Genomic DNA, 72089 nt, shown 5'->3' with positions numbered 1-72089 from the left:
AGTATTCTTGCCTGAAGAATTCCCTGGACAGAGGAGCTTGGCAGGCTACTGTCCGTGGGGTCTCAAAGAGTTGGACACAATTGAGTGACTGAGCATGCATGCATGGTATTTAAAGGTAGACAAAATAAGAAGATTGCTTTTCCTCCATTGTGATTTTTTACTTTAATCCTTATGTTATCATTGCTGTATGAGTTTACTCTGAAGATGCTAACTTTTCTAAATGTAGTGCAGTAATCTTATTCTCCAATAAATCTCTTCTCCCATATATAGTCTTATCCACATCTTTAATGGGGAGACAGCTTGCCTAATTTGTGTGTGTGTGCTAAGTCGCTTCAGTTGTGTTCAACTCTTTGTGATCATATGGACCATAGCCTGCCAGGCTCCTCTATCCAGGCAAGAATACTGGAGTGGTTGCCATGCCCTTCTCCAGGGAATCTCCCATCCCAGGGATCAAACCCATATCTCTTACATCTCCTGCCTTAGAAGGCATGTTCTTTACCAATAGTGTCACCTGAGAATGCCTAATTTGAGGTCGACCAAAAAGCATGTTTGTCTCTAAATTTCGCATCTACCGACTTGCCCTATCAGAGACAAAACATTTCAAAATAGAATGTGAAATATTAGGTCTTTATCTACCTGAAAAGATAAATGTGTGCAAAATTTCCATGACAAGGTGTGATTTTATTTCTATTTTCATATTTATTTAATTTAATAATTTAGATGATTTTTATAAACAGAAGCACACAATAATTATAATTTTTAAATTTAAATATGTTAATCAGTTACCAGTTACAACTCATTAGAATTTGTTTTATTGAGTAAGATGATTGTCTCTTGACTGAGAACACGTTCGAGGGATAAGGAATCAAGGAATAAAAGCAGCTACTTCTGGGAGGGAATCAAGAATATACCAGATTTGGGGTTTACCTGGTGGCTCAGTGGTGAAGAACCTGCCAGCCAATGCAGTGGACATGGGTTCGATCCCTAGTCTAGGAAGATCCCACATGCCACAGAGCAACTGAGCCTGTGCCACAACTGTTGAGACTGTGCTCTAGAGCCCCGAACCCCAACTGCTGAGCTCACAGGCCCTGATACTGAAGCCCTGTGCTTCAGAGCCTATGCTCCACACCAAGAGCAGCCACTGAAATGAGCAGCCCAGGCACTGTAATGAAGAGTAGCCCCTGCTCTCTGCAACTAGAGAAAAGCCCTCGCAGCAGCAAAGACTCGGCACAACTAAACATAAATAAGTTAAAAAAATTTTTAAAAATATACCAGATTTGTAACTTCCCCAGTGTCCAGTGATTAAGATGCAAGGGGCCACAGGTTCAATCCCTGGTCAGGGAATTAGTTCCATATGCCAAGAGATGCGGCCCAAATTTTAAATATATATTTATATATATACATATGTATACAAATGTATGTATGTATATATATGTATATGGGCATGCATGCTAAGTTGCTTCAGTCATGTCTGACTCTGCTGCACTATAGACTGTGGCCTGCCAGGCTCCTCTGTCCAAGGGAGTCTCCAGGCCAGAATACTGGAGTGGATTGCCATGCCCTCCTCCTCTGACCCAGGGATCGAACCTCGTCTCTTACATCTCCTGCAATGGCAGGAGGGTTCTTTACCACTTGTGCCACCTGGGAAACCCATATACATATATATATATATATATATATATATATATATATGCCATATTTACAATGATAGTCTGTGTCACCCTTGTTCTTTGTTTTTTTCAAAAATGGTAACCAATAATTGCAATTTATTTGTGCTACTGAATAAGCTAGGATTGATGTAATATTCCATAAATATCAATATTTAAAACTTTAAAAATAAATCTATATTTTTTTCAATCATATCAGCATTTAAAATGACAACCTATTCATGCTTTCTTCAAAGACTGTGATTAAAACTAATAATTTTAAATTACTCCAAAGCCTTGCATTCCAAGCTAGTGTATAGTCTTAACATATACTGATGAGTTGAAATCACAGGGTCAACACAGTAAATGTTTCTAGATGTAAATTTTACTGTGTTATATTTACAAAAATATATGGTGTGTTGCAATATATTAAGGTCTAATACAAAAATATTATGGAGTAGAATGAGATAGTTCACGAATTGTCAAACAAAAGAAAAGAATTCAAAGAAATTCAGCATGTGGATGATATTTCTTGGGTGTGCCTACAGAGTTCTTACTTTGCTTGTCATTAAAATTATTTCAGTAAGAAAGTTTGAGATGTATCACTTTAAGTATCTAACATTGCTCCAGAACATGAATAGTCCATATGGTATGAATACTTAGGTGAGCCATTTGAGACACTCACACAGTTAGACAATAGCCAGATGCTCATTACATGAACAGAGTCATGATTTAGGAGGAGACGCTATAATCTCATGATTATATCTAGAGATGAGCCCACCTAAGCCAAAATCTTACCAAAAGTTTTTTTTTTTTTTTGCAGTACAAAACAAAAAGTACATCTGGATACATTATCTAGGTTTTACATCCTTAAAATCTTAGGTTATCTGCAATATGTTCCTGTGTCCTCAGGAGGAGGGCAGGTGTCAAAATGCCTGAGTACTATGTTACTTTTTAAAGACTCTTTGATAATTGGATATTTTAAACAAAATTGAGTCCCTGCTCTCAAAAATTAACAAATTCACTCTTTCTTTTTTTTTTTTTTTTTCTGGCAACCAAGTAGTACTTAGCAATTTTAATGGCTCTAACCAATCTCTTCCAACTAGGCAAGGATAGCTGTTTTCTTTGGCCTGACTATTTGGAATCATCTGCATGAATTTGGTGGGTTGAAAATATGTTTGACAGTTGAGTCCCTCTTCTCTCTGCTTGGCTGTGTAGACAAGGCTTGTTAAATTATTCCGTGTGTTGGTACCTGAGGCATGTGTATTTGCACATGTCACAGGGTTCTTATTCAGTAATTTATTACTTTGATTCCTTAAGTAGACAGTTATGACCTGAGTAAGAATTCCTCTAAAAGGACTTAACCAGTTATACCCAGGAAGTAAACTTTCTCTTATGTGGAAGTTTAGGTTTAGAAAATGTTTGCATTAGCCCTTAAGTATTTGACATGGGATATGCTAAAGAACATAGTATAGAAAAGCAAGATTAAACAAACTACAGAATTCTGGGATGAATTCTCATTGAAACCTTTCATTGCCTTCTTTGGTCTAATGTTTATGTCCTTGAATGACATGGACTCCACTTAATCATGAATATGATTTCATATTTTGTATTAATAATCTAATATTACCTTACTAGACTACTTGATTAATATTCAAATTTAATTTTACTTCTTAGTATCTAACTTGTTGAAATTCAGTCTCTTTAAGCTGAGAAATTATCTTATCATTAAATAGTATGAACACCCATTCTTCCTAATCATTTCTTAGATTGTAAAAATAGGTATAGCAAGGATGACTCTGATTATAAAATTGTGTGTAACAATGATGTAATTCAGCTGACTCTCTATGTTGCACTCTCTCTTATAGTGGGTTGTTTAGTTGCTAAGTCGTGTCTGACTCTTGCAACTCCATGGACTGTAGCTCGCTAGGCTGCTCTCTCTATGAGATTTCCCAGGCAGGAATACTGGAGTGAGTTGCCATTTCCTTCTCCAGGGGATCTTCCAGACCCAGGGGTCAAACCCTGGTCTCCTGCATTGGAGGTGGATTATTTACCCACTGAGTTTCCAGGGAAGCCCAGTATTTCTGTAAATTTGGGATTTCCCCTCCTTCACGACTCTCTAGGGCATATTTTTAGGGATATATCTAAGAATTTGGAAAGGATACAAGACATTGGGGAAAAGAACCCATGTGGTCTCTGTGACCTATTGCATGGAGACAGCAAATGAGAGATCTATTCTAATTGGTCCTGGGTTATCACTCCACATGGTTTGCTGCAGAGATGTCCTCGGCTTCCTGCGCATACCTTGTTTGGCTATGGCTCTTTTTCCTATGATGAAATCTTTCTGCTTCCCTCAGCCATACTGAGACATTGGCATCTCTTCAATTGTTCTCTTCAACTGAAGGTGTCACAGAGCCTTTTCAGTCCTAGGTACTTGTCTACCTAGAGAGAGAGAGACTGATTACTGAGTGTGTATCTATAAACAACTCTTAGAACAAGTACAGACTGCTGTTTCTTGAAGTTTTTCCTGGGAGCCAGGTAGCTTTTGTTTCCATGTTCCATAAAAATATCTCAGATCTTTTTGCCTCCCGTGGGCTTTTCTCTGAGAAGTAGGCCACAAAGACCTTGCTCTTAGCTCCAGGGAGGTTTTTGCTCTCATTTGACCTCCCTTCCATCTTCCTCCATCTCCCCTGCTGGTAAAAAGATTTTCTAATCTGGATAAAATTAGCTTTAATTTTTAAAAATCTCTTTAATAAAAACTAGAAAAACTTTCCTTAAATCAAGGAACATGGAGCAGACAATGTGCTCAAATTAGGGAAAAGGAAAGTAAGAAATTCCAGAAGGAAAAAAGGAACATGGGTGAATATCACAGAAGTATGATCCTACCACATTTAGATCTTAAGTATCTGTATGTTACCACATCTGAGCCTTCTGAAAAGAAAATTAAAAATCGTCTCTGTTTAAAAAAAAAAATTTCCTTGTAATTGAACACAGTTGACTCAATCATCCAAGTGAGAGTTTTCTAAGCAAATTGTGTCTTCTTTTTCTTCCTTATACTACTACTTTCATTTAAAACAAAACAAGGACTTACCCAGAGGTCCAGTGGTGAAGAATCCACCTTGCATTGCAGGGATGTGAGTTCAATCCCTGGTCAGGGAACTAAGATCACACACACTACAAAGCAACCAAAAGCCCCCTGCCACAACTACTGAGCCCTCAAGCCACCACGAGAGAATCCATGGGCCCCAGTGAAAAATCCCATGTGATGTAGCAGCATGACACAATGAAGATCCTGCATGCCGCATCTAAGACCCAACGCAGCCAAACAAATAAGTTACAGAAAAACAAACTCCATCCGTGTGTGCAAGAAAGAAAATAAAGTGGAACAAAAATTCAAATCACTGGTAGTTTTTCTGTTATAAACAAACATAGAGAAAGACAAGTTGCTGGCAGGGTTTGGTACATTCTGTGAATGTCCCTAAAACCTAAATGATGCTTTTTATGAGAGTTGTTTATAAACACGTAGGTGTTTATAATCGGTCAGTCTTTCTCTCTCTCATCCCTCGGGAGAGCAAGTACCTAGAATATGGCCCAGAAATCTAACGTGCTCATCATTGACATCATTGATCATTTTGGAACTCGGTCACATAGCCAGGTTTTTTCAACAGCAATCCCATGTAGTCCCTATCGATCACAGTTGACATACAAGATGAAATCTGTTTGATATCCTTGCCTAGAGGTTAAAAAAGTGTGCTCTGTTATCAGACTGCCTGTGCTCAATTATTTAGGAACTGGGGAAATGGTTTCGGTAAGACATTTAACTTTTCTAAGCCTCAATTCTTTATGGACTAATGATAAGAACTACCTTAAAGGTTACTGCAAAAATTAAATGGAATATTCTATGTAATGAGTTTAGAGTAGTGACTAGCACTCAACATACTTTAGCTTATTATTACTACTATTATTCATATGAAGTGTTTTCTATCTTGACTGTCCAGAGAAATGCTGACCTATGATTCCAGATCTGTGAAAATTCCATCTGCCTGTCGTTTCTCAAATTTAAGAAAGGTTTTTGATGTCATTGGGACAATATGTGAGTAATCATTCCTGGAACCATTGAATGCTGAGGGCAGATCGACTGGATCCATTAATGATTAAAGTTAGAATAAGAGCTGTCACTGTCTACAGTCCACCACTTTATTAGGGATCCATGTGAACAAAGAACCTTGTTTTTGTTCATTTATCTGTTTGTTGTTCAGCATCTAAAGAATCCATTGTTGTGGAGAATTTTAGCTAATTTGAATTTTTTCCTCATCCTGACAGAACTGGATAGAATCTGTGCCCAGTATCAAAAGTTATTAAAGTTGAAATGCTCAGACTAGAAGAGTAACTGTTACTGGCTTTTCTTCCATGAGAAATCAGGCTTATGAACGATAATTTAAAGCCAAAACAAAAGGAAGACTGGCAAAGAAACACATACCCACTTAGGGACACATGGATTGAATCTGTTCCTGCATTGGTAGCCAATTAGGTAAGTGAAAACTTCTGCTTTGAGTATTTAGCTCCAAAAGCTTGATATAACAGAAGTTCAATTATAATAACTGAAATTAGAAATAGAATTACAGTGCTACGTTATAATTGGAAACTGAAAACAGGTGTGGTTCTCTGCTCCTCTCAAGCTTTGCAGCCTCCAGTTTTTGAGAAGGAGACATATGTGAAGTTTGAGTATATTGTATAACTGGAAAATAGGTTATATGATTTTTTTTTTGGTAAAGATAAGCCCCAGAGTTGATCTCATACCAAGATGAACAAATAACTCATCAGTTATTGATGAACTGCTGAACAATAATTGGTTAATAGTTTGGTGTAGTAGGAAGATTACCTTAAAACCAGTTCTAAATCCTTTAGCACTCACTAGTTAATTAATTAACTGATTGATTAAGGTATGATTGACTGTATACTATTTCCTGATGGGATGGAAAAACTAACATGGTATTGATGACAATAGTGAGTAGAGAACACAACACTGCAGTCCAGAAGAGAGATAAGAGCTGGTGTATAGAATGGATCCACTGGCTTACTGAAAGTGATCACTGAATCCATGCGAGTGATGAAAATTGTTCACAGAAAATAAATAAGAGAAAAGGAGGGGACAGGGATGGAGCATCAACCTTAAAGGAGAAGCAAAAGGAAAGAAAGCAGCACTGAGTGGGACAAATAAATATCAGAGCAGTGGTGGAGAGCAGGCTTGGGGCAGAGGATATTGAGACTGAGGAAGGGAGACTTCCTCTTCAAGGTGGCAGGTTGGGCATTGTCCTTCCGCAAATCCCATTGAAATAAAATTTAAAATTACCAAGGATAAGAAATTTATAACAGTTCTCCAACCAGGCAGAAATGTACACAAACCATTAGTCTTGATGGATTTCAGGAAGACGGAAAATACATTATGAATTAAAATACAGGAGCAGAGCAGAGTCGGATGTGCACACACAGAAACTGCAATAGAGACAGAAACCAAGCTCCCTGCTGGTGGTGCTTCCAGAATGCTCCCAACCTTGAGATCAAAGTTCAGTTTCATGAAGGGGTAGCGCTCAGAGATCAAAGTCAGTATTTGTCTCTAAAAGGTTGTACAACTTAATACCTCTTCTGTAAGTGCTGCTGCTGCTGCTGCTAAGTCGCTTCAGTCATGTCCGACTCTGTGCGACCCCACAGACGGCAGCCCACCAGGCTCCCCCGTCCCTGGGATTCTCCAGGCAAGAACACTGGAGTGGGTTGCCATTTCCTTCTCCAATGCATGAAAGTGAAAAGTGAAAGTGAAGTCGCTCAGTCGTGTTGACTCCTAGAGACCCCATGGACTGCAGCCTACCAGGCTCCTCCGTCCATGGGATTTTCCCGGCAAGAGTACTGGAGTGGGGTGCCATTGCCTTCTCCGTCTGTAAGTACTGCTTGTCAAAGAAATTGATTTGGGATTTCCCAAATATAATAAAACCCAGGTAGTGTGGACCTAGTTTGCTCCCCGCTGTCTGTTCATGCATTTTGAAGGAAAACTGTCTGTTGATATCAGAGCTCAGAGTCCACCACAGTCACTGAAGAGAGGGCAGGTGGGGAAGAGGACTGCATGCCAGCAGAAGGAAGCCAGGTCAGCAAAGTGTGCCAAGTAAGCAGTCCACTTTATGAGTTTAAATGGACAAATATCGTATTAGAAGAAAAATAATCATACACACATACGCACAGTGCCAATATGAACCAAGGAATCAACTTTAAAAAAAAACCCTGATTATTCAGGGCACAGAATATAATTTATATATATATATCTTCATAGATACTAAAGAGGGGCTTCCCAGGTGGCAGTAGTGGTAATATGCTTAGTTGCTTAATCGTGTCCAAATGTTTGTGACCCCATGAACTGTGTGTAGCCTGCCAAGCTCCTCTGTCCATGGGATTTTTCAGGAAAGAATATGGAATGGGTTGCCATTATCTTCTCCAGGAGATCTTCCTGACCCAGGGATCGAACCCATGTCTCCTGTGGTAAAAAGAACCCACCTGCCAATGCAAGAGACATGAGAGAGGTAGGGTTCGATCCCTGGGTTGGGAAGATTCCCCTAGAGGAGGACATAGCAACCCACTGCAGTATTCTTGCCTGGAAAATCCCATGGACAGAGGAGCCTGGCAGGCTACAGTCCATAGGGTCACAAAGAGTCATACATGATTGAACTGACTTAGCAAACACACAGATACTAAGGAACAATAAAGAAATATTGGAAATTTAAAAATACAATGTCCGAAATTAAGAAAAATTAAAAAGAAGTGCTGAAATAAAAATCTGAGGAAATCTAGAATTAGGCTTAAAAATTAAGATTGGAAGATTGTATAGAAAAAGACTTTAAAATCTTAGAGGATCTATCTAGGAAAACTACAATCCTTCAAAGAAAAAGGATTTTCCCTCTTTTCAGAAAGAAAGTATTTTAAGGAAATTATCAAAGGGATAATTGGAAAAAATATATTTGAGATATAAACACATCATCCTCAGCTTGAAAGGGCACACAGAATGAAGAGAACATGAATGAAGAACAAAAAACACGTCTAGACAGAGATTCAGGTAAAGAGAAGATCCTCAAACCCTCCACTTATTGCCTCTAATAAATGGGAACCAGCTTTTCATCAGAGACATCACATACTCGAAGGCTGAGATCTGAGAGAAATGTGATTTGTAATTTAGAAGTAAACGCTCAGCCAAACTATTAATTAAGAGTTCCAGTAAAATAAGGGCATTTTTAGATATGCAAGACTCAGAAAAATCCAGCCATTCTCTTTGGAGGACTTACTTTCTGTGTATCCAACAAAACGACAAAGAAATGTAAGAAAGAGGGAAAAAATGAGATCCCTTAAACAGAATACCTGATCTATTGTATTGATGCATTTACTATGGTTGTATAGTAGAATATCAATGTTTTGTAGGAAATGTACACTGTAGCATTCAGAAGGGATAGAACAATGAGTCAGCGATTTATTTTCAAATGGATCAGGAAAAAATATGCTTTGTATTGTGCCTCCAACTGTTCTGAAACCTTGTGATTATTTTGAAATTAAAAAATTAAAATGAAGAAAGGAAACTCTATAAGGTTAAAAAACAAATTTACCCTCTCTAGCATTCATTGTTTGTAGATTTTTTCGATTGTTCTGACTGCTGTGAGGTGATACCTCATTATAGTTTTGATCTGCATTTCTCTAGCAGTTAGAGGTGTTGAGCATCTTTTCATCTGCCTCTTGGCCATCTGTATGTCTTCTTTGGTGAAGTGTCTATTTAGGTCTTCTGCTCATTTTTTGATTGAATTGTTTTTTCATATTGAACTGCATGAGCTATTTGTATATTTTGGAGATAAGAGATGGGAGGGAGATTCAAGAAGGAGGGGATATGTATATACATATGGCTGATTCACTTCATTGTACAGTGGAAGATAACACAATATTGTAAAGCAACTATACTCCAACAAATGACAACAACAACAAAAAACACAAGTCTCCCTTCTATCAGGAGGCCCCACCCAGAGCATGGCCAACCAAAAACTCCACTGCCATCCTCTGATCCCCAGCACTCTCTATCCCACCTTTCCAGCATCAATCAAGAGTTGATTTCCATAACAAACTATTTATTTATATGCTTCCTATTTTTTGCCTCTGCCTCACTGCTGGAATAAACTTCATGAGGAGCTCTCTTCATTGCTGCTGCTGCTGCTAAGTCGCTTCAGTCGTGTCCAACTCTGTGCGACCCCACAGACGGCAGCCCACCAGGCTCCCGCCTCCCTGGGATTCTCCAGGCAAGAATACTGGAATAGGTTGCCATTTCCTTCTCCACTCTTCATTGCTATATACCCCAAACATGGAAAACTGCCAGGAACACACTGAGTTCTTGATAAATATGTGTTGAATGAACTAATAATCTTGTTATTACAAACATTAGTAATAAGTAAAATTTCATTCTTTATAAAATATTAATGCTTTCCAAATACTAAAATTGCAACTACTCAATATTACCTATTATTTGAGATTCCAATTTTTCACTTCAACTTCTACATGAAAAGAAATCTATTCCAACACCACTTGTAAGATGATTAAACCTCTAGAAGATTTTCTTAAAAATGAGATATCTTCTGCAAGTCAGTCCAAGGGAAGAAAACTTCAAATGCTAGATCACAGTCTTAAGAGTACTCAGAAGATGTTTTGCTATGTTATTTTTTTTTAGAACAGATATCAGTAAAAATAGGTAGGAGAAGATTTTATAAAAAGGAAAATAATTCCAGGATGACAGTGATGTAGGAGGTCTAGGGTGCAAATTAGAACAGAGAATAAGATGGCTCCAAAAATAGTTTCCTGTAATAAAACATGGTTAAGAAGCTAAGCGACTTTGGTGATAAAAAGGAAGTATAGAATCATAAAAATAAACAAACATAAGCAATGTGCCTTGCCCCCTTCCCTGTTTGTTAGTCTGTACTCCTTCCAGCTGAACAAAATTAATGGCCCCTGCCATCTCCATCTCCACTCACTATCCAGTCACCATTTGATTTTTCAGGGAACTACATTTAAATAATTATAATACTGTAAATGCTGGGTTTTTTTTTTTTTTTTTGGATTAACCTGTAGACAAAAGGGAGAAGGCAATGGCACCCCACTCCAGTGTTCTTGCCTGGAGAATCTCAGGGACAGGGGAGCTTGGTGGGCTGCCGTCTATGGGGTCAAATAGTTGGACACAACTGAAGCGACTTAGCAGCAGCAGCAGACAAAAGAGTTAGTTACTTTTAGTTCTAAGAGGAGAAGATAAATGATATAAAATTGGATGTTAGAAAGCATGAGATAATGCCTAAAATGGATGTCAAGAAATAAAAGGTTCTGTTTTATTTGAAAACAGACATTCATTTCAGTTCAGTTCAGTCGCTCAGTCGTGTCCGACTCTTTGCAACCCCATGAATCGCAGCACGCCAGGCCTCCCTGTCCCTCACCATCTCCAGGACTTCACTCAAACTCACATCCATCGTGTCGGTGATGCCATCCAGCCATCTCATCCTCTGTTGTCCCCTTTTCTTCCTGCCCCCAATCCCTCCAAGCATCAGAGTCTTTTCCAATGAGTCAACTCTTCCCATGAGGTGGCCAAAGTACTGGAGTTTCAGCTTTAGCATCATTCCTTCCAAAGAACATCCAGGACTGATCTCCTTGAGAATGGACTGGTTGGATCTCCTTGCAGTCCAAGGGACTCTCAAGAATCTTCTCCAACACCACAGTTCAAAAGCATCAATTCTTCGGCAGTCAGCCTTCTTCACAGTCCAATTCTCACATCCATATGTGACCACTGGAAAAACCATAGCCCTGACTAGACGGGCCTTTGTTGGCAAAGTAATGTCTCTGCTTTTGAATATGCTATCTAGGTTGGTCATAACTTTCCTACCAAGGATTAAGCGTCTTTTAATTTCATGGCTGCAATCACCATCTGCAGTGATTTTGGAGCCCAAAAAGCTAAAGTCTGACACTGTTTCCACTGTTTCCCCATCTATTTCCCATGAAGTGACGGGACCAGATGCCATGATCTTCGTTTTCTGAATGAGCTTTAAGTCAACTTTTTAACTCTCCTCTTTCACTTTCATCAAGAGGCTTTTGAGTTCCTCTTCACTTTCTGCCATAAGGGTGGTGTCAGTTGCATATCTGAGGTTATTGATATTTCTCCTGGCAATCTTGATTCCAGCTTGTGCTTCTTCCAGCCCAGCATTTCCCATGATGTACTCTGCATAGAAGTTAAATAAGCAGGGTGACAATATGCAGCCTTGACATACTCCTTTTCCTATTTGGAACCAGTCTGTTGTTCCATGTCCAGTTCTAACTGTTGCTTCCTGACCTGCATACAGGTAGGTTTCTTAAGAGGCAGGTCAGGTGATCTGGTATTCCCATCTCTTTTAGAATTTTCCACAGTTTATTGTGATCCACACAGTCAAAGGCTTTGGCATAGTCAATAAAGCAGAAATAGATGTTTTTCTGGAACTCTCTTGCTTTTTTGATGATCCAGCTCATGTTGGCAATTTGATCTCTAGTTCCTCTGCCTTTTCTAAAACCAGCTTGAACATCTGGAAGTTCACGGTTCATGTATTGCTGAAGCCTGGCTTGGAGAATTTTGAGCATTACTTTACTGGCGTGTGAGATGAGTGCAATTGTGCGGTAGTTTGAGCATTCTTTGGCATTGCCTTTCTTTGGGATTGGAATGAAAACGGACCTTTTCCAGTCCTGTGGCCACTGCTGAGTTTTCCAAATTTGCTGGCAGATTGAGTGCAGCACTTTCACAGCATCATCTTTCAGGATTTGAAATAGCTCAACTGGAATTCCAGCACCTCCACTAGCTTTGTTCGTAGTGATGCTTTCTAAGGCCCACTTGACTTCACATTCCAGAATTTCTGGCTCTAGGTGAGTGATCACACCATTGTGATTATCTTGGTTGTGAAGATCTTTTTTGTACAGTTCTTCTGTGTATCCCTGCCATCTCTTATTAATATCTTCTGCTTCTGTTTGGTCCATACCATTTCTGTCCTTTATCAAGCCCATCTTTGCATGAAGTGTTCCCTTGGTATCTCTAATTTTCTTGAAGAGATCTCTAGTCTTTCCCATTCTGTTGTTTTCCTCTATTTCTTTGCATTGATCGCTGAGGAAGGCTTTCTTATCTCTTCTTGCTATTCTTTGGGACTCTGCATTCAGATGCTTATAACTTTCCTTTTCTCCTTCTCTTCTTTTCACAGCTATTTGTAAGGCCTCCCCAGACAGCCATTTTGCTTTTTTGCATTTCTTTTCCATGGGGATGATCTTGATCCCTGTCTCCTGTACAATGTCACGAACCTCAGTCCATAGTTCATCAGGCACTGTATCTATCTAGTCCCTTAAATCTATTTCTCACTTCCACTGTATAAACATAAGGGATTTGATTTAGGTCATACCTGAATGGTCTAGTAGTTTTCCCTACTTTCTTCAATTTAAGTCTGAACTTGCTAAACACACATTAGCAAGTTTTAAAAACTTAATAAATAAAAATATGCCTTTAGAGTTTGAGGTATGAAACCTCAGTGGGAAAAGGAAAGTGAGAAAGCAGGGTACGTCAGCATAACTCCTCCTTCTTCATGGTAGGAGTAGCAGTTAGATATAATTTAAATTGATAAATGAATAAATATAAACATTATAGATATGACCACCAAAAGCAACATAAATTTGTATAAATGGCTGTCAGAAATGAAGAGTAAGATTGAGAGTGAAAGAAAGTGAAAGTATTAGTTGCTCAGTTATGCCTGACTCTTAGGGACCCCATGGACTGCAGCCCGCCAGGCTCCTCTGCCCATGGGATTTTCCAGGCAAGGATACTGGAGTGGGTAGAATTTCCTTCTCCAGGGGATCTTCCTGACCCAGGGATCGAACCCAGGTCTTCTACACTGCAGGCAGATTCTTTACCGACTGAGCTACCAGGAAGCCCAGGAAGAATGAGGGTAAAGGGTACTTAATTCTTTAGTCTCAAATCCTCTCAGTTTGGACTTGAAATTTTAGATTATATACCAGATATGCACAGAAAAATGTCTGGTCTGATGAGCCTCAACTATGAGCTTTGGTTCCCCCAAGTGGGATGGAGGGATAATGAGGAGAGGACTTTTAAAACTCTTCAGTATAGTTTTCGGTTATTTTTTTCCTGCAATGAGCATACTATGTTATTCAGCAAAAATCATATATATATATATATATATATATATATATATATATAATGATACGTACATATAGGGGCTTCCCTGTGGCTCAGGCGGTAAAGAATCTGCCTGCAATGCAGGAGACCTGGGTTTGATCCCTGGGTTAGGAAGATCCCCTGGAGAAGGAAATGGCAACCCACTCTAGTATTCTTGCCTGGAGAATCTCTCGAACAGAGGAACCTGGCAGGCTACAGACCATGGGGCTGCGAAGAGGTGGACACGACTAAGTGACTAACACTTTCACTTTTACTTTCATGTACATATTATTATATAAGAAGGTGTAAAGGCAACAAAAGTAAATGCTGAATCTTAGAAGCACCAAGAGTTCATTGAATTTGGCAACTGGGAAGAGACCCAATGGGTGCAGTTTCCACCAGCAGTAGGGACACAGTAAGGTTGCAAGGGAAACACCCTTGATGAGGAGTGAAGGGGAGTAGGGGCAGCAGATACAAATGCAAACTATTTTCAAGAAGTTGCAATGAGCAAGGGGAGGGCGAGTGTGTGGAAGTTAAATAGCTAACATTTAAAGGGCATAATTGTTTAATAATCACTTAGATTTTAAAATAGACTGTGTTGTATAGTTAAAGCTATTTATAGCTTTAACTTAAAATGAAAGGATCATGAAATGTACAGAGAATGAAATGGTGACATAAAGACTTTCCAAGAAAATATTATATCTACATCTTTCCATTTTAGGATGAGGAAAGCATCCAGCACATTTTCACGGAGGCTTAGTATTTTAAGGTCTCTCTTACCTTCCTCCATTTAGTTCACCTTTTCAGGTATGCCTTTTGTAGACATTCTCTACAGAGGCTTCTAAAGCTATTGAGAAGTAATTATGTCTCTGTATTGTGCAAGATAGAGGGGTCTTTGACTATGTCTGACTATTTACTTATATTTATGAAAAGTGAAATATCAGTGACTTTTTTTCATTTCACAAAGTTAGGCTACTTTACACTCCAATCCTTAGTGATTACAATAAATGTGCTAAATTGATAAACCATCTCTCTCTGTCATCCAGAAATAATTACTGAGTGAAGCTTGCATTCAGTAACTAGGTTACTCCCTGGGTGAAACCAAGGTTCCTCTGCCATTTCAAGGTGACTTTCTGGGCCAGACACCAATCTTTGTAGTCAGATTAGGTTGAAGAAAAAAATCTGAAGTTCCCTTTTTTGCCTCTATTTTCTCTTGTTCTCATTCTTGCTCTATCTTCCTTGCTGCCCCTCAGCTTATTCATGCCCAGAATTCTGATATACTTAGCATCTTGCCCAGTGCCTCCGCAATACAACTTCTAGAAAAACTTGATTTCCAGAAGGAATCAGAGACATTAATCCAAGCTGAAATAAAGCTTTCCTCATTAGGCCATTGATAAACATTAAATGCAGGGCTTCCCAGGTGGCTCAGTGGTAAAGAATCCTTCTGCCACATAAGAGACCCGGGTTCGATCCCTGGGTTGGGAAGGTCCCCTGGAGAAGGAAATGCCAACCCACTCCTGTATCCTTGCCTGGGGAATCCCATGGACAGAGGAGCCTGGCTGGCTATAGTCCATGGGGTCCCAGAGAATCGGACAGGACTGAGCAACTAAACAACAGCAAACATTAAGGGAGGGGCTTCCCAGGTGGTGTTAGTGGTAAAGGATCCACCTGTCAGTGTAGGAGACTTAAGAGGGTCGATCCCTGGATTGAAAAGATCCCCCGAGGAAGGCAAGGCAACCCACGCCAGTATTCTTGCCTGGAGAATCCCACGGACAGAGGAACCTGGCAGGCAACAGTCCATAGCGTCTCAAAGAGTCTGAAGCAACTTAGCACACATGCTTGCAAATGTTAAATGCATGAATAAGATGTCAGTGACTAAAAATGCTTCTTCTAGTTGGTGATTGTTAGTAACAAACTACCACAAAACTGAGTGGAGTAAAAGCCATTTTACTTTTATTTATTTTTTTAACATAAATTTATTTATTTTAATTGGAGGTTAATTACTTTACAATATTGTATTTTATTATCCTCGTGGATTCTGAAGATCTAGAATTCAGAAAGCCACAGAAAGGACTGCTCTTCTCTGCTCCCTAAGTTTGGGATCTCAGCTAGAAGGACTCAAACATCTGGGGGTAACTCGGATGTCAGGGCTGGAACTACTGAGAGCGGGAGGATCACTCTCAAGACGGCTTCTTCATTTATCTGGTGTCTGACTGGGACAGTTGAGGGTTATGCTCACCTGGGTTGCCAACAGTAGTGCCTACATGTGGCTTCTCTAGCATGGCAGTGTCACTGTAACTGGATTTCTTACAAGGCAGCTCAATGCTCTTTAAGAGTGAGTGTTCCCTGAGTCCAAGGGCAAGTTGCATGCATGGTCCCATATGAACTAGCCTTGGGACTCACGTAGCATCATGTCCAACATACTATATTGATAAAAGCGATTAAAAAACCCACCATAACTTAAAGGGAGGGGACCAAGGCAATCTCTCAATGGGAGCAGTGTCAGCAAATTAGTGGCTGTGGTTAACATAGTCACAATGCTTATTTAGTTGCTTAAGATGACTTTTCTCTTTATAGAGGATAAGAAGTGAAAAAACCAAGCAGTGAAGAGAAGAAATACAAGTATCTAAGAGCAGGTGGTGAAAAGATTTTTAAGAAAGGAGTCATTTTAGTAATACATGACTGAAGACCATTAAAAAAAATCTGTTTGGAATTTTAGAATGATTTTATTGAACACTTTCAGACTACCGAACACATTGTAATATCAACTTCTAAGTCTCTTTATGCATTTTCTAACATTTCTTCATTAAGTAAATAAGTTAAAGTGAAAGTTGCTCAGTCGTGTCCAACTCTTTGTGACCGCATGGAATTCTCCAGGCCAGAATACTGGAGTGGGTAGCCTTTCCCTTCTCCAGGGGATCTTCCCAACTCAGGGATAGAACCCAGGTCTCCTGCATTGCAGGTAGATTCTTTACCAACTGAGCTATCAGGGAAGCCCTCATCAGGTAAATGGGGTGTGTGTGTGTGTGTGGAACTAGCATTAATTGAATTCTTTCTGTGTTAACAACATCCCAAGGATTGAGCCATTGCAACATACGTATGTGCTGGTCAAATCTAGCATCAACTCCAACAGAACCTGAATGAGAATGCATGGGTGTAAGTTTGTTCGAGCATTCTTAAGTCACTTCAGTCGTGTCTGACTCTGCAAACCTATGGACTGTAGCCTGACAGACTCCTCTGTCCAAGGGATCCTCCAGGCAAGAACACTGGAGTGCGTTGCCATGCCCTCCTCCAGGACATCTTCCCAACCCAGGGATCAAACCCTTGCCTCTTATGTCCTCTTCAATGGCAGGCAGGTTCTTTACCACCTGGGAAGCCTGGGTATAAGTTTACAAGTCATCAAATGCCTTTATGTTTCCATGTCTTTGGATTAAATTTCAGAAGTTGTAATCTAATATATGCCTAACAATGTATTTATAGGTAAATAATCTTCCTGGTTGTATAGCATCTACCTGCTGATTCATTTGGTATAATATATGGTAACTGTTTTTACTATAATGTTTATATTGTGATAGTTGGGTTCCTCAGAATATTTGTACTATCAGATATTATCCTGTAAAAATGAATATTTTTCAATGAGGTGAAACTAGGGGCTACAAAGTTTCAGATTGCCAATATAAAAGTTATATTTCCTATATTAATTTTAATAATACAAATTTTCTACCTGTAATTGTAATTGTTGCTGCTGCTGCTGCTAAGTTGCTTCAGTCGTGTCTGACTCTGTGAGACTCCATAGAGGGCAGCCCACCAGGCTCCCCCATCCCTGGGATTCTCCAGGCAAGAATTAAAAAAAAAATTACAGTATGATGACAAAAATATAAACACCACTAAGCATATCTTGAAGACTACATAAGACCAGACCAAATATGAGCTTCTAGTCTATAATTACAATAGCCTAATTTTATAATAAGTAGAACATTATTTTGCAACGGAATGGTTTTAAAAATCAGAAAATAACAATCAGCTGAAGAATTAGTCACAAGAATTTAATTACTACTGAAAAACAAGAAATCATGATAAAAATCACCTGTGTGATCTCACTGACTTGTCCAAAGAATATTCTTTTATCAATTTTGATAATTTAATATATCTGATCCTGGGGCCACCAAACTGGATTCAGAGGGATAATCTAAACACCACTTCTTCCAGCTGATAATTTCTGCTGCTCTGAGAAAACTGGTCATGTGTCTGTTGTTCAAAATGCAAGTTAGATGATGAAGAGTAGTTTCTTCAGTTTTTACTGTGTGTGCTTAGTCCCTCAGTCATGTCCGACTCTTTGCTACCCCATGGACCATAGCCCAACAGGCTCCTCTGTCCATGGGATTCTCCAGGCAAGAATACTGCAGTGGGTTGCCATTCCCTTCTCCAGGGAATCTTCTCAATCCAGGGATTGAACCCAGGTCTCCTGAATTGCAGGCAGATTCTTTACCATCTGAACCAAACTTTAGTTCTACAAGACACTCTGTGACAGAAAACTCTATGGGCAAATTATGTTTGTATACTTTCTAGACTTTATTTTGATTCTGGTGTATCTCAATTTGACATATTGCACTAAATGATATATTTCCTAATAAAACACCTTTAGTTCAGTTCAGTCGCTCAGTTGTGTCTGACTCTTTGCAACCCCACGAACCACAGCACACCAGGCCTTTCTGTCCATAACCAACTCCCAGAGTCCACCCAAACTCATGTCCATTGAGTCAGTGATGCCATCCAACCATCTCATCCTCTGTTGTCCCCTTCTTCTCCTACCCTCAATCTTTCCCAGCATCAGGGTCTTTTCAAATGAGTCAGCTCTTCGCATGAGGTGGCCAAAGTATTGGAGTTTCAGCTCCAACATCAGTCCTTCCAAAGAACACCCAGGACTGATCTCCTTTAGGATGGACTGGTTGGATGTCCTTGCAGTCCAAGGGAGTCTCAAGAGTCTTCTCCAACACCACAGTTCAAAAGCATCAATTCTTCAGTGCTCAGCTTTCTTCACAGTCCAACTCTCACATGCATACATGACCACTGGAAAAACCATAGCCTTGACTAGCTGGGCCTTTGTTGGCAAAGTAATGTCTCTGCTTTTGAATATGCTATCTAGGTTGGTCATAACTTTCCTTCCAAGGAGTAAGCATCTTTTAATTTCATGGCTGCAGTCACCATCTGCAGTGACTTTGGAGCCCAGAAAAATAAACTCAGCCACTGTTTCCGCTGTTTCCCCATCTATTTGCTATGAAGTGATGGGACTGGATAAAATACTTTTAAGAAACTCCCAAACTGTCTCCTTTCTCTGTCTGCTCTATAAACAGTCAAGTGGCATCACTATCTTCTCTCACCTGAACACTGAAAGTACCTCCTGCTTTGTCTTCAAGCCTCCTCTTCTGTCCCACTTAGCAGCCTGGGTCATTTTTTAAACATTTAAAGCAGACCCAGGACTTCCCAGGGCGTCCATTGGCTAAGACTCAGTGTTCCCAGTGCGGAGGGCCCTGGTTTGATCCCTGGTCAGGAAACTAGATCCTACATGCTGCAACTCATAATTTGCATGTCGCCACTAGTGATCCTGCATGCCACAACTAAGATCTGTCACAGTAGATAAAGAAACATTTTAAAAACAAATTTAAACCACATCCTACTGCTCTCTTGTTAAAAACCCAGCAATGCTTTTTATTGGGCTTCCCTGGTGGCTCCATGGTAAAGAATCCTCCTGCCCATCCACGAGACCCATGTTCAGTCCTTGGGTTAGGAAGAGCCCCTGGGGAAGGAAATGGCAGCCAACTCCAGTATTCTTGTCTGGGAGAGCCCATGGACAGAGGCGCAGCAGGCTCCAGTCCACGAGGCTGCAAAAGAGTCAGATACAACTTAGCAACTGACAAGCAATGCTTTACATTACTCTTAGAATAAAAGCTGAACGCCTTTTTCTGGCTTATAAAACCCTATATGATCTTTCCTCAACCCCACCTTACCACTCATCTTCTATTCTGGGATATTCCAGTCCTACTCTTTACTTCTTTAAAGTGTGATATTTTCTCACCATAGGGCCTTTGCCCTCTTTCCTCACTACATGAATTAATTCCTCCCAATCTTTACACGGCTCATTCCTTCTTATACTTTAGATTTGGCCCTTCTTCAGAGAGGCTTTCTCTAACCACCTCATTTGAAATAGTCTTCTGGTCACTCTATTTTAACTCTTTTCATAGCTTTACCTCTAATATTCTTCTCATTTATATCTACCTACCTACCTATCATTCCATCTTCATTTATTATTTCTCCCACTGCTATGGGTGATTTAGTAGAACAGAGACCTTGCATTTCCTGTTCTGCTTTCTCCTGTACCTGAACTGTGTGCTTGTCATAATTAGCAATACTGAATGAATCAAACGGCTAGACCCTCCATGCCTGTGTTTCTGTCTTTATTCTTGCATACGAGAGAAGTAGTCTGATACAAAGAGGAGAGGCTAGAAAAAGTGCAGTGGGGAAGAAAGCCAAAAATGCCATGACTCTGCTTTAATCTAAGGAAGTTCTGTGGTGGAGAATGAGGGGTGGGGAGGCACAAAAGGAGGGGATGTATGTATACTTATACCCAATTCATGTTGATGAACAGCAGAAACTAACACAACATTGCAAAGCAATTACCCTCCAGTTAAAAAAAAGAAAAAGAAAGTTCTATTGGTTAGAATTTAACTTGAAGATAATGTTATACTACCAAAACAAAAAGAAACTATTGAAAGGAAGTTTTATTTTAATAAACAAGTGTCTTACCAGCAGCAGCAATATCTTGCAACTGTTAATCTGATGAAGCTTGACTTTCTGAGTGATTGCACATGGGCTGTGTTGTTTGCTTATGCTTTGATAATTGATCATTGTGTTATCTGAGGTTTACAAGACACAGCCTTTTTCATTTTTTTTCCACCATGCACTATTACACAGTACATGACAAGTTTTACTTACAGATTATAAATACCTGAGAATCAAATAACATGTATTTTAATGACAATACATCTGTGTTATACTTCATACACTGCTAAATGTTCTCACACTTATTACCAAATTTGTTCTTCTAAACTGTTTAACCTGTGAAATGTGTTTCTTTCATATACTGCCTATATTCCTTTATTAGAAATGCTCTTACTAAAAGTATAAATTTCCAGAAATATTATGCATGTATTTCTTCTAAACTCAATATTAAAATTTTCCACATTTGTAGGATTAACTCTTGGGTTTTCTAATGTGTTTTATCCTTCTGATTTTTCTTTTGCCAATGCTTTTTGATAAGTGTATGGAAAATTTTCCATGTCTTTTACAGAGACCTTTAAGTCCTAGTCTTTCTTGTTTCATCTAATTCTCCCTCTTTTGTTTACCAAATCTCCATGAAAACCTTTTTGTAGCTTTTGCACTCTTATGTCTGACATTCGAAACTTCTATCTTCAAAGCCTCTTGCAGTAGCAGTGATCAAACATGGTCTCTGACCTGTTCTAAAAGTTTCTTGCAAGGTTTTAAGTATTTTTATATTGTTCATCCTTTAATTCTATCAGTTTTACTTTATAAATATCAATATTTTTGTATATATCTTGACAAAATGCAATCTTGCCTTTTAGGTCTTTTAAATTTAGTTTGTCTTTTCTTCAACAGGTCTTCTTAGGTATTGCTATTTCTTATAGTCAAATGTTTTGTCTTATTAGAAAACTCTCTCCTCATCTGATTTTTAACAGAATAGGAAAATTCTGTTTCTGCCATCTCTCTCTCTTTGCTCCTTCATCTCTCCACTGCATTGCTGTCTTCCTCCCTTGAGAAGTTTATTCTTCAGAATGTTACCCCATGTCTTAGTCAATTTGAGCGGCTATAACAAAGTATTGTAGACTGTGTGACTTATAAACAACAGAAATTTATTTCTTACAGCTCTGGAGGCTGGGAGGTCCAAGATCAAGGCACCAGAAGATTCAGTGTCTGGTGAGAGCTTGCTTCCTGGTTCACAGATGTCCTGGTCTTCTCTTTGGTCTTTCGCATCATATGGTGGGAGTGGCAAGGTCACTCTCTGGAGTCTCTCTTGCTGGTGGTTTAGCCAAGTCCTATCCAACTTTTGCAACCCCATAGACTGTTGCATGCCAGGCTCCTCTGTGCATGGGATTTCCCAGGCAAGAATACTGAAGTGGGTTACCATTTTCTTCTCCAGGGCACCTTCCCAACCCAGGGATCGAACCCACATTTCCTGCATTGCAGGTAGATTCTTTACCACTGAACCACCAGGGAAGACCTGAGTCTCTTTTATGAGGGCATTAATGCCATTCATTGGGCTTCTCTGGTGGCTCAGCAGTAAAGAACCCACATGCCAATGCAGGAGACATGAGTTTGATCCCTGGGTTGGGAAGATCCCCTAGAGAAGGAAATGGCCACTCATTCCAGTATTCTTGCCTGGGAAGTCCCATGCACAGAGTAGCCTGCTGCTGCTGCTGCTGCTAAGTCACTTCAGTCGTGTCCGACTCTGTGCGACCCCATAGACAGCAGCCCACCAGGCTCCTCCGTCCCTGGGATTCTCCAGGCAAGAACACTGGAGTGGGTTGCCATTTCCTTCTCCAATGCAGGAAAGTGAAAAGTGAAAGTGAAGTCGCCCAGTCGTGTCTGACTCTTAGCGACCCCATGGACTGCAGCCTACCAGGCTCCTCTGTCCATGGGATTTTCCAGGCAGGAGTACTGGAGTGGGTCGCCATTGCCTTCTCCTAGTAGGCTACAATCCATGGGGTCACAAGAGAGTCAGACAGGACTTAGCTACTAAACAATACCAAAACTGCCATTCACTGGGACTCTACCCTCATGACTCACCCCAAAGACCCCTACCTCCAAATACCATTACACTGAGGATTACATTTCAACATATGAGTTTTTGGGGATGCAAACATTTAGTCTGTAGCATATAGTAAAGAAGCTTCAAATTGTTACAGGGTAACACTTCTCTGTGGTAAAGGTGAAGTAAAGATGGGTTGCTTCGTAAGTTTGTCTTTAATTCCTGGAATGGGCCATTAAAATGTCCACCTATTTAATTGATGGTTGTCATACAGAGATAGAATGCAAGAAATAGTTTAATCAGTCTTAACCATTTCCCAACAGTCTTTCCTACTGTTTGCTGAACTAACTCTTGTGTCACCATCTTCATTTTCTCTGCGAAGCCTTTCTTGACACTTACAGCCTGGGTTTTTCCACACACCCCCACCACTAACTCATAATGGCCTTGATCACATATCCTCTGTTTTCTTTTTTTTCTACCTTTGTTTATAGGCACCCAGGAATCTAGGGAAAATACCTTGTTTGCAGCTATAGTCCTAGTTTTAACAAAATACTTGCACATACTTTGTATTTAATAAATATGATTAAAGTTCTTTGCTTATATATGCCTCTCAAGGATATCTGTCGCCCTAGTCCCTCTTTTAGTCTTGACAGACTTTTGAGCAAGACTCGTGAAAGAATCTTATAATCATGCTCAATAACCTTTAACCTTATGATTATGCTCAACAGCCTTCAGTTTTTAATATCTTCTTTCTTTTCATTTATAAAATGTATTGGTTATTTATATTTTTCAGCATAATTGACTGTTAAAGCTCTAGAGAACTTAGAGAAAAATTGACCTACAAATCCCCTTTCCTTATTTTAGAGTTGAGGACCCTCAGGCCCAGAGATATTTGTGTATGTATTAACTAGTTAATTGACTGCTTCAACACAAGAAGCTTTTCTGTCTCTTGTCCCCCCACTGCTCACCGTCACTCAAAACAAGAGCCAGTGGCTTCTGTGTGTGTGCTAAATCGCTTCTGTTATGTCCGACTCTTTGCAACCCTGTCCAAGGGATTTTCTAGGCAAAACTACTGGAGTAGGTTGCCATGCCCTCCTCCAGGGGTTCTTCCCCACCCAGGGATTGAACTCACATCTCTTACATCTCCTGCATTGGCAGGCAGGTTCTTTCCCACTAGTGCCACCTGGGAAGCCCAGGCTGAGTCAGGCAATACTTAGAAGTCACAAAAAATATTTAACATTATCAGAGGCAAGACTGTTTCTCTTCCTCAACGATCTGATATGTTCCTCTAGATGACTTACTTTGGGGGATTTCTGCCTCGACCTTGGTCTCCTGCATTCCCTTTTCTCCTCTTACAAGAGAGACAGAGCTTTCCCTCGTGGGTGGAAAATCTTACCTAGATGATGAATAAGACCCAGTAGCTGGACAGTGGACCCCCACTGGGATTATTCAGGGTAGTGCCATGCTTTGAAAGGAAATGAGGTCATTGATAATGTAAGCAATGTTTGTGGCAGATTGATCACTAACAGTGCCCACATTTTTGGCCTCCCTTCTCACTCTCACAACTGACTGTCTTCTGATTCTGTGCCTGATACTGTTTTGCATTTAGGTGGAAGATCAGTTTTCTTCATACTGTGTGGTTCTTAGTCACTCAGCCATGTCCAGCTCTCTGCCACTCTATGGACTGTAGCCCACCAGGCTCCTCTGTCCATGGGGATTCTCCAGGCAAGAATACTGGAGTGGGTTGCCATGACCTCCTCCAGGGGATTTTCCCAACCCAGGGATCAAACCCAGGTCTCCCTCATTGCAGGTGGATTCTTTACCATCTGAGCCACCATGGAAGGCTTTCATTCCCAGATATTCTGGGCTGCCCCTTCCTTGCTCTGTTTTGACCTCACCAACACCCTTCCATCTTATTTCTGATTTGCATCCATTTGTTACAGACTCCTCACTGCTTTTATCTCCTTTCTCTTCACTTCATTGTCAAAGCTTTATCCTTTCCTGTCATTTTATCAGGATCTCTAGCAGGAAAGGAAGGTTGTATTCAGCTTAGTTTCCATCTTGAGCAATTGTGCTTTTTTTTTTTTTTAAATAGAAATGAAATAATGCCCATTGTTTTCCATCTGGATTCTGAAACATTATTCATACTTGTTATATTAGGGGGAAAATAATGAATCATTGTTCTGTATCATATGCTCCTATCTGCCATAGAATTAGGTCATCCTTATTTCTGGTTCTAAACCTTGTAGGTCTTTAATAAAGTAATACATGTAACTTGCAAAATTATAAATGAATCAGTAATCACTTCTCTATTTACTTTTTTGACTGTGATTTATTAAAATATCACAAAACAATCTCCACAAAACATGCAAAATGCCGTATATATAATGTCTTAACATTGTGTGAGATCCAGATGTGTCTAAGAAATGGAAGAGCTAATTAGAGGTAATATTTATCTCCAGTTCTAGGAGCTAATATTGGGCAAAACTTGGAAAGTTCAGTCCAGATAACCATTCAAGTGCTTGGCTGTTGATATCAAACCTTATCTGAACTATCTGAACCTCTCAAGTCTTGAAAACTGGGCTGGATATCTTATGAGAACAGCCTCATCTTGGGTATTTGGGTATGTTTGATTCCAGCTGGAATCCAAAACTGCAGAGAGAGGCAAAAATGAAGACTAACTCAGGGCGGGGGTGGGGGAACACTGAGCTTCCTCAAACCTCTGAAAGAGGCCTTGGTTAAATTTGGAGCAAAGGTTAGGGATTATGAACAGTTTCTATTTTATCTGGCTGCATTCATTCATCCTTAAAAAAAATCCTATTTTAATCTTCCAGATGAAGGATCATTAATATTTCTTTGTTCTTGGCTGGGAAATACAGTGAAACAATCTTTTAAAAACTGAAATTCTGCTGGTTTTGCATGTCACAAATAAGAGTTTGACAGCATGTGATTGCTTCAAAATGGCCAAGTGCGTGTCACTGATCATCAGTGCATACCTAGGTTTGGTTTAGGGCATCACACCAAAAGGAGCTTTAAATCAAGTTGTGGACACACCATAAAATACAGTCTGCTGTAAGCATAGAGAGTAAATAAGAATAAATTATTTTCTGTTGTGTTGTTTTTTATCAACTCTGTGAGGATTACACATATTTCAAGACATGTTTTTTTTTTTTTTTTTTTTGCAGTTTTATTTCACTTTAAATATACCAATTACATTCAAGCGATTCTGAACACATACAGGGCTTCCCAGCAGTGCTAGTGGTAAAGAACCTGCCTGCCAATGCAGGAGACATAAGAGATGTGGGTTCGATCCCTGGGTTGGGAAGATCCTCTGGAGGAGGGCATGGCAACCCACTCCAGTATTCTTGCCTGGAGAATCCCATGGACAGGGGAGCCTCCTGGGTTACAGTCCATAGGGTGGCAAAGAGCCAGACACGATTGAAGTGACTTAGCATGCACACATGAACATATAAATATGTAGCTGTAGAAGACTAAAATATGTTAATTGCCTACTATGTGCTATCTGTGTGTACATAATCTGACAACATTTCTAAGAGGCAGATTTTATTGACCTAATTCAACAGAGGATGAGATTCAGAGAGGGCTGTTTATTTGCTTAAGATTGCCCAGCTAGTGTGACGGTTAACTTTATGTGTCAACTTGCTTGGACCGCAGTGCCCAGATCGTTGGTCAACGTTACTCTGGTTATTTCTGTGAGGGTGTTTTTGGATGAAATTCACATTTAAAGTGGTGGCTTTAGAGTAAATCAGATTGGTTTCCATAATGTGGGTGCCTAATTCCATCAACTGAAGGCCTGCTTAGAACAAAAGACTTCCCTCCACAAACAAGAGGGAACAGACTGCCTTTAGACTTCATCTGCAGCATCAGTTCTTCCTGATCTGACAGGAGTGCCTTTGAACTCTAACTGTAGCTCTTTCTGGGTCTCTACTAGCCTGCAGGCTTTCCCCATCCCCTGTTGGACTCTCCAAGCCTCCACAATTGTGTGAGCCAACTCCTTAAAAAGTAAATCTCTTTCTATATATACACACACATCCTCTTGGTTCTGTTTCTACAGCTCGTAAGTGGGGAAGCCAAATCAGACTTCGTTCTGTTGAATTTCAGAGCATTACAATAAATCTCATTTTATATAAACATTTTTTTCTGTTCACTGAATTTACAGGTCAGTTTGTCCAAATGTGTGTTGTATGTTCACATTTACATTCACATGCACACGTACACCTGTGTGCACATCAGTGTGTACCGTGTCTTGTTTATCCACTGTATGAGTTACAAAGTTTTGGCTTTTGCTGTGGAACTCCTTAATCAAAGAGAATAATGGTCTTGTCCTCAAGTACAACTAATCTTGTGAAGACAGACTCATTTCACCATGCTCACTATTGCATAATAGTAGTATTTTCCTTCTATGCTATTATCATTGGCTTAATTTATCCCTAAAATATAAGGTTAATACCTAAGTCTTAATAATTGAAAATATTTTCTTAAATTTCTCCCAAATTTTGGCTTCAAGGAAGATATTCAAAATTTTTACCTTTAAAATAATCATAATTCTATATGGTTGTTTAGTTCCATATAGTCTTATGGCTATGAAACTGAAATATTGAGACAAAAAAAAATCAAGATACAAAGCAATAGTAAAATACCAGAAAATTCTAGAACAATATGTTCAAAGGCCCTCCAAAAATTACCTAAAAAGAAGAAAATTTTAAAGTAATATTATCTGTAGCTATTCATCTATCTTATTAACTAGTCGTGTAGCCTTTTTAAAGCCACATTGGCAAGATATAACTTTATAAATATCACAGGTTAAAAGGAACATATGTCTTTAATTTGTTGTAGTTGTCTCTAAAAGTGATCTTGTATCCATAAACCCTTAATCTGATTTCCTTCCAGGGAACAGAGTCTTTAGAACTCAGAATTATGAACCACTCTTAAACAAAAATTCTTTGTTGACAAAGTATAGCTCATAATCAGAATTTCACCATTACAAATGACCTTAGATTAACTCTAACCTAATTATTACTTGAATAATAATTAGTATTTAATATAAGCAATTATTTAAGTTGCATTTTAAAATATTTTATAGATGTAGAAACTGTGGCCCAGATAGGGTGACGTAGCTGGACTAAAACAAATTTGTCTGACTTTTTGTGGATGCTATTTCTTCAAGAGAGTGTGTTGCCTTCTTTGTGGAAAGAGCCTTGAGAAATTCCAAAATCAGAAGTATTACTGGGTCCACTTAGAATGTGAATAATAAATTTAAATCTGTGGTTTAAGTACTTTCTTGCCTTGTGCTCACTGAGCATCAGAGCATTCTAACATACATGTCTGGGTGTGCTCACCGTAAGGCTTTCATGTTTGATAGCTAATTTAATAGCTAGTGGCAGCTTTCCTTTTTGTCGTAAGCATTTTAAAGTCCTATGAACTTAGATACCCCAGGTTTTCTCTATTTCTGTACTTGATGCAAAACTCTTATATTCAATTCTCATTTTAGGTATAAATTATTTAATATAGGGCTGCTCTCTGCATGGGGTTTCCTTTTTATAAAGGCTATCCGTATTTTTATCTCATAAGGAATAAACACAATGAGGTCCAAGGTCTCTTCCTTTCATGTTGTATTATTGTGCTAAACTGCAGGTTGATACTGTCTCAAACAAAATCCATTTTTATTTTCATTGCCATGGTAATCTACTACTTTTAGAAATTTCAGCAAACTTTCCTGGCTTCATCCTGTTTCTAAAAGGAAATTGTTCTTTTACAATGACTTCCTTTCATGCCTAATCATGGTTTCTTTATAGTCTCAGTTAGATTCATGACAGCACAGGCATAGAGTTAGAAGACTACAGACTGTCTTTGTACTCTCCCTCCTTTACTTGTACAGATAAAGCAGTATCATGACTGTTGGTGAAAATGTACTGGAAGTAAGAACGACATGTAAATAGTTCATTATTATTAATTTTTACTGTGGTGAGATAGTATTACATATTTTGGTATATCAGGTTTGGGGCTTCCCAGGCGCTGCTAGTGGTAAAGAACCCATCTGCCAATGCAGAAGACGTAAGAAATGTGGGTTTGTTTTTGATCCCTGGATCAGGAGGATCCCCTAGAGGAGTGCATGGTATCCCACTGCAGTGTTCTTGCCTGGAAAATCCCGTGGCAAGAGGAGCCTGGCAGGCCACAGTCCATAGGGTTGCACAGAGTCAGACATGACTGAAGCAACTTAACACCTACACATGTATGCCAGGCTTTAGGCCCTGTTTCCACAGGGCCCTACCCGCTGATAGTTTGGAACCCAGAGTGAGCATGGCCTTTGGGAATGAATTTTAACATTGTCACATGCCAGCTGGGTGAGACTGGGCAAGTCACTTAAACAATTGGAGGTTACAATTATCTCATTTGTAAAAACATCAACAATAAGCTTTTGTAAAATAGTTGTTGTGTGAAATGATTTAATGTATGTATTATATAAAGATATAATGAAGAACTTTATGAGAAAGCCTGGCACATTGCAGGGCTCAGAAAGTATTAATTTCATTTTCTGATTAATCTTTAATTTTAGGATTTTTCGCTCCTAGTCCGTTATTGCTCATCCACCCACCTTCTACTCAGGTTCTTGTGCTTTTTTTACACTTGCAGGTAGAAGGTAGTACAGCCAAATTATATGCTTGAAAATGAATGTGTGTGTACCTTGTCCCCAATTAATCTTCCCTTCTGTTAAATTAGTATGATGTTTTGGATTAACTTGGTCATTGTGCTCAATCTACCATGGTGAAAGGATCCAGTGAGAGAGACAACAGGAAAGCTGTCTACTGAGTTAGAAGATGGTCAGACAGTTTTGTTTAAGGAAAATGAGCAAGAGAATTTTGCATAATGCTTTTTGGACCAGTCTCGTTCTTCTTAATTGCCTAAGATATTTCAAGGTGCTTTGCTATAAATCTGAAGACTTAAAAACGTTGTTTAACAGTCTGGCCCACTAAGAATAATGACCTCTCCCGTTCCTTGTTTTTCTGGGTGATTAAGGGTTTCCTGACTGGCCCCAGGCCATCTGCCCTGACTTTTTTTTTCCCCCCAAGGATTTAGGACCATATTGTCAAGAATAATCTCTGACTCAGAGAGATTTTCTAGCCCCAGAAGATAGAAAGTGTTTGCTGTGTGTGCCCTAACCTCGCACGAGAAGAACTGCAAGTGACACTTCTTAGTGATGGGTTAGAGCCGGCCCATCACGTATGCGCCTTTAACCAAGTTAGGTGTAAATTATTTCAAGGAAGCCAAAGTTCTTCCGTGTCCCCGTGAGAATAATTTCACAAATGCACAGCAGGTCCCTCCGACTACAGATTTGGGACAAGGAGACAAAAACAAGAAAAAGAAGAAGAGAGTTGTGGCCTGGGGCCAGTGCACACCTCTCCACAGGGGGTTTCTAGCATGTGGGTGATTGTCAACCAACCTGATATAAATCAGACTGTGCAGAGCAATGACATTCAGCTCTCTGTGCTGGGGGATGCCTGGATAGTGTTACGCTTCCCTCAGTAGGAGGGACTGGAGTTGAGCTGGGGAGTTGAGCCCTGAGCTGTATCAAAATAATAGTGTGGGAGTAAAGAAGAGGCTGGAGTAAGAGGGTGTACCCATAACCATCCAACCTCTACAGATAGGTTATGTGAAAGGCTCTAAACTCTCATCCTTTGAGATCATTTATTTACTAACTGAGCTTGACAGAATCAAGAATTTGGTCTACAAATGCCAGGGTTTAAATCTGGGCATGATTGGAGCCTCGTCCTTCTCACCTGGGACATCTTGCCACAGTGGCTGGCCTACACTCCCAAGCCCTGTTAAAACTAAGTTTGTGATCTGTTATAAAAGTATCTATTAGTATTCAGAAGCATCTTACTTAAACCAAAGTATTTGTTAGTTGCGTGTGTGCCAAGTTGCTTCAGTCGTGTCTGACTCTTTGTGATCCTATGGACTGTAGCCCACTAGGCTCCTCTGCCCATGGAATTCCCCAGACAAGAATACTGGAGTGGGTTGCCATGCCCTCCTCCAGGGGATCTTCCCAACCCAGGGATCAAACCCGCATCTTACGTCTCCTGCATTGGCAGGTGGTTTCTTTATCACTAGCGCCAGCTGGGAAGGCCATTTATTATTTCCTGTCATTAATTTTTTGTGTGTGAAAATTGGGTATTAAAACCCAAAATTCAGTGTACAGGACAAAAATAAACCTTCCTATACTGATTAAAGTTTTAAATATAGCAAAGAATTATATTACAAGGCAAAGGAAAAATGGTAAATACAGCATTGTAAACCAAGTAATTACAAAATAATATGAAAGAGTTAGTGCAAAACACATCAAGTCATATAAAAAATGTGAATGGGTCTAAATCAACTATTCGAGGAAAAAAGAATTCCAAATTGATTGATAAAGCAAAGCACACTCTATATTTACACAGGAGACACACAAACTTTCAAAAAGGCTGGAAAGAAAAGCATGGGGAAAATAAATAAGTCATATAAAAACAATAAAAAAATAAGGCTAGATCTTGATACCAGATAAAGTAGATATTTTACAAAACCGTATATGCTCTTGGGCTTCCTAGGTGGCACAGTGGTAAAGAATCCACCCAGCAATGCAGGAGCCACAGGAGGTGTGGGTTCAATCTCTGGGTCAGGAAGATCATGGCAACTCACTTCAGTATTCTTACCTGGAGAATCCCCATGGACAGAGGAGCCTGGCGGGCTACAGTCCATGGGACTGTAAAGAGTTGGAGGTGACTGAAGCATTACTTGGGAGAAGGAAATGGCAACCCACTCCAGTATTCTCGCCTAGAGAATCCCAGGGACAGAGGAGCCTGGTGGGCTGCGGTCTATGGGGTTGTACAAAGTCGGACATGACTGAAGCGACTTAGCATGAAGCATTACTAAATATGCATATATGCTCTTAGCTTTTGACCCAGCAATCTCATTTTTAGGAAGTTACTCTGAAGAGACAGTTCAACTCTACAAAGTTACATACACACAAAGTTATTTATTATATCATTACCTGTATTTGCAAATAATTTGAAAGTGCTTAATATAGGAGATTAGTTGAAAAACCACAATGAAATGCTATGCAAGTGTAAAGAAAAAGAAGAGGAGCTCTATGAACTGATAAGAAATGATTTATAGGATATATTATTAAGTGAAAAAAGCAAAGTTTAAAAGAATTTCTGTAGCAAGGTGCTTACTGTGTAAGAAATAAGGAGGTATAAGGAAATAAATATGTACTTACTTTTGCAGAAAGAAACATTAAAAGGATAAATCAAGAAATTTTGAAAGTGGTTACCTGCAAGGGAAGAATGGGGTGGAAAGGATATGAGCATACCTTGATGTTCAATCTTGGCATTTGGAAGCATGTTAATATCCTACATAATTCAAAATAAAATTAAATTCATAATGATGAAGAAAAAACCCTAATCAGATTGCAGAGAATATTTCAAATAAATGACATAAGCACATTTAAGGATTAAAATAACTAATCCAAAGAATCTGGACACAGTGCTTTGATTCTATATCTTACACTCTTTTAGGAGGTTTCCTTTTTCTAGTTGTATGAAAGTAGGAATTCTGAAACTCCCTGTTGTTATAATAGAATTATCGAATGGGTACATGCATTGATGATGGAAGCAAGAGTTCTCACTTTGGAGAAGCCGTGACACAGTATAGAAGAGGAGTGGCAAGGAGGAACCTTGTGAGGTTGCACTGTAACTGGTGGTATCAGAATGACCTCATGGTTTCTAACATACATCTTTCCCAAAGATACCGATGCCATGAATGACATAGAGAAACAGAGATACTTTTCCAGGTTAATGGAGACTCAAGGAACATAACACCTAAACGCAATACAAGATTCTATCCTCAGTCATGGAACAAAAGGAAAACATAAAGATAAAGTCAAGTATAGCATTCTGAATTTATTCCCTCATATCTTTTTGCCAAGAAAAATAAGATGCATTTATGCATTTTTACTTCACTTTGTTATTCCCTAGTATTTTTCAACCTTGATCCTCTCTATGATTTTGTAAGTACTTGAAAAGCACATTGTGTGTTCTTACTTTTCAGAGCTTATCATCTTCTGACCCTTTTGCTGGCATTTTCCAGATATTTTTAATTTAATTTTGTGTACACATAAAACCAATGTTCCAGAAGGATCATCTTTTAATTGGTTCCAAACTTGTTCTCCTCACACATTTTTTTCAAGAGTAAAAAGTGTTGTCCCATGGCTTTGGTTTGGGACACTGATTGTAGGAATTTTAGTAAAATGAGAGGGAAAAACTGATATTGTGTTATTTTAATACTTTCTTCTTCCAATCATTTTGTTTCTTATTTTCCAAATGGTTTACATATAGATAACCCATGTTTGAAACTTTCTATAGAATATTAATGGGCTTCCCAGGTGGGTCGAGTGGGAAAAAATCTGGCTGTCAATGCAGGAGCTGTAGGAGATACAGGTTCAATCCCTGGGTCAGGAAGATCCCCTGGAGAAAGAAATGGCAACCCATTCCAGTATTCTTGTCTGGAAAATTCCATGGACAGAGATGCCTGGCTGGCTATAGTCCAAAGTGTTGCAAAGAGTTGGACATAACTGAAGTGACTGAGCACATATACACACACACACACAGAGTGTTAATGGCCATTAAAGATATATATCAAGAGAAACTGCAGGCCAAAATATATTTTTGATATAGTAAAAATGTGTCCTATTAAAATCTGCTGAAAAGGAAATTTACAGGCTATTTAGCAAAATGCTGGATTTAACCTCTTGCATATGTCATCTATACAATGCTGAGCATTAGGGACTGACACTGTTGTCAAAGAATACAAAATGAATTACACCTGAAGTGTCAAGGGGTTGAGTTAAAGGGGGATCATTTTCAGTTATGACTCTAGGAAGATCATGATTTTATTTTACCTAGCAAGAGAGGCTTATAATTCACCAACCAAAATTACATGACTTGAAAAACAGAGAAAAGATCCCAAGGAGGTCACAAGGAGAACAGCTGTAGAATGCTGAGCTTTCAGTGAGAACGCAAACTTAAGAGCAGTTGTCTGAGAAGCACAAGACTAGTTTTCTGTGTACACTGCTTAGGGCCCAGAACAAAGAAGTGTCTGGAAAGGCCATATTGCACTAGACAACAACAACACAGGACATTCAGAAGACGATCTGGAGGGGACAAGGACTATGTCCAGACTTACATTGGATAAGGATTGTAATCAGCATCTTATTGAGGAGAAATTAAAGACAAATGTCAGAATGCTAAACATTACATAGTTTATGTGTGTGTGTGCTCAGTCGCTTAGTCGTGTCCCACTCTTTGCAACCCCATGGACTGTAGCCTGTCAGGCTCCTCTGTCCAGGGAATTTTTCCAGGCAGGAATACTGGAGTGGGTTGCCATTTCCTTCTCCAGGGGATCTTCCTGACCCAGGGACTAAACCCATGTCTCTTGCATCTCTTACATTGCCCGGGGGATTCTATTCTATGCCACCTGGGAAACCTTTATAGTTGGTTTATATAGAAGTACAAATTAGTACTTGTACTTGAGAAATCTGTATGCACGTCAAGAAGCAACAGTTAGAACTGGACGTGGAACAACAGACTGGTTCCAAATCAGGAAAGGAGTATGTTAAGGCTGTATATTGTCACCCTGATTATTTAACTTATATGCAGAGTACATCATGCAAAATGCTGGGCTGGATGAAGCACAAGCTGGAATCAAGATTGCTGGGGGGAATATCAATAACCTTAGATATGCAAATGATACTGCCCTTATGTCAGAAAGCGAAGAAGAACTAAAGAGCCTCTTGATGAAAGTGAAAGAGGAGAGTGAAAAAATTGGCTTAAAACATTCAGAAATTGGCTTTCAACATTCAGAAAACTAAGATCATAGCATCTGGTCCCATCACTTCATGGCAAATAGATGGGGAAATAATAGAAATAGTGACAGACTTTATCTTCTTGGGCTCCGAAATCACTGCTGATGGTGACTGCAGCCATGAAATTAAAAGACGCTTGCTCTTTGGAAGAAAAGTTATGACCAACCTAGACAGCATATTAATAAGCAGAGACATTACTTTGCCAACAAAGGTCCATCTAGTCAAAGCTATGGTTTTTCCAGTAGTCATGTATGGATGTAAGAGCTGGACTATAAAGAAAGCTGAGTGCGGAAGAATTGATACTTTTGAACTGTGAATTGATACTTTTGATACTTCTCCAACTGTGGTTTTGGAGAAGACTCTTGAGGGTTCCTCGGACTGCAAGGAGTCAGTCCTAAAGTAAATCCGTCCTGAATATTCACTGGAAGGATTGATGCTAAAGCTGAAACTCCAGTACTTTGGCCACCTGATGCAAAGAACTGACTCATTGGAAAAGACCCTGATGCTGGGAAAGATTGACGGTGGGGGGAGAAGGGGACGACAGAGGATGAGATAGTTGGAAGGCATCATTGACTCAGTGGACATGAGTTTGAGCAAGTTCTGGGAGCTGGTGATGGATAGGGAGGCCTGGTGTGCTGCAGTCAACGGGGTCGCAAAGAGTTGGACACAATGAAGTGACTGAACTGAACTGAATGCCTATTGTTATAGAATATGGGTTTGGTCATAAATCAATACTTCATTCTCATAAAGTGCCTGTTTAGAAAGCACATGTAAATATTACATACATGTGCTTGGACTGGGCTGAACTTGCTTTATGGACAATATTCTGGGCCCAGAATAACCCAAACAAAGTACATGACCCTTCTTCAGAATTGTGTGTTCAAGTGGCTTCTTAAAATTTTTTTCTGTATATTATTTGTTGTTCTCTGAGTATCAATATTATGACTTTACTTAATTTAAAATAAAAGTTTTGACTTTTTTCAGTATTGTCTTAAAACTTACTATTGACAGTGGACTAGTGAGGTCTTTTTAATGTTAAGTGCTTTATGAAAAAGGAATAAGTGAAATAATGCGTATGTTAAAAAGTGTATGTGTGTGTGTGTGTGTGTGTGTGTGTTGCCAAAAAGTTAGCATGACGGGTTTTATGCCACATAATTTAAAACAGAGCAAAGGCATTCTGATCATTAAAATCCTTTGCATCACATGGGCATTTCTTTGCCTATTAACCTAGAAAATGCCATATTATATAAATAAAAAATATCATCTGAGGCCAGTGGTTTCTTGGGTAAAATGTTCTTTGATTGTGTGGTAAAGCATATTCTATTTGCTTTCTCTTGCAAGTTGTTATTAAGATGTCAGGTAATGCAGTGATGGAAAGCCCAGATTATCAAAAGGAAAAAAAGAATTTGAGTAGAACAGCAACAAACTCTTTTGTCTCTACATTACCCTCCACTTTTCTCTCCTTGTCTTTCCAGTTTTTAGATCTTATTTTCACGACTTGACCTTCCTTTCCATCTCCTTTTTGTCATTACCTTACTCTCACCAGACTGAACTGCAAAAATATGTTCAGAGGAATGGGGATGAGGCAGAGGTGAGAGGAACTACCTTTACTGTGGGCAGAACACTTTATACAGATGATTTCATTTACTCCACATGGGAACACTATGAGTTGAAATTATTATCTCTATGTTAACAGATGAGGAAACCAAGGATTAGAAATGTGAAGTGAATTGTACTAGGCTGACAACACCAGTTGAGGAAGTCAACATTCCATGGAGAAATGATCTGAACACACATCACACTCAAGCCTGCTACTTTCCCAGCACCTTTAGAGTTGAATCAATCTTACAGCCTTTTCACTTTTAGTCATTGACTTCTCCATAATCTCCAAGGGGTCGAATTCTAAATCAGAAATCGTGGAACCAAAGCAGTCCATATAGACTGTGTGTGGTTTGGACAGTTTTGAACATTATTTTGAAGGTACTATTAAATGCTGATTCCACAAAAAGGTTTATTTATTGAATCACTGCATGTAGTCACACCTTGGATTTTCTTTGGTGGTCTTCCTTCTAAGTAATGACAAAGTTAGACATAGTTTATTTTATGAGGACTGAGAAAGTCACAGCCCAGGGTGGTCCTAAGTTTCAGAAAAGTTTAGCTTTTGTTAACATAGATTTTTCCAATCCTTAAAGTCACACTTCTATGCATAAACAAAAGTTTTAAGAGTCATGTTTTCAGTGGGCAATGAACTCCTCAGTAAGCACTCCTAGACATTTGCTTTTCAGTCATCATAACTGAATAGGCTAGACCTGTGATGAAATTCATCGTACTTGAAAATCAGTTGCTCTCTGCCAACTTTTCCTTAGATTTGAATTTTATGGATTTTTAAAGTTACCAATAGCTGTATTACTGAGTTCTACAAACGCTGCTTTCTGATTAATTTTTCACTTCAAACACAACAGAGCTGACTTTCTGCATTCCAATATGTATTTCCCTAGGCATAACTGGCTGAAAGGAATTAAACTCAACTAATATTTTTTATTTCTTTTTGGCTTGAAACACTCCCAAGACTTTGAGAAATATAGGCTCAGGCTATATTTATGGTCAAAATAAAAAAGACATTTACATACATATTAAGTTTGCAGAGTCAGATAATGATTACAGCTTATGTCTATTAAACTTGGTATATTTGGGTTTATTTGAATAACTAAATAATTATTAACCTAAATGCTTTATTTGGTCAAAATCAGTATGTTAGGTATTTCACTCATTTACTCTCCATTAGATATTGTAATAAACAGGAACCAAAATAATAGACAAAAGACTTCCTTTTAAAAGAGAAAATTACTACAGATTTCAACATGATTGATGATTATTTCATTTAACATTTCAAGTAAATTAATAATTATAAATAAAATAATTGCACATTCATTTGTAAACAATATTTTATTTGTAGATTTCCTAGTAAGTTTTTAAGGTTTAATAAAATACATTAGTTAATCACTTATCACAAGAGTACTTTAAATAAAATTTATCATTTGGGATAAGTATCTCTTTCTGTCAGGACCCCATTAGGAGAGAAAAACACACAGTAATTTGAACAGAGAAAGTTTAATGTAACATGCTATTAACTATATCAGGAATTGGTGGGATTGGCTAAGTAAGAAGTGGAGAGAACTCAAGAATATGACTAGCAGATGTAAGAAGCAGGCACTACTTCTGGGCTCAAGATAGATACTCAGTGAAGAATCTCCATTCTCCCAAGTTTGAGACACAGGTCTTGTTGGAGAGGGCAGAGACATTGCTTACTGGATGGCCAAAAAGTCACTGTGATGCCACACTAGTAGAATGTGCTGGAAACCCACCCTTTTATGTGTTAGGGAAAGCTATTCACAGGGAGGTGTCTCGTCAGAAATCTGAGGGGTCTGCTGTGGAAAGCTGACGACTGCTGGAAGCTGCTGCACTGTTGGAGCCTGGTGCTAGAAGAGCTATCTGTGCTGTGAGTTCCTACCTAGTAAGCAAATGGAAACAAGGAAATGAATCTCTTTTCCTCTGGCCGTGTCTCTCCGGGGCCCTCTACTGAGAGAGCTTCAGAGCCTGCTGGTAAAGAACAAAGCAAAGGATCTGGATCCATTTTCACACAGAATGCAAAAAGTGAATTTGGAGCAGAGAGGTAATAAATTAATAACGGGCATAGTATTAATTAAAAAAAATAACTGAATATGTTATATTTTAATCCTGGTTATAGCCATATCAAATATAGGTTTTGACATAAGTATTATTATGTATTACCATAGATATGTCTATCTATCTAGATATCTTAGAAGCCAACATATGTAAGATAATAGTTAAGTATATTGGTTTGGCAGTTAAACTGCTTTAGTAATTCCTATTCTTTTCTAACTTGACCTTGAGCAAGATTTTTCACCTTTATGCGCCCATTTCCTCATCTGTAAAATAGGCAAAATGAAATCTACCTTAGTTGGGTTGTTGAGAGGGTTAAAGAAGATAATGTATAAACAGCCCTTAGATCTGTGGCTATCATAGGGTAAGTTCTCAAAAATAGTTACTGTTTTTTAAGATTTTATATTTATTATATTTATACTTTAAATATATTTAAAAATAAATAATTTTATATTAGCATAATTTATTTTCCAAGCAAAATCCTTTAGGAGTTCAAAATGTTTAGAAAGTTATAAGGTTTTGTAGTTGATGTACACAATTGACAGCCATTATGGCTGCAAGTCGGGGCAAATTGTGACTCTAAGAGATTCACATTTTTAAATTTCAGTGCTGTTTAATCAGAATTCAGAATAAATATGCCATAAATAAATGCAACTTTTAATTAAGGATGGGATGTAGTCATATTGCTGTGTGCTGTCAAAATACTTTTTAAGTAGTCATATCTAATATATTGAAAAATTTTAAAAGTATGATTTGTAGAAAAGCTCTCCTGCCTCCTTCTAAAGTAGAATAACTTACATCATCTGTATATTTTAGTATTTTTGTACCAAAAATGATGATGTTGGACTTGGGTTTTCAGAACACATTAATCCAAATGACTAATATAAGAAATGCTAAAATTGGATGACAGTATTTGGCCAAGCTCTCAGGATCACCCACAGAACTGGAAGAAAAATGGTTTGTCTTAGGCCGGTATTAGCAGAGTGTCTAAAAGAAATATGAATGTAACCACATAAAACTTTAAAAATAGGTAGGTATTTATTGCAGATCTCCTGATGAAGTGGTAAAGAGGAAATTACATTGTGTCACACATAGCAAAACTTCTTAAAAATCCTCTAACCACTTTCTCATTTCTCACAGGAGCTGATCGTGTTCTCCCTTCACATGTGTTAGTTTGATAGCTAACCTACCATTCAGTTCCTATCTCATTCTGCGGACTGAACCTAAATCGCTTGGTCTGTTGCTCTTTGGGGGCTTCCCAGGTGGCTCAGATGGTAAAGTATCTGTCTGCTAGGTGGGAGGCTTGGGTTCGATCCCTGCGTCGGGAAGGGAAGGGTCCACCCCTGGAGAAGGGAAGTGTAGTGAGGAAAGGGCAGGGTAGATAGAGATGCGAGGAAAAGTAGTGAGAGAGCTTACATCAGCTCTAAGAGCAGAGTGGACTGGGACACTGGTGCTTCCTGTTTTACAAAGCTGTGGGAGGAGAGGGTGTAGGCAAAAAGGCCACATTTAAGGAAGCTCTACATTTCCCCTCCTTCAAGACTCTACCTAATGCCACTGTAACTAATGTAAGGTCTGGGACTTTGACCAGTTATACTAACCCTGCTCCTCCTTTCGGAGACGGCAATGGCACCCCACCCCAGTACTCTTGCTTGGAAAATCCCATGGACGGAGGAGCCTGGTGGGCTGCAGTCCATGGGGTCACTAAGAGTCTGACACGGCTGAGTGACTTCACTTTCACTTTTTTTAAAAAAAATTTTTATTTTATTTTTAAACTTTACATAATTGTATTAGTTTTGCCAAATATCATTTTTCACTTTCATGCGTTGGAGAAGTGAAGTGAAGTGAAGTCGCTCAGTCGTGTCCGATTCTTTGCGACCCTGTGGACAAAACCCCTCCAGGCTTCTCTGTCCATGGGATTCTCCAGGCAAGAATACTGCAGTGGGTTGCCATTTCCTTGTCCAGGGGATCTTCCTGACTCAGGGATCGAACCAACGTCTCCTGCATTGCAGGCAGATGCTTTAACCTGAGCCGCCAGGGAGGAAATGGCAACCCACTCCAGTGTTCTTGCCTGGAGAATCCCAGGGACGGGGGAACCTGGTGGGCTGCCGTCTGTGTGGTCGCACAGAGTCAGACACGACTGAAGCGACTTAGCACAGCAGCAGCAGCTCCTCCTTGAGAGACAAGTGGAGATAAAAGATGGTGGGTTTGGAGATGGAGAGAAATCTTGATTTACCTCTAAAGTCCGACAGTTATGAAAACACAGTATCAACACTCAGGCTGTAGAAATACTTTCATCTCCTACTTAAGCATTTTAACTTACAACTTCTATAGATCGTGATATAAAAGAATACTTTATGTTCTGAAGGGTATGGTTTCCATTCTCCACAAACTGAAAATATGATTACAAAGCTTAAGGGAAGGACAGTATACATGGAACCTATTTTCATTACAAAAGGAGAGCAGGGAAGGTTCACTGTCGTTCTTTCTAGTGTGTGTACCATTGAGATTTCCTTGGAACTCTGTGAATCTCCAAATTTTCAAATAATCCTATGACACATACTTTACCCTTTGCCCCCAATGAAGTACTTTATATTTTAAAATGTGACTCCTTCAGACCATTCATGGTTCTTTTAATATAGGGGTGAAGCCATTTACAAGGCTCTTACATAAATTGCACCATAAAGTAAGCTGTATGTGACACAACAGGCATTATTATTTTGTAATATTAACTTCAACCTTATCTGACAATACTGATTTTAGATGAATGCATGTAGACCTTTATGGAAGAAGTGGGTGGCAAAGAATAGGAGGGATAGAATGGGAAAGCACTTTATGGAAAGATACCAGAGGGAGGTAGCTTGCAAAATGTTAAGTTATTAAGGAACATTATGAATGGCAGTATTATTTTGCCTTTGGCAATTATTTTTGCATTTCCTGAAAAATAGCTAAAGATTATTTATTAATTATGACTAATACATTGATGTGTTGGCAGCTTTGCATTTGCATATTTAAGGGCCTCAGTATATTTTCAAAAATCCAAAATAGTTGGCTCTAATGCCTTAATGTTGCAGTTGTTGCCACTCTGAAATCAGATTGCCTGGTTTTCTGCACAGTGAACCAGCTCTTTTTCATGGCCTACAGTGTTGCCTACAAAATCTTCACCACTTTCTATGCAACTCTCATGATGGCATCACACCATCATCTGTGGATGGAACACTGCCCTCACCCACGTAGCTTTCTAAAAAATTCACTTTTTAGATTTCACCTCACCCACTAAAGATTTAATGTTCATCAGTCATTTAGCAGTGTGGTCATAGAAGCAAGTTCTCATTCTGCCAAACACTGGCACCAGTACTTATATTTTTTTCCCATAGTGTTTATGTCATCATGCTTTGGTTTAGAAGGCTGTAAGAGAGTCATGATATTAAAGGAAAGGAACAGCATATTAACTGACACTTAGCCGTAAAAAATGGAAGAGCTTGTGCATATTTGATATATTATTAGCAGAACCTTAAATTCACAGTTATGGGAAGTAATATATTTTTATACTTTTGGCCAAAACATTTATTAAACTAGTCTCAAAAGAGATCTGCCATGATCCACGTTTTCATATATGTCTGCCAAGGAAATCGGCTCTTGGTGAGCTGCATTTTGTAGAATGGTGAATAAGCATGGCTTAATTACCCTACCAACTGCACTGTCCTAAATTCAAGGCCAGTTTGACTCTGGCAACTAAAAACTTGTGCTTTCTTTCCCTTGGGTATTCTCACCAAGGCAATTTTTTCCAACCAGTTTCATTTTGGGCTGAATGTTATTTTAGCCTTCTTGATGTGTTTCTTTAGCTTGGGAGGATAACATATGTATGAGGTTATGATTCTATGTATGAGGTTTGGATTCTATCTAGAGGTCTTAAGATTCTGCCTTTTCAGTTTATTTCACATTATGCAAAGTTGCATGGTCCTTTAAATTAAAAAAAAAATCTTACTGCATGATAAAAAATTACTCTCGTACCTGAACTAGTAATATGCCACCTACAGCATTAAAGACATGTTTCTACAGGCTCCTGACTTTTTTTGAAGTTTATTTTTTATTTTTCTTCACTTTTTATCTTGGAGTACAGCCAGTTAACAATGTTGTGATGGTTTCAGGTGGACTGCAAAGGGACTCAGCCATACATATACATGTATCTACTCTCCCCCAAACACCCGTCCAACCCAGGCTGCCACATAACATTGAGCAGAGTTCTCTGTACTACACAGTAGGTCCTTGTTGGTTATCCATTTTTAGTACACATGTCCATACCAAACTCCCTGACTATCCCTTCCACCTATCCTTCCCTGCTGGCAGCCTTGAGCTTGTTCTCTAAGTCTGTGAGTCTTATTTTGAAAATAAGTTCATTTGCACCATTTCTTTTTAGATTCTGCATATAAGGGATGTCATGGGATACTTCTCCTTCTCTGTCTGACTCACTTCACTCAGTATGGCAGTCTCTAAGTCCATCCATGTTGTGCAAATGGATGGCATTATTTCATTCTTTTTAATAGCTGAGTAGTATTCCATTGTATATACGTACCAAATCTTTACCCTTCCTCTGTTGATGGACACGTAGGTTGTTTCCATGTCTTGGCTATTGTAAATAGAGCTGAAATGAACATGGGGGTGTATGTACCCTTTGGACCATGTTTTTCTCTGGCTTATATGCCCAAGAGTGGTATTGCAGGGTCATATGGCAGCTCTATTTTTAGTTTTATAAGGAACCACCATTGTTGTTGTTTAGTCATTAAGTTGTATCTGACGCTTTGTGAGCCTATGAACTGAGCACATCAGGCTTCTCTGTCCTTCACTGTCTCTGAGAGTTTGCTTAAACTCGTGTCCATTGGAACCTCCATACCGGTCTCCATAGTGGCTGTACCAATTTACATTCCCACCAACAGTGTAGGATGGCTCCCTTCTCTCCATACACTCTCTAGCATTTGTTGTTTGTGAATTTTTTTTTTTATGACAGCCATTTTGACTGGTGAGGGGTGATATCTTGTAGTTTTATAAAAAATTATTCCTTTAGCTACACTAGTAATATGCCAACTACAGCTTTAGAGATGTATTTCTACAGGCTCCTGACATTTTGCCAAATAAATTTATGTTGAGAGCTGCAGATTTTCTGAATATATTATGAGCTAACATCTTTATAATGTTTACTTTTTTTTCTGCTTATAATTTTGTCAGGCTAAAAGCATCTACTGAAGTAATTTTACAAATTACTTTCATGTTTCCAAAAGAAAACATGGTAGAATCATTCACACAATAAAACCATCAGTAAATTTTCTGTCTGCTCTCATAATTTATTTAAATTCCATTCAGTTAAGTTCAGTTCAGTCGCTCAGTCGTGTCCGACTCTTTGCGACCCCATGAATTGTAGCATGATAGGCCTCCATGTCCATCACCAACTCCCGGAGTTCACCCAAACTCATGTCCATCGAGTCGGTGATGCCATCCAGCCATCTCATCCTCTGTCGTCCCCTTTTCCTCCTGCCCCCAATCCCTCCCAGCATCAGGCTCTTTTCCAATGAATCAACTCTTCGCATGAGGTGGCCAAAGTATTGGAGTTTCAGCTTTAACATCGGTCCTTCCAAAGAACACCCAGGACTGATCTCCTTTAGAATGGACTGGTTGGATCTTGCAGTCCAAGGGACTCTCAAGAGTCTTCTCCAACACCACAGTTCAAAGGCATCAATTCTTCTGCGCTCAGTTTTCTTCACAGTCCAACTCTCACATCCATACATGATCACTGGAAAAACTGTAGCCTTGACTAGATGGACCTTTGTTGGCAAAGTAATGTCTCTGCTTTTGGATATGCTATCTAGGTTGGTCATAACTTTCCTTCCAAGGAGTAAGCGTCTTTTAATTTCATGGCTGCAATCACCATCTGCAGTGATTTTGGAGCCCCCCAAAATAAAGTCTGACACTGTTTCTCCCATGAAGTGATGGGACCAGATGCCATGATCTTCGTTTTCTGAATGTTGAGCTTTAAGCCAACTTTTTCACTCTCCTCTTTCACTTTCATCAAGAGGCTTTTTAGTGCCTCTTCATTTTCTGCCATAAAGGTGGTGTCATCCGCATATCTGAGGTTATTGATATTTCTCCCGGCAATCTTGATACCAGCTTGTGCTTCTTCCAGCCCCAGCGTTCCTCATGATGTACTCTGCATAGAAGTTAAATAAGCAGGGTGACAATATACAGCCTTGATGTACTCCTTTTCCTATTTGGAACCAGTCTGTTGTTCCATGTCCAGTTCTAACTATTGTTTCCTGACCTGCATATAGGTTTCTCAAGAGGCAGGTCGGGTGGTCTGGTATTCCCACCTCTTGAAGAATTTTCCACAGTTTATTGTGATCCACACAGTCAAAGGCTTTGGCATAGTCAATAAAGCAGAAATAGATGTTTTTCTGGAACTCTCTTTCTATTTTGATGATCCAGTGGATGTTGGCAATTTGATCTCTGGTTCCTCTGCCTTTTCTAAAACCAGCTTGAACATCTGGAAGTTCATGGTTCACGTATTGCTGAAGCCTGGCTTGGAGAATTTGTGTTGGCAAGAATACACAGAAAAACCGTACAAAAAAGATCTTCATGAACCACATAATCACAATGGTGTGGTCACTGACCTAGAGCCAGACATCCTGGGATGTGAAGTCAAGTGGGCCTTAGAAAGCATCACTACGAACAAAGCTAGTGGAGGTGATGGAATTCCAGTTGAGCTGTTTCAAATCCTGAAAGATGATGCTGTGAAAGTGTTGCACTCAATATGCCAGCAAATTTGGAACACTCAGCAGTGGCCACAGGACTGGAAAAGGTCAGTTTTCATTCCAATCCCAAAGAAAGGCAATGCCAAAGAATGCCTAAGGGTATGTTACTTAGCCATAAAAAAGCAACAAATTTGAGTCAGTTGTAGTGAAGTGGTTGAACCTAGAGCCTCTTATACAGAGTAGAGTAAGTCAGAGAAAAACAGCTATCACATATTAACACATACGTATGAAACCTAGAAAAATGGTACCGATGAACCTAGTAGAGAGTGGACTTGTGGACACAGTGCGGGGGGGAGGGGGAGACAAATTGAGAAAGTAGCATTCACATATATACACTATCATGCATAAAATAGATATTGGAAAGTTGCTGTATAACACAGGGAGCCCAGCCTGGCACTCTGTGATGACCTAGAGAGGTGGGATGGGGGGAGGAGAGGGAGGTTCATATAATATATATATAATATAATATATATATATAATTATGACAGATTCTCATTGTCATATGGCAGAAATCAACACAACATTGTAAAGCAATTTTTCTCCAATTAAAAAATAAAACAAAAATTGCATGGGTACTGTACTTGAATAAAGTAAAACAATAATAAAATATGTGGTTGGTGTAAAAGAAGTAGGACTGAATACAATAGTAGCTAGAAGAAACCTAAATATCAAGGCCAACTTTGGTGACCTTAACCCATTTATTATGACAGAACATTTGTATCCCAGAGTGAATCACCAAAGTAATACAAATTTCAAATTTTGGTTTTCATCGTAACAATGCTGGATTCCCTGCTATTGTTTCCCTTCAAATTCTTGCTAAAAAAAAAAAAGTATGAACATGAAATCCAACAAAGGACTACAAGCTAGATTATTGGTCATAAGTAAAGTTTAAGATTTTAAAGTTTTGGCAAATTAATGTGTCACATTTGTAAGGAATTTTCAGAGTCATAATTATTAGTCATCCTTTTCTGTTATATAGTTCAGTACCATGGCAATAAGCTGCACAGTTCAAAATGCAACAAGCTCTGAACACTCAGCCTCAAATCTTGGCCCCTTGTTTTGACTCTCATCAATGCAAAGTTCAGATTTGAAAGTCAGTCAATATGTTCAAATGAAAATCCCAATAAATAAGTCAGCAGTTGATAACTTAGTAGACTCATGGCAATTGGTATCTATCCACCATCTTTGCTGGCACAGAGCTGATACTCCCATCATAACAAGCGTTGTCATTTATCAGGTGTTCATCGTAGTAAGATGAAACTAAACTTGAAAGAATTGAAAGCAAAACTTCATAGAATGTCTGTACACCCCAGAAATAAGAAGATGCTTTACAGGAATAAATATGTGTTGGCAATACATCTCTTCTCCTATTTCAAGGACAAAATTGAAACCACATTTCCATGGGGTGCAAACATTGATTGCTATATGTTCTTGTAAACAGAGAACTACAAACAGTACTGCAGCATTCTCTTGATCCTCCTTTACTTTCATGTGAATTCCAAAAATGTATCAGTTAAAGGGGGCTTCTGAATTCAATTCAGAACACAGACAGGAATTCATATGTCAAGAAGAGAGGCAGAGCATACTCTAGGTAGAGTAAAAACAAACAAAACACAGTTGTATTCGATTTGAAAGATTTACAACTATTATTCACTAATGGGTATAAAATGAGTAAGCGCAAATTATAGATTATCTCAAAGTTTCATTTAAATTGGGAGTTTTGTCCTTTCATTTCTCTTCCTCCCTCCACTAGTGGTCAGGCTGGGTCATTCAGTGCCACACAGCCAAAGTACTTTTTAATCCCTCCCCACTTAATTCCCTTCAGAAGCGTCATCATCACTCATAAGGCACTGCATGGTTTAGCCCCTACCATCCTTTGAAGCCTTAGCTCTCACCACTCTCCTTTCTCTGAGGCCCCAGCCACATTGAATTTCTTTCAGTTCCAAATGCTCCCAGGGCCTTTCTTCTCAGGATATTCATGTTACTCTGCCTGAAAAACCATTTCCACTAGACGTCACCTGGCTAATTTGCATGCATTGTTTAGATTTCAGTTTTTATGTCATTCACTCCAAAAAGATGACCCCCCCCATCAAGATGTTAAGACTCCTATCGTGTTCTTTCATTACAACATTTGCTTCTTAATAGTATTTATGATTAGAGCCAAATCATTAATTTTGAAATTATTTATGTACTGCTTGAGTGTAGGTTTCTTAAAGACTGACATCTGTCTTGTTGGTCACTGGGTCCTAAGTACAAAAGAAGTGCTCTCAACACTCAAGTACATGAACAATCGTTTGGGAGGGAAGGAGAGTAGGTAGAGAAGGATGCAGAGAGGGGAAAAGGGAGGAGGAGAAAGAAAATAAGAAAGGTGGGAAAAAAAAAGGAAGGTGGAAGAGAGACAAGAGAAATGGAAGGAGGAGGGGAATAGAGGGAAGGAAAAAAATGCAGGAAAAAGCTGAATGTCTATTAACTATGTTCTATTGTGTGAAACCAGAGGGCAGTTATCAAATGTTACATATAAGGATTCAATCACCAAGTGAAAAATCATGTTTAAAATTTATCCTAAGCAAGTGTCAAGAGTTCAGGGAGGAAAAGCAGAGAAATTGAACTCAAATAGCAGCAGGTGGGATCATAGAGTGTGATGGTTAGTGTTATGTCAAGTTGACTGCCTGTGGTGTGCCTGGATTAAAAGTTATTTGCAGGTGTTTCTATGAGGGTGCTTCTGGATGGGATTAGCATTTGAATTGGTGGACTCAGTAAAATAGATTGCCCTCCCCAATGTAGATGGATATCATCCAATCCATTGAGGGCCTGAGTAGAAGAAAAGGCCGAGTGCTTAAATAATATGGTTGTTGTATTAAGAAACTAAGCCTGGGTATCACTGGTACCACAGCAGTAGATGAAAAGCATACAGCCATGAAATTTATTTTATTCTAGATTTAGCACCACAGAAATAAATGCTACAAAGTTTGAATACTGTGTAGAGAAGTTCTGATTTGCATTTTTAGTTCTCTTTAGAGATTAATTCATAAATACCTTCAATCTCTTTAAGAGTAAAGATTCTGACTGGGTTGATTCTAGATTTTATCTCAAATATTCTGCAAGTTCTGCATTTCCTCTTCTACCTGGTCCATGCTTTACTCATACTAAAGTGTCCATGTTAAGATACTTTATTAACTTTATAGTATTATTTGCAGGATTTCTAAAAAGTGTTTCCACAGCAAAAAATCAAAATTCTCCTTACATTCCAAGTTTTTTTCAGCATAATACAAAAAAAAATCATTATTTTGTTTAAATACATTTTCCAAGCTGATGTTTACTGTAGAATCATTTTATTGAACATGATGTACTCCGTAGAAGATGAGCAAAAAACAACTACATTCTTTCCTAAAACTTCTTGTCAAATATAGTTTGACAGATAGTTCTTTCCCTGCCCTTAAGCCCAATCTTGCAGGATTTCTCATAGCTTTAATAATAACTCATAAATGACTGATGGATACTCTCTTTTTCAAAGTATTAATAAAGTCCTGTTCCACGTCTCCTTTCATGTAGCTTGAGACTGCACTGAGCTTAGAAGATGGCTGCAGGTAGAGGAGTGGGTGGAGGATGGGATGAGTTTGTGTCAGAGCACCTTGGCTCTATCTCCCACCCTCCTCACTTGGCTGGTGCATTTGAAATCTGGTGTTAGCTTACAGTAGGGGCCGAGGTTCATGTCTTGTCCCATGAAGGACAATCGTGGGTTCCTCCAGGATCTGCTTTCCGGGGGACTCTGACATCGTTTGCCTTCAGCCTGGAAGTATATCCTCTGGACGCCACTATTGATTTCTCCCTCAGCTCTTGTTTTATGGCAGTCTGTTTCTGTTAGGGTTCCTTCTCTCCTAGGACAACTTCAGGCCAGTTTTGTTTGTGGGATCCACACTGATTTGGGGAAACAGCCACTTTGCCCCTCCTCTACTATACACCCACTTCACTCTCTCTTTGCTCTGCTGCCAATCTGTTTGATCCAGCCCTTAGACTTGTGCAAGCTTCCTGATGGGAGGGAATGGCTGGGGGGAAAACTGGGTTTTGCTGTGGTCAAGGAAGGGTCATGCTCAGTAAAACTTTTATAAAATTGTCTGCTGACGAGTGGGGCTGTGCTCCCTGCCTGTTGGTTGTTTGGCCTGAGGCGACTCAGTCCTGGAGCACAGACTTCTATAGTAGGGCTATTGGTGACCTCCAAGAGAATTTATGCTAAGACGCATCTCCCAGGACTGCTGCTGCCAGTGCCCTGCCCCTGTGGCAGGCCACTACCGACCCACGCCTCTGCAGGTGACCTTCAAACACTCACAGGAAGGTCTGATTCAGTATCCTGTGGGGTCACTGCTCCTTTCTCCTGGGTCCTGGTGTGTACAAGATTTGGTTTGGGCCCTCCAAGAGTTTCTGTTTCCCCCAGTCCTAAGGAAGCTCTATAATCAAATCCTGCTGGCCTTCAAAGTCAAATTCCCTGGGAATTCCCAGTTCCTTGGCTGGATCCCCAGGCTGGGGAGACTGATATGCTGTCTAGAACCTTCACAAAACTGCGAGAACTTCTTTGGTGTTATTGTTCTCCAGTTTGTGAGTCACCCGCCCAGAGGATATGCTGCTGCTGCTGCTAAGTCGCTTCAGTCGTGTCCTACTCTGTGCGACCCCATAGACAGCAGCCCACCAGGCTCCTCCGTCCCTGGGATTCTCCAGGCAAGAACACTGGAGTGGGTTGCCATTTCCTTCTCCAATGCATGAAAGTGGAAAGTGAAAATGAAAGTTAAGTCGCTCAGTCGTGTTCGACTCCTAGCGACCCCATGGACTGCAGCCCACCAGGCTCCTCTGTCTATGGGATTTTCCAGGCAAGAGTACTGGAATGGGGTGCCATTGCCTTCTCCAATCCAGAGGGTGTAGGATTTGATTTATCATAATTGTGCCCCTTCTATCATTTCTTTGTGGCTTCTCCTTTGTCCTTGGATATGGAGCATCTTTTTTTTAGTAGGTTCCAGTGTCTTCCTGTCAATGGTTGTTCAACAGCTCTTTGCTATTCTGGTACTCTGGCAGGAGAAGATGAGTGCACATCCTTCTACTCTGCCATCTTGAACCAATCTCTGATCCAGTCCTTAGGTTTGAATAGGTGAGAGTCAAATAGCAATCCTTATGCCCCTCTAATTACCTAATGAGACATATCTTGAAGCCTTCCTTAGTTAGTTTGAATTGAGGAGAATGCTCCATATCACTTTTGCCCTAGGGCAGGATAAAAGGAACACACAGTACCTTTCTAATGCTTTCTCAAGAAAAAGATTCATTAGCGCATCTTAGTTCTCCAAGCAAACACTGTCCTTCTTTCTTGTAGGCTAGGGACAAATGAATGGTCAGTGGAAATTCAATCCCTCCTCCAGTGTTTGAAGGAGCCTGATCAAGGGTACAAATGGAGGCCCACCTAAGATGCATCTGAAACAGTTCAATAAAATATGTTCTATCCTCTGACATTGACAAATATACCTTCCTAAAATTAAAATTAAAGATATGTGTATAGCTCTAAAATTGATAAATGAGCTGAATTGAACTACCATTGGGTATTTTTGAGCATACTGTTTGCCAACTAGTGACGTTTTGTTGCTGTTTAGGCACTAAGTTGTGTCTGACTCTTTTGTGACTCAGTGGACTGTAGCCTGCCAGGCTTCTCTGTCCATGAGATTTCCCAGGCAAGAGTACTGGAGTGGGTTGCCATTGCCTTCTCCAGGGCATCTACCCAAGGATCAAACCCATGTCTCCTGCTTGGCAGGTGGATTTTTTTTTTTTTTACCACTGAGCCACCAGAGAAGCCTGAGCAATGTTTAGATAAGTAATAAAATAAAGACAAACTATAGTTATATATTTATGTCATAAAATTTGTCTTGCCCCAGTGATTTAACAAAATCACTATTTATGTCATTATAATCAGTAATTTTACATAATTTATCTTCTATTAAGAGTGATGTCAAATTAAACAACATTTCTTGAACCAATGTACTTCTTAAGTAGGATTTTATAAAATGCAATTTGTAGAAACTTTTTTCTTCTGGGAAGGTTTCTACCCAAATCAATAAAATTGTTTACAAAATTGTTTAGGATTTGGAAATGAACCATAAATCTTACACATCATTTTTAAATAATAAAATGAATAATAAATATTTATAATCACAGAAATTTAAAAAATATTTTGAATTTCGTCAAATGAAGATTTCATGGAATTACTACTGCTTCATGAATTTTCACCCATCTTTTAAAGCAATGTCTGGATCCATGCAATAATATAAACTCAGTATCATCCTTCACTTAGGTCCATAATTATATAAGAATTTAAGAATAATATAAATTACTTACTACTGCTGTTTTCATATTGCTAAATGTTCTTCACCAACCATGTGCAATGGCTACATTAACCACATAAATTTGTGATTACTTCTGAAATCATAAAATGGAATATGAAGAGAAGGAAGAAATGGACACTGAGTATTCCTGGGACACCATACTTTAATGTGGAAGACTACTACGTTAGTGCTAAGAGGAAGGATTTGACAAGCTAATTAATTTGCCTTTTCTCTTACCCCTAAGCTTTCTTGCCATTCAAATCCTCTCTCTACTTCAAATCTCTGTGCACCACCAGTATTGATAATTGCCTATGTAAGCAGCATAGAAATAATGGCCAGAAAGATGGTGATGCTGCTGAAAATCATAATAATGAGGACAGTCCTCTACACAGAGAACTCAAATTTTGTCACTAAAGTTGCACACACAGTACTTCCTTTGTGGTGGATACTTAATAAATTGCTGCTTTATTTGGACTTTATTGGACTCATTCTTAATTTAGGAAAGAAATGCAAATACTTGTGGACTATCTTAGAAGGCATTCTATTGTAAAGGCTTTGATGGACAAAATAAAAATTTCTACCTTATTTTAAATCCCCAAAAGCCCATGACAATTCTGGACATAAAACAGATGCTCATGTACTGCTGGTGCTGCTAAGTCGCTTCAGTCGTGTCCGACTCTGTGCAACCCCATAGACGGCAGCCCACCAGGCTCTGCTCTCCCTGGGATTCTCCAGGTAAGAACACTGGAGTGGGTTGCCATTTCCTCCTCCAATGCATGAAAGTGAAAATTGAAAGGGAAGTCGCTTAGTTGTGTCCGACTCTTCCATGGACTACAGCCTACCCGGCTCCTCCATCCATGGGATTTTCCAGGCAAGAGTACTGGAGTGGGGTGCCATTGCTCATGTACTAAAGTTTATCAAATGTTGAATAGCAAGTAAATACCAAAAAAAACTTTGCCCATCAGAGCTAGGGGAGTAGTGCATCTTGTCTTGCATTTCCTTATATATTAGTCTTTTAAGCTTTTGGAACTAATATTTTTTGGTTTTCACAATATGACAGCAACCATGAAAGGATCTGAATTATAAAAATTTGATTTGGGCTTAGGAACAAATTGCCACTGAACATACCATAGGTTTGGTTCACTAGAAAGAGCCTAACCTACTAGCAAGAATCCACTTCTTGATATAATTAATAATTTTCTTATTTTAACAGAAATAATAAAACTTCTGAAATCACAAATTTTATTTCTTGGAAAAGTATCTCTGAAAATGAAATCAACCCCTAGTTGTCATGATGGAAGTGAGTCCAGGCATGGTAGTGAGTGGAGCAGTGGGTGTAAGAAAACATATTCTAGTGAGATAGGAGTTCGGGATAATGCTAGTGAGGTTTTTTTTTTTCCTCCTCATATCCACATTTCACTAAATTCTTCTTTATGACCATATTCAATTAGTGATCAGTGCAGAAGCATGGCCTAGAGGAGCCACCCCATGCCCAAGGTCGGGGCAGCAACTGAGAGGAGCTACCCCACCTCTGAGGTCAGGGGCGTCCAAGGAGCAGCAGCTGCACAGGTGCAGGGGGGCCAAGCGGAGCTACTCCATGTTCAAGGTCATAAGGGGCGACCTCCTCCAAGGTAAGGAGCAGTGGCTGCGCTTTGCTGAAGCAGCCATGAAGAGATACCCTACGTCCAAGGTAAGAGAAACCCAAGTAAGACGGTAGGTGTTGCGAGAGGGCATCAGAGGGCAGACACACTGAAACCATAATCACAGAAAACTGACCAATCTGATCACACAGACCACAGCCTTGTCTAACTCAATGAAACTAAGCCATGCTGTGTGGCGCCACCCAAGACAGACGGGTCATGGTGGAGAGGTATGACAGACTGTGGTCCACTGGAGAAGGGAATGGCAAACCACATCAGTATTCTTGCCTTGAGAACCCCATGAACGTATGAAAAGGCAAAATGATAGGAAAGAGGAACTCTGCAGGTCAGTAGGTGTCCAATATGCTACAGGAGATCCGTGGAGAAATAAACTCCAGAAAGAATGAAGGGATGGAGCCAAAGTAAGAACAATAACCAGTTGTGGATGTGACTGGTGATAGAAGCAAGGTAAGATGCTGTAAAGAGCAATATTGCCTAGGAACCTGGAATGTCAGGTCCATGAATCAAGGCAAATTGGAAGTGGTCAAATAGGAGATGGCAAGAGTGAATGTCGACATTCTATGAATCAGCGAACTAAAATGGACTGGAATGGGTGAATTTAACTCAGATGACCTTTATATCTACTACTGTGGGCAAGAATCCCTTAGAAGAAATGGAGTAGCCATCATGGTCAACAAGAGTCTGAAATGCAGTACTTGATTGCAATCTCAAAAACAACAGAATAATCTCTGTTTGTTTCCAAGGTAAACCATTCAGTATCACAGTGGTCCAAGCCTATGCCCCAACCAGTAACACTGAAGAAGCTGAACGGTTCTATAAAGACCTACAAGACATTGTAGAACTAACATCCAAAAAAGATGTCCTTTTCATTATATGGGACTGGAATGCAAAAGTAGGAAGTCAAGAAACACCTGGAGTAACAGGCAAATTTGGCTTTGGAGTATAGAATGAAACAGGGCAAAGGCTAATAGAGTTCTGCCAAGAGAATGCATTGGTCATAGCAAACACCCTCTTCCAAAAACACAAGAGAAGACTCTACACATGGACATCACCATATGGTCAATACCGAAATCAGATTGATTATATTCTTTGCAGCCATAGATGGAGAAGCTCTTTACAGTCAGCAAAAACAAGACCGGGAGCTGACTGTGGCTCAGATCATGAACTCCTTATAGCCAAATTCAGACTGAAATTGAAGAAAGTAGTGGAAACCACTAGACCATTCATGTATGACCTAAATCAAGTCCATTGTGATTATACAGTGGAAGTGAGAAATAGATTTAAGGGCCTAAATCTGATAGATAGAGTGCCTGATGAACTATGGAATGAGGTTCATGACATTGTACAGGAGACAGGGATCAAGACCATCCCCATGGAAAAGAAATGCAAAAAAGCAAAATGGCTGTCTGAGGAGGGCCTTACAAATAGCTGTGAAAAGAAGAGAAGCTAAAATCACAGGAGAAAAGGAAAGATATAAGCATCTGAATACAGAGTTCCAAAGAACAGCAAGGAGAGATAAGAAAGCCTTCCTCAATGATTAATGCAAAGAAATAGAGGAAAACAACAGAATGGGAAAGACTGGAGATCTCTTCAAGAAAATTAGAGATACCAAGGGAACATTTCATGAAAAGATGGGCTCAATAAAGGACAGAAATAGTAGGGACCTAACAGAAGCAGAAGATATTAAGAAGAGGTGGCAAGAATACACAGAAGAACTGAACAAAAAAGACCTTCATGACCCAGATAATCACGATGGTGTGATCACTGACCTAGAGCCAGACATCCTGGAGTGTGAAGTCAAGTGGGCCTTAGAAAGCATCACTATGAACAAAGCTAGTGCAGGTGATGGAATTATAGTTGAGCTATTCCAAATCCTGAAAGATGATGCTGTGAAAGTGCTACACTCAATATGCCAGCAAATCTGGAAAACTCAGCAGTGGCCACAGGACTGGAAAAGGTCAGTTTTCATTCCAATCCCAAAGAAATGCAATGCCAAAGAATGCTCAAACTACCGCACAATTGCACTCATCTCACATGCTAATAAAGTAATGCTCAAAATTCTTCAAGCCAGGCTTCAGCAATATGTGAACCATGAACTTCCAGATGTTCAAGCTGTTTTAGAAAAGGCAGAGGAACCAGAGATGAAATTGCCAACATCCGCTGGATCATCGAAAAAGCAAAAGAGTTCCAGAAAAACATTTATTTCTGCTTTATTGACTATGCCAAAGCCTTTGTGTGGATCACAATAAACTGTGGAAAATTCTGAAAGAGATGGGAATAGCAGACCACCTGACCTGCCTCTTGAGAAACCTATATGCAAGTTAGGAATTAACAGTTAGAACTGGACATGGAACAACAGACTGGTTCCAAATAGGAAAAGGAGTACATCAAGGCTGTATATTGTCACCCTGCTTATTTAACTTATATGCAGAGTACATCATGAAAAACGCTGGGCTGGAAGAAGTACAAGCTGGAATCAAGAATGCCGGGAGAAATATCAACGACTTCAGATATGCAGATGGCACCACCCTTATGGAAGAAAGTGAAGAGGCACTATAAAGCCTCTTGATGAAAGTGAAAGAGGAGAGTGAAAAAGTTGGCTTAAAGCTCAACATTCAGAAAAGGAAGATCATGGCATCTGGTCCTATCACTTCATGGGAAATAGATGGGGAAACAGTGGCCGACTTTATTTTTGGGGGCTTCAAAATCATTGCAGATGGTGATTGCAGCCATGAAATTAAAAGATGCTTATTCCTTGGAAGAAGAGTTATGACCAACCTAAATAGCATATTCAAAAGCAGAGACATTACTTTGCCAACAAAGGTCCGTCTAGTCAAGGCTATGGTTTTTCCAGTGGTCACGTATGGATGTGAGAGTTGGACTGTGAAGAAAGCTGAGCACAGAAGAATTGATGCCTTTGAACTGTGGTGTTGGAGAAGACTCTTGAGAGTCCCTTGGACTTCAGGGAGAGTCCCTTGGACTTCAAGGAGATCCAACCAGTCCATTCTAAAGGAGATCAGTCCTGGGTGTTCTTTGGAAGGACTGATGTTAAAGCTGAAACTCCAATACTTTGGCCACCTCATGCGAAGAGTTGACTCATTGGAAAAGACCCTGATGCTGGAAGGGATTGGGGGCAGGAGGAGAAGGGGACAACAGAGGATGAGATGGCTGGATGGCATCACCGACTCAATGGACATGAGTTAGGGTAAACTCCAGGAGTTGGTGATGGACAGGGAGGCCTGGCGTCCTGTGATTCATGGGGTCACAAACAGTTGGACACGACTGAACTTCTGAACTGAGCTGAACATTCCACTGTACAAATGTACCACAGCATCTTTATCCATTCATCTGTTGATGGACCTCTAGGTTGCTTCCATGTCCTGTCTATTGTGAATATTACTGCAATGGACATTTAGTACCTATACATTTGAAAGTCCCCCCAAAAATTCCTTTACTGCAATTTGATATCAAGAACTTAAATTCTTGATATAAAATTCACTGTATGGAAGACATTTAGAAAAGTTTAGAATCTGATTGGATATGAATAAGAATGCTTTCTTAAGCTTATCCACCACAGTTTTTGTTGTTGTTCAGTCTTTAAGTCTTGTCTGCCTCTTTATGACCCCATGGACTGAAGCATGCCAGTTCCCTATCATTTACTGGTTCCCAGAGTTTGCTCAAACTCATGTCCATTGAATCAGTGATGCCATCCAATCATCTTATTCTCTGTCGCCCCCTTCTCCTCCTGCCTTCATCTTTTCCAGCATCAGGGTCTTTTCCAATGAGTTTGCTCTTTGCCTCAGGTGGCCAAAGTATTGGAGCTTCAGCTTCAGCATCAGTCCTTCCTTACTATTTCTCTGAAGGTTTGATGTTCATATTTCTGCACAACTGAGGACTGATCTTCTGTTATGTTTAAGAAATATCTCTTCAACTCTTTATTCTGTTATATTGTTTCACAGGACTTGTATTCTAGACTTTCTAAATTCACTTATTAGTTCTCATAAATTTCTTTGTTGATTTCTTATAAATTCCTATGCATTCATTTATTTGGTTTGTGAAAAAAGACAATTTTGCCCCTTACATTTTTATTTACACTTAAAATGGCCTTTTCTTGCCTTATTTCCCTAAGACTTTTCATACAGTATTTATAAGAAGGGGTGAGATTGGAAATCCTTGATTCATTCCTAATCTTAGGGTGGGGGCGAATTTGGTTTTCACCATTAAGTTTATATTAACTATAAGATTTTTTTCTTGGATTGTTTTTATCTGGTAAAAGAATTTTCCTTTTAGTTCTAGTTTATTGAAAGTTGTATCATTAATGGGTGTTGAATTTTGTCACAAATTCAACTGAAATTTATAGGCAATGCCTCATTTCAATATTGGCCTTCCCTTTTGTTTTTAAGTAAAATATTTACTTAGTAGCTCTATTAGTTGCACATTAAAAAATATTAAGTTCACCTGTTCTTCACCCTCCCAGTTCCCATTCCTTTTCCATAAGTAAATACTTTTATTAGCTTCCAGTATAAGCTCTTTGCATTTCTAAAAATGTAAAGTTTGAAAAAAAATCAGTGTATATTCTAATTTTGCTCCACCTTTTAAACTCATAGCAGTCTATAAAGAGAGTTTGCATTTTGCTTTTTTTCACTAAATAGATCTTGGAAATCTAGTCCTGCTAGGAACTGAATGTTGCACATCCTCAAATTCATATGTTGAAGCTTTAACCCCCAATGTAATGGTATTTGAGGGTGGAGCCTTTGGAGGGTAATTAGGTTTAGATGGGACTTCCCTGGTGGCTCAGATGGTAAAGAATCTACCTGCAATGCAGGGGACTTGGTTTCAATTCCTGGGTTGGGAAGATCCCTTGGAGAAGGGAATTGCTACCTACTCCAGTATTCTTGCCTGGGGAATTCCATGGACAGAGGAGCCTGGTGGGCTGCTGTCCATGGGGTGGCAAAGAGTCAGATATGACTGAGTGACTGACACTTATTTACTTAGGTTTAGGTGAGGTTATGAGCTTCCATAAAGGATAGTGTCCTAATAAGAGGGGGAAAGACCAGAGATCACACTCTCATTCCAACATGTGAAGATACAGCTAAGAGATGGCTGTCTGCAAGCCAGAAAAGGGGCCCTCACCTAGAATGTAATCTCCTGACACCTTGATCTTAGACGTTTCAGCTTCCAAAACTTTGAGAAATAAGTGTCTATTGTTTAAGCCACCCAGTCTATGGCATTTTGTTACAGCAGTCCAAGCTGACTAAAGTAGTGCATAGTTCAGTTCAGTCACTCAGTCGTGTCCAACTCTTTGCGACTCCATGAACCACAGCACAACAGACCTCCCTGTCCATCACTAACACCTGGAGTTTACCCAAACTCATGTCCATTCAGTCGGTGATGCCATCCAGCCATCTCATCCTCTGTCATCCCCATTCTCCTCCTTCGCTCAATCTTTCCCAGCATCAGGGTCTTTTCAAATGAGTCAGCTCTTCGCATCATGTGGCCAAAGTATTGGAGTTTCAGCTTCAGCATCAAGTCTTCCAATGAACATTCAGGACTGATCTTTAGGATGGACTGGTTGGATCTCCTTTCAGTCCAAAGGACCCTCAAGAGTCTTCTCCAACACCACAGTTCAAAAGCATCAATTCTTCGGTGCTCAGCTTTCTTTATAGTCCAACTCTCACATTCATACATGACTACTGGAAAAACCATAGCCTTGACTAGATGGACCTTTGCTGACAAAGTACTGTCTCTGCTTTTTAACATGCTATCTAGGTTGGTCATAACTTTCCTTCCAAGGAGTAAGCGTCTTTTAATTTCATGGCTGCAGTCAACATCTGCAGTGATTTTGGAGCCCCCCAAAATAAACTCAGCTCTTGTTTCCACTGTTTCCACATCTACTTGCCATGAAGTGATGGGACCAGATGCCATGATCTTCATTTTCTGAATGTTGAGCTTTAAGCCAACTTTTTCACTCTCCTCTTTCATTTTCATCAAGAAGTTCTTTAGTTCTTCTTCACTTTCTGCCATAGAGGTGGTGTCATCTGTGTATCTGAGGTTATTGATATTTCTCCCAGCAATCTTGATTCCAGCTTGTGCTTCTTCCAGCCCAGTGTTTCTCATGATGTACTCTGCATATAAGTTAAATAAGCAGGGTGACAATATACAGCCTTGATGTACTCCTTTTCCTATTTGGAACCAGTCGGTTGTTCCATGTTCAATTCTGACTTTTGCTTCCTGACCTACATACAGGTTTCTCAAGAGGCAGGTCAGGTGGTCTGGTATTCCCACCTCTTTCAGAATTTTCCACAGTTTATTGTGGTCTACACAGTCAAAGGCTTTGGCATAGTCAATAAAGCAGAAATAGATGTTTTTCTGGAGCTCTCTTGCTTTTTCGATGATCCAGCAGATGTTGGCAATTTAATCTCTGGTTCCTCTGCCTTTTCTAAAACCAACTTGAACATCTAGAAGTTCACGGTTCACATATTGCTGAAGCCTGGCTTGGAGAATTTTGAGCATTACTTTACTAGTGTGTGAGATGAGTGCAATTGTGCGGTAGTTTGAGCATTCTTTGGCATTGCCTTTTCTGGGATTGGAATGAAAACGGACCTTTTCCAGTCCTGTGGCCACTGCTGAGTTTTCCAGATTTGCTGGCATATTGAGTGCAGCACTTTCACAGCATCATCTTTTAGGATTTGAAATAGCTCAACTATAATTCCATCACCTCCACTAGCTTTGTTTATAGTGACACTTCCTAAGGCCCAGTTGACTTCACATTCCAGGATATCTGGCTCTAGGTGAGTGATCACACCATCGTGATTATATGGGTTGTGAAGATCTTTTTTTGTACAGTTCTTCTGTGTATTCTTGCCAGCTGTTCTTAGTATCTTCTGCTTTTGTTAGGTCCCTACTATTTCTGTCCTTTATTGAGCCCATCTTTGCGTGGAATGTTCCCTTGGTATCTCTAATTTTTTTGAAGAGATCTCTAGTCTTTCCCATTCTATTGTGTTCCTCTATTTCTTTGCATTGATCACCGAGGAAGGCTTTCTTATCTCGCCTTGCTATTCTTTGGAACTCTGCATTCAAATAGGTATATCTTCCCTTTTCTCCTGTGATTTTAGCTTCTTTCTTTTCATAGCTATTTGTAAGGCCTCCTCAGACAGCCATTTTGCTTTTCTGCATTTGTTTTTCTTGGGGATGGTCTTGATCCCTGTCTCCTGTACAATGTGAGGAACCTCTGTCCATAGTTCATCAAGCACTCTGTCAGTAGTGTGCATAGAGAGATTCCTTATTATTTCTTATAGCTACTGGTATTCTATTGTATGGATATAGAAAATGAGTGCCCTTTGTTGGAAATCTGGTTTGTTTCCAATCTTTTGTTATTTCAGGAATGCTGAAGTGGTTAACCATGTATATATGTCAGTTCCTATAATTAGTATCCAAGTTTAAAAGGTACATGCATTTGTAATTTAAATAGTACAAATATGTATTAACTTTTAATTTTTCATTACAATGAAATGGTGAGACTTTTGTTCAGATGTGTTAGGGGGAAGCCTTGTCTGACTCTTATCTAGATTCTGTCGTTCATTTATCATCCTGTCTCCAAGTCATGTGTTCTTTCTCTTTTAGTTTCAACAACATATCTCAGGCTAGACAATGTCAGAATGGTTGCATTATTTTATTATGATTTTATAGTGACTATAAAGAATTCATAATCTCTTGATCTGCTATGGCTTAGAGTTCAGATCAGTCACATTTAACTGCAATTTTGTGACTAAAGTATTGTTCCCAAATTGCTACAGAAAATATATTCTGCAAAATTATAACCTAAATAGATTTTTACTCTTCTCCAACACTAAAGTTGGAAAAATATCTGCTCTAAAATTCAACCCTCTTTCTTTTCACTGCTCTGTCTTTGCATAATTTCTCTCTGTCCTTGAGAAAAGGATTATATAGATTCACTTAGAGTAGAGGAAGGAAAAAGATTTACAAGTTCAGTTCAGTTCAGTTCAGTTCAGTCGCTCAGTCATGTCCGACTCTTTGCAACCCCATGAATCGCAGCACGCCAGGTCTCCCTGTCCATCACCAACTCCCAGAGTTCACTCAGATGCATGTCCATCGAGTCAGTGATGCCATCCAGCCATCTCATCCTCTGTCGTCCCCTTCTCCTCCTGCCCCCAGTCCCTCCCAGCATCAGAGTCTTTTCCAATGAGTCAACTCTTCGCATGAGGTGGCCAAAGTACTGGAGTTTCAGCTTTAGCATCATTCCTTCCAAAGAAATCCCAGGGCTTATGTCCTTCAGAATGGACTGGTTGGATCTCCTTGCAGTCCAAGGGACTCTCAAGAGTCTTCTCCAACACCACAGTTCAAAAGCATAAATTCTTCAGCCTCAGCCTTCCTCACAGTCCAACTCTCACATCCATACATGACCACAGGAAAAACCGTAGCCTTGACTAGATGGACCTTTGTTGGCAAAGTAATGTCTCTGCTTTTCAATATGCTATCTAGATTGGTCATAACTTTACTCCAAGGAGTAAGCATCTTTTAATTTCATGGCTGCAATCACCATCTGCAGTGATTTTGGAGCCCAAATAAAGTCTGACACTGTTTCCACTGTTTCCCCATCTATTTCCCATGAAGTGATGGGACCAGATGCCATGATCTTCGTTTTCTGAATGTTGAGCTTTAAGCCAACTTTTTCACTCTCCACTTTCACTTTCATCAAGAGGCTTCTTAGTTCTTCTTCACTTTCTGCCATAAGGGTGGTGTCATCTGTATATCTGAAGTTATTGATATTTCTCCTGGCAATATTGATTCCAGCTTGTGTTTCTTCCAGTCCAGCGTTTCCCATGATGTACTCTGATTATAAGTTAAATAAGCAGGGTGACAATATACAACCTTGACGTACTCCTTTTCCATACTACTTAATTTCCCACATTTTGAAAAAGGAATTGACTCTATCTTACTCTGTCAAAAGCAATCTCATTGGCTGTAGCATCAAAGTATGTTTTACTGATCTGTTTGTATGTCTTGGGTGAAGAGTATACCTACTTTTGTTGTCCAATAAAAAGGAATAATGATGGGAACTTTGACAAGTCTAGTAGATTGGGGCTTCAATTATTACTTGCCAGTGTGAATGGTTGACTCTAGATTGACTTTATATTAAAATAGATGCTAGCTTCATCCTCTCTAGGAGGATGCTAGCTTCATTTTGCTCTCTCTGGAAAAGAACTCAAAATGGTTATGCTGGAAACAACACTACAGATGACCATTAAATCCAAACAAACAACACACTTTGATAATACTTTATCCCTGCTTTCTCTGAAGTTAATGGTAATAGGCCCCTTTCATTTCATTCCTATCTTTTCTATCTTTGGATGTACCTCTGAAGAGAGTACAAAAGGCAGAAGGGAAAATGAATGATGGAAGAATAGAACTCATTGTACAGAAACTAAATATGTGATGCAATCTCTTGAAGGAACAGTATGCAAAGCATTCTTTGGTGGCTTTAACTTGAGCAAATAACAAAGCCATAGAAGTTAAATAATTAATAATATTGAAAGAAATGCTATACAAATGTAAACCATCAACCTATGTCAGACCCTATGATAGATTTATATTTCTCTCAAATATTTTTGGATGTTGGTGTAAGGAAGCAGAAAGACATTTAGGGCTAAAGAATCAGTAGAGCTATAAATTCCCTCCTAGTGCATTTAGTTAAAAATGAATGCGTTTTATTCATTTATTAGGATCTCTTTAATGAAGCATACTTAATTGCAATCCTTTTTATATCCCTTTTGTGCTAAAATATTGAGTTAGTTTATTGGTTAGCTGACTTGAAAGAAATACTGATTAAGAACAATAGCTTTGAAACTAGAGCCTGAATTTGAATTTTGGTTTCCCTACTTGTTAACTGGGCTTCCCTGGTGGCTCAGAGGGTAAAGAATGGGTTGTCTCACATATTCTCCAGTTTCTCAGATGCACAGTTTCCTCACTGGTGAAACAGCATAAAAATACCTAATTCATAAAGCTGTTGTAACAATTAAGTGAGATGATATACATTAAACATTCAACACATTCCGGGCAAATAATAAAAGCTTAATGCATGCTAATGGCAATGAACAAAAATTATTTTCAGTTCCAATGCAGGTACCCTAATTGAATATGAGGAAATATGCTTTGTGATAATCGCTTTAACTAAAACAATAGAATATATGGCAAAACTATATATATGCACACACAACACATTATAGTAAGTAATGGAGAAACAATGCTTTTGGAAGCAAGAAATAAATATGCTTAACCCATGTATATATGTTTTACAACTACTGATTCTAATATTTGTATTTTTCTCTATATTAGTACATTCCAGGAGGATAAGCAATATTTCTAGCTCTGTATATTCAGTAAAACACATCTGCATGTACTTTAAGAATCCATCGGGGGTGCTAAGTTCCCTCTGGTATAATGTTGTGAGTATAGCTGAGGCTGGAAATCTTTCAGGAATAGCATCATAACACATCCCATGATGTCATGCATTTTCTGGCTGGCATCATTCCCAGTGGGGCAGAATTGACACATAGTCCGATATGACTATTGAAACAGGTTAAGACGAATGATCTGAAAATATTTTTAAGGCTAAGGTTAGCGAGGACAGCCTACTAATTTTCATTTAATTGTTCTGTAACATCACTTAATATTAGAATGTTCAGGAACATACCACCTGCAAAGTCTATTTCTCTATTAAATCCCCAAAGTTTAACTTTGGGGTAGATGACAGAGAGCTAAAAGGAAGTAGGGAAAACTAGAAACTTATAAAAAAATAAATTTAAATGAGATGGCTAAGATTATCCAGAAAATCATTTTTATCATCAGTAAATATACTTTTCACCCTTTCCTCTTGATTCACGTAAATTTAATAAAGAGAGTTAAAAAAATGTGTGCTGGCCTGCATTTTATTATGTAATAGCGTTTGCATGGTACCGCTTTTCTGTTTCTCACTTCATCAGAACTGTTTTTCATTTGGTGGGACCTCCTCAGCTGTGACAGTGTCAGGAAAAAAGCATCTGTAGTTGTGCAATCATCTACTGAAAGCCGTTCTGTTTCCATGTAACTATACATCTCTTTTAGACCAAATGGGAGACGCTTAATGTTAATAAATAAGCAGTTTCTGCATAAATAAAGACCAGGCCCTGCAATTGACAGACCTGATTAATTATTTTTTTTCTGTGCCAAGCCAAATGGACTCATAAAACAAGCGATAAAGCTGTGAATTGTATACTTGGTTACAAATGCATTCAGAATAAATATGGTTTCTATTTGTAAATACAAATATTATAGTGCTATGGGATTCAAACTTAATCCATTACAATAGAGAAAAATACAAATATATGACCCTTGTGCATAAAGCACATTTGTACTGAAATGCTGCAGCAATGGATAATACATTTCTCTTTGATTTTGATGCCAAAAATATGGTTCAAAGTTCTGGGAGATATGACCAACTCATCTCCTTTCTGGCCTCTCACTGTCTCCCTGCCCCTCCCCTAAACTTTAATGTTTAATCTGATCAAATGGGAACATTACATGGTGATTTTTGTACAAGTTGCTTATGTTTGCATGAATATAAGAATAGGGTCTTTAAAAAAGCGATAGTGCTAATTTTTTAAAAAGGGATGTTTTATACTTCTATGAATGTGGAAACTGAGAACTATAATAAAGAAGCAGCTATGTTAGCTATTATTTTCTTTTGCTATGAGAATAATTTTTTACCACTGTGAGAACAATTTGTACAAATAGTCTCTTTTCTGCAATTTTTCTCATTTCTTACAGGGAGATTGTAAAGTCATGCTTGACCACAATAATAAATGGTTGCCCTAGATAGGGTTTTGATGTCACAAATTCAACATCTCAGTTTAAGATCAAATAGAGAACTCAAGCTGCTGCTGCTCAGTCGCTTCAGTCATGTCTGACTCTGTGTGACCCCATAGACGGCAGCCCACGAGGCTCCCCCGTCCCTGGGCTCCTCCAGGCAAGAACACTGGAGTGGGTTGCTATTTCCCTCTCCAATGCATGAAAGTTAAAAGTGAAAGTGAAGTCGCTCAGTCGTGTCCGACTCCCAGCGACCCCATGGACTGCTGCCTACCAGGCTCCTCTGTCCATTGGATTTTCCAGGCAAGAGTACTGGAGTGGGGTGCCATTGCCTTCTCCAGGAACTCAAGCTAGGAGAACGCAAAATCCTGTTTAACTGTAGCTTTGACAACTGTCTGTGATAGTTAAAGGGATTACAAGAAACACATGAAAGGTAATAGATACATGTTTGTTTGACAATAGAGTTCAAAGTTTCTTCTGTTCTGAATGTTCTACTTTACAAAGAGAAAATGTAAATTTAGAAGATAATTATATTTGATTTAAGGCCTTGTTTTCTACTTAAGAAAAGCTACTTTATAATGATAAGATTCTGGCAAAATGTTGTGTTCTTTCTAAAAACAAACTAAAGTTCTAAGAAAAAATAATTTTTATTTTAGCAGTATATTTAGACAAATTAGCACTTCAAGAATATCCATTTGTAATTAATATAAAATATAATTTTAAAAATTAAACATTGCATTAAGAAATATTAGGTCCCCCTTAAGAAGCTCTGCATGTTCCATGAAGTCCAGGACTCAGTCCATGAAAATCCAGTGACTCAGCTGGCAACCACTTTTCACTCAGACTATACTGAATACTTACTACATTGGACTATCCCCCTCCAACCAGAATTCAGCATCCTTCCCACTAACTCTGTAAATATAAATATATAGACTCCTAAATAATAATTTGGTCTCTAAAGTCACTTCTGCACCAGGCATAAGCTTTTCAGGCCTAAAGTGAAACTTGAATTCAATTCTCAAATCAGATGTTACCTCTTCTGTGTAGATTTCTTCAATGTTCTAACCCCACCCCAACTGAGGTAAGTTTAAGTCTTCCTCCTCCACAATGTTACTACATTTTACATGGACACACACACACATATAAACACAAATGCACACTTGCACTGGAGCCATGCTCACATTTTAATGTATATCCTGTTTGCCTGGTTATCTTATCTATGTGATCACAGAAAGACATGGAAAATACCTTCTTACTATACATTTATTAAATAAATAAAGCTCAAATAATATGTGATGAGTGAATAAGTAAATGAACTGGTTAAAAGTAGTTAGGAGAAAATAAGTTGACACCATGAATCACAGATAAGATATCCACTCTATGAATTCTTTCTTCACTCTACATAAGGCTATCTCTAGGTTCATAATCTAAAATGCATCTAAAGGCAAGATGAGAAATATAATTTAGTTCAGCTTGTTATTTAAATATGAAACTATACTGCTAACATGACAATATTTCTAAATTTTGAGAGAATTAAATGGATTTCAACTTTATACTTTCTATGAAAAGTGTCTGAAGCTAGAAAACAATAATAATGAGAAATTATTCATAAGATGATTACATGAATACGATAGGTCTAAATTATATCTGAGACTCTTTGAAAAGAGTGTTCAAATTGCTGTTTGGAAAACAAGTGCTTGCTCCTTTACTACTTCAAGTCTTTCTTCGAATGAGAGGAGTAACAACCAGGTAACAGCATGTATGTATTTTTTAAATATTTGGATTTAGGTAATAAATGTCTGTATGTCCTCTTATATTTTTGTTGAGAAGATATTTACATGTTTTTTCTACTATATATATTTCATAATTAAAAACAGTGCTCTTATTTAATTATTAATTAATCTATTTGAGCTTGCTACATTGATCTTTAGTCCCCTCAAAAGACCTAAAAGAAATAGGAGCATTGGTCACTTAGGCATCACAAAAATCAAGTAATTGAAAGGATGTGCTTATTGTTTTCCATTGTTACTGTCCATTCATTCCTTTGAATGTTTAATAGGGAATGTCTATTTTTATTCTTTGTCCATACCTTTAGAATAATTGTAGCTACTTTTAGTATCAATGATACTATATGCCTTTAAAATTGAGCTTAATCCTGTTTATTTGGGTGTAGAACGTTTTAAGATCCCAGATACAATATATACTTTGAGAAATTAACAATCAAGAACCCATCATGTTGGATTAAAAGTGATAGAAACAGCTTAATGAAAAGCTGTTTCTCAGACAAGCTTAATGAGAAAGGAGGTTTATAGCAAAGATGCTGAGAGAGACCACATGAAGAAAGCTATTGAGAGCTATGATAGCCTTAGGGATGTCAGAAACATTCTGCCTCTAATCTGTGCTGCTTTCTGGGAGTTCCAGACATGGTTTCTGGAAGTCCTGCAGTCTCAGACTTGGAGCTTCATGACCAGGGGGAAAGAAAGATTCTTATCATCTCTAGCAAAAAGATCCTTGGGAAAAACTCTGATTGGCTCACCTTGATGCATATACCCATTCCCAAACCAATCCCTCTGACCCCAACTAAAGCAAATTATAAGTGATCCAGCCTGGGCCACATGATCATCTCTGTAGTCAAGATAGGGGACTGTTTTTCAAAGGATGATCATAGGGATACTGGGCCAGCCATGGCAATAGCCACTACAAAAGAAACCACTTTGATTTATTAACCTTTAATTCCTAAATCTATAACATTATACAGATTATGGGGGGGGGGAAGAGTCAAATATTTGTAATGGTACTATTAATGTAAAGGTGGAAAGGTGTCTGTATAACATTTAAATATTTGCTCGGGCTAGGGATTATTCTGGAGAAGGCAATGGCACTCCACTCCAGTACTCTTGCCTGGAAAATCCCATGGACGGAGGAGCCTGGTAGGCTGCAGTCTACGGGGTCGTGAAGAGTCGGCCACGACTGAGCGACTTCACTTTCACTTTTCACTTTCCTGCATTGGAGAAGGACATGGCAACCCACTCCAGTGTTCTTGCCTGGAGAATTCCAGGGACGGCGGAGCCTGGTGGGCTGCCGTCTTTGGGGTCGCACAGAGTCGGACACGACTGAAGTGACTTAGCAGCAGCAGCAGCAGCAGCAGCAGCAGGGATTATTACCTTCCCTGGTAGCTCAACTGGTAAATGTCTGCAATGCAGGAGACCTAGGTTCGATCCCTGGGTTGGGACGAGCCCCTGGAGGAGATAGCAGCAACCCACTCCAGTATTCTTGCCTGGAGAATCCCCATGGACAGAGGAGCCTGGCGGGCCACAGTCTATGAGGTTGCAAAGAGTCAGACGCGACTAAGCGCAGCACAGCACAGGAATTATTATGAAAAAAAAAGAATAAGAAACCATCACTATTGAGGCCAGATGTTAACAAGAAAATTTAATTTCAATATTAGAATATAATGGGTTATGAAATTTTAAAGTGAGCTGCCAGGCCGAGATGATATTTTTCAAAGGAATTGTCTGTTAAAAAAAAAAACAAAAAACCTTACTAGCATTGTTGTTCAGTCGCTAAGTTGTATCTGACTCTTCACGACCCCATGGACTGCACCATGCTAGGCTTCCCTGTCCTTCACTATCTCCCAGAGTTTGCTCAAATTCATGTCCATTGAGTTGGTGATGACATCTGACCATCTTATCCTCTGTTGCCCCCATCTTCTCCTGCCGTTAGTCTTTCTCAGCATTAGGGTCTTTTCCAATGAGTTGGCTCCTTGGGCTTCCCTGGTAGCGCAGGAGGTAAAGAATCTGCCTGCAATGCAGGAGACCTGGGTTCAATCTCTGGGTCGGGAAGATCCCCTGGAGGAGGGAATGGCAACTCACTCCAGTATTCTTGCCTAGAGAATTTATGGACAGGGAAGCCTGGTGGGCTAAAGTCCATGGAATGGCAAAGAGTCTGACACAACTGAGTGACTAACACACAAACACAACTTCACAATAGGCGGCCAAGTATTGGAGCTTCAGCATCAGTCCTTTCAATGAATATTCAGGGTTGATATCCTTTAGGATTGACTGGTTTGACCTCCTTGCTATCCAGGCGACTCTCGAGAGTCTTATCCGGCATCACAATTTGAAAGCATCAGTTCTTCAGCACTCAGCCTTCTTTACTCTCATTAGAAATATAAATAATAAAGAAAGCAGGGAGGGGAGATTAGTGAAAAGTCTCTTTTGAACAAAATTATGATTCCCTCTTCATCTCAAGAGAGGATTTCTACCAGGATTACTCAGAAAGGCTGAGCTATGTCCCTGCAGCTAAGGAGTCACAGGGAAGAATGGACAGTGAGGGAATGGTTAGCAACAAAGAAAGTGGAATGAAGCTCCTCTGTGGGGAGTGTCACGTTGTATTAGGTGTGTGGGGTTAAGGATGTCTGAGTGCTTGTTGCACATCATAGAAGTTTCAGCGAGAGAGAGTTGGAGCAGATGCTTTATAAGATACTGTACAATCAAGTCCACAAGAGGCCAAACGAGTCTCAAAAGGAGAGGCTAGACATGAGTCATCAGACTCAGTATGGTAGAGAAGTCAGCAAGCTCTGAAAGGGAGCACATTTACCCTTGTCAGGGGAACTGCTGGCCAGAGACCACTTGGAATGGGGAACGGGTAGGCTAGGCATTTTGGTGGGTGGGTTGTTTGTTTTATTTTTCAACTGGTTTTTCTAAGACTATGTAAGTTTCATACAGTATTATAGTTGGGCTTCTGTTTATCTTACAGGGAACTCACCACCAAAAGTTTAGTTTCCGTCACCATACTGCTGGCCTTTCCTGACCCATTTTGCCCACCCTACCCTCTTCACCTTTGGTAATCACCACTGTTCTCTGTATCTATACAAATGTAAAAGTTGCTCAAAGGAGAAAGTGTTGACTTTGAACGTCTGGCAGCCCTTGAGAAAGAGAAAGCAACTTAAGACGGCGGCAGTCAAGTAAGAATTCCCTGCCCCCAGCTCATCCCTTGTCCTCCTCTCACACTGGGTCTGGAGGTAAGGTTCAAATATCATGGTTAGATGGAGGTGAAGGAGAGAAGACCTAGGGGGAAGAATCAGAGACAAAAAGATACAAAATTAGTATCCTCTTGGTTTTATTGGTTTCTTGCTAATTACAGGCCTCAGTCCATTCTAAAGGAGATCAGTCCTGGGCGTTCTTTGGAAGGAATGATGCTAAAGCTGAAACTCCAGTACTTTGGCCACCTCATGGGAAGAGTTGACTCATTGGAAAAGACTCTGATGCTGGGAGGGATTGGGGGCAGGAGGAGAAGGAGACGACAGAGGATGAGAGGGCTGGATGGCATCACTGACTCGATGGACGTGAGTCTGAGTGAACTCTGGGAGTTGGTGATGGACAGAGAGGCCTGGCCTGCTGCGATTCATGGGGTTGCAAAGAGTTGGACATGACTAAGCGACTGAACTGAACTGAACTGAACTGAAGATCCACCTGGAGGACTAGGAGTAGCTCTAATTTTGAATGCAGTTGGACGCTTTGACTGTAATGAGATTGGACGTTCTAAGTACCAAATCCAGGCTTTGATTATTGTACCAAACCCAGAGTGATCATAACTCTTTTTATTATCTGAAAGTGAGAAGAAGAGTCATGGGGCTACTTGTGCTTTATTCCATAGGCAAAGTGAAAAGTTCACATCACTGAATAAGTTTCAAAGTGAGAGTGAGTGGGAAAAAAAGTATACTTTTGATTACAATCTTTCTTTCTTTCTTTCACAGTGATAGTACCTGAACTGAATTTTCAGGTTCTTAGGCTATTCCTAACCAATCAATTTTTGTGAAGTGGTATATTTTGTTTTGTTTTATCAAGTCTGATACAGATGAATTCTATATATTACACTCTTTGGGTGTATGGGTATCAGTGCATGGGTACTTCATATTCTTTATCATTTAAGTCATCTGGTATCCCAATAAAATAACAATAAAAACAGCTTTGTTGAACTTAAAATTTATTCAAGAGTCAGATTCATATTATAAAAGTAATAGAGAAAAATCAACCACTAATTAGAATTTGCAAAATATGTTTTTACAGATTAATATGAAAAACAAAATGCCATTCAAATGTTTTAATTGGTTTCAGTTTTACAACTGCAAACCAGATGGTTTCTTTTCAAGTAGTTTATAATGTCTTTGCTGAATAACTGAATTACCAAACCAGCTGTGATTATTAACATTTACCTAAACAGAAAAACATGTCTGCTATTTGTTTGCTAAGGCAGTACCTGCTTTGCAAAAGTTTGACAAACAAATCATGACTCTACTCTGAATAGCATAGTGTTTTAATAACATAGAGAGCAGAGATAAAAGAGATGCACTTATTAATTTATTTCCTAAAATGCATGCTGATTTAAAATTTAGGCGTTGAAACCAAGCAATCTCTTGTGGATCATTCTAATCTTATAATGGTACAATTGTGAAGTGTAGTTACAGTTTTAATGTGAAGAACTTGCTTTAGACTTTTTGAAATCCTTTTAATAATTCTCTTTAACCACTTGTTAAAATGTTATATTCTGGAAGCAACTGGTTCTCATAGAAATTTGTTTCTGATATACATTGATGTTTTCTAACTCTAAATTTTAGCAAGTGTAAATTTCTAGATACTGATTATAACTGAATGCAATTTCAATTCTGTAAAAAACTTAATAACAGAAATTTCAATTAGATATGGAAGACCAGAAAGGGAAGCTCTTATGCCCTGTGACAGAAATAGAGCCCAACAAGAAAAAGGAAGATTGTTCTTTCCTGGCAAGGACTCAGCCAGTGAAAAGCCATGAACTATATGGGCTTCCCAGATGGTGGTAGTGGTAAAAAAAGAAAAGAAAAAAAATCTGCCTGCCAATGCAGGAGATGTAAGAGAGGTAGATTCAATCTGCAAGTTCGATCCCTGGGTAGGGAAGATCCCCTGGAGGAGAGGAGGGCAACCCATTCGAGTATTCTTGCTTTGAGAATCCAGCTGACAGAGGAGCCTGGTGGGATATAGTCCATACAGTTGCAGTCATAAAGAGTCAGACATGACTACAGCAACTAAAGCCTCCCAACTTACTTTTTCTATAAAAGAG

The sequence above is a fragment of the Bos taurus genome, chromosome 9 (assembly GCF_002263795.3).
Source record: "Bos taurus isolate L1 Dominette 01449 registration number 42190680 breed Hereford chromosome 9, ARS-UCD2.0, whole genome shotgun sequence".
Lineage (NCBI taxonomy): Eukaryota > Metazoa > Chordata > Mammalia > Artiodactyla > Bovidae > Bos > Bos taurus.
This window is presented reverse-complemented; position numbering follows the sequence as displayed.